The sequence below is a fragment of the Hyperoodon ampullatus genome (assembly GCF_949752795.1).
Source record: "Hyperoodon ampullatus genome assembly, chromosome: 12".
NCBI classification, from domain to species: domain Eukaryota; kingdom Metazoa; phylum Chordata; class Mammalia; order Artiodactyla; family Ziphiidae; genus Hyperoodon; species Hyperoodon ampullatus.
The window spans coordinates 187,927-260,015 of record NC_136925.1 but is presented as its reverse complement, the minus strand read 5'-3'; the positions used below and the strand labels follow the sequence as shown (position 1 = coordinate 260,015).

Sequence of the window (72,089 nt, the reverse complement as noted above, 5' to 3'; positions counted from 1 at the left end):
ACGTGACGTCTCCAAAGCACTTGGCATGGCGTGGAGTAAGAGCTCTGAGTATTACTGGCTTCTACTCTGAGATCATTGTAAAATTGCAGTGGATTGAAATTGTGTGTGTGTGTGTGTGCAAACGAAGAGTAGCCCTCACTCACTGCAGCTAGGGAAAGCCCGCAACAATGAAGACCCAACACAGCCAAAGATAAAAATTTTAAAAAAAGAAAAAAAAAAGATGGTGAGTGCAAAATTCCCCTGAGGCAAAGTTACCAGAAAGACAAAGGTGGAAGGAAGGTGGGCTCCATGGGAAGATGAAGCTATTCAGGGCTGCAGGACCTCATCTTGTTCTCACTGGTAGGGTTGCCATGCAGGTAGGTAGCATGCAGACAGAGAGAGGCGTGCCCGTGGAAGGGACACCCACATGGCTGTAGCCTCCAGTATCAGAGCTGGCGTGAATAGAGTTTTTTACTCTGGAATAATTCCTGCACGCCTTATGTTAGCTGTGATACAGTTTAAGGAAAAAGAAGGTATAAGTAGCCAGGACAAGCCAATCTCTCCTTCTTCTTTGCTGTCAGACTCGATCAGCCCAGAGCCAGCAGACTGAATTGTCCTCATTATTGTGTGATGGTAAACAAGCAGCCACCAGAGATTCACTCCAAAATTCACAATTTGATTTGGAGGAAAAGAAACATGCAAGCGTTAGAGCCTCTAGCTACAAGTTATCACCACAAAGCTATAGTTTCTCCTTGGGCCACTGTCTCTCTCTCCCTGATGGTGTAAAATGTATTCTAGTTGACATTAAAGGGTGGCTGCCAGCTCCATCATCTTGACTGAATGCCAAGCATGAACTAAAATACATTAGGTGTTTTGTCCGCCTGGTGCCCCGCCTGGTGCCCCTGGTGGGTGGACGCCTGCACCGTTCTGCCGGAGGAACAGTAGGATTAACGGCGGGAGAGCTCCAAGCAAACGCTCACGTCTCGTCTCGGAAGCGAAGGAATGGCGTGGATACCCCGAGGAGGGGCTCTGTGTGTGCACGCGTGTGCAGGCGGCGTTCCCAGGCGTGCGTTTGCTGCACGCAACAAAAGGGAACAGGTTGCATGGGAGAGCAGCTTACACGTACTCGGGAACAACTGTGCTAATTTGAAAAGAGCCACAGGATGACCAAGACAAGGCAATGACATTCAAGTTATGCAGAGTAAGGAAAAAGTGACAATTCTCAAATCACCTAAGAAAATTGGTGGAGAGCTCCTAGCATGGATGACTTGGGAGAGATTGTCTACTGGAACGTGGCCAGCTGCAGCCTGTGCCCCTCACGTCATAGATTTCTGAACACTCACCCTCCTATTTATTTTCGGAAACTTCATTGAGCAACTATATAGAGGCCAGGTGTACTTTCTGCGCCCCTGGATAACTTTGCATAGTGGAGTGTGTGTGTGTGTGTGTGTGTGTGTGATTTTGCCTTGGATTTGGGTTTTTTTTTTTTTTTTTACATTTTTTTCTCTTAGATTTTACAATGAAGGGAAGAGTTGGCGCACAAATAACGGCTAAGGACAAATTATAAATTTTACACCAGCTTTTTGATTAAAGTGGAAACTGTATAATGTTTTTATGATAGATTATCCAGTTCTTTGAAGAAAACAATTGAGTTACAGGGTTAATGCTGTCGCACTATATAGTTTAACATCTGAAAACAATGTCAATTTTTCGTTCCCATCGTTTTCTTCAGTTGATCCTCGTCTCATTACTGGACTCACTGAATCATTGCCAGGTTTCCCTCACCCAGACGCATTAGCTATTAGGGATGTGTCCTTATCTGAGACAAGTCTGGATTTTTACTGCTTCCTGCTGGCCCATTGGCATGAGTCCTGGCCAACTGGAAAATAAATGGAGCTGTCCCAGGTCTTCGACCAGCAGTGAGCCCTGCCTGCAGGTCCTGGAAGCTGCCCACCAGCCATCGCCAGCGGGTCACGCCGAGCGCACACTCCCTTCTTTACTCTCCCCTTCCTTTTCCCTATGCCCTCTCCACCTCTGCAGTGATTTTCCTAATGCCTCCAGGTTTTTTTCCCCAGTTCATTCTGCCTCCAAATCTTTCCTTGTTGTCCAGACACTTGGGAACCCCCTTGCTGTCTTTCATTGTCGTTTACCTTTTTCCATGAGAAATTTATTAACCAGCTGTCATCCTGAACAGCTGGAAGGGAATCTCTCTTATGTTTCCTTATATATCCACCCTTCCCTTCCCTAAAGTTTCCCATCCCCGGTAGGGTTCAGCATAAAGCATGGTACTCACCACTGAATGAACAAATGACTGAATTTCTCAAAGGTAATCCAGATAACTATTCTTTTGTCCCCAGCTGTTATCTTAACTGATTTTCTTACTCTGTTCTCTGGTGTATTTCATCAATGATTTCCTCTCTCAACTCTGCCTTCAATTTCTCTCTTCCCTCTGGACCCTGGCTGTCAATCTATAAACAGGTTTAAGTCTCTTTTGTTGGAAACAAATGAATAAAGGCAAAACACATGCAACTTCTCCCTTAACTCCGCATCCCATTCATTTATTCAACATATGTTACTGGGCCTGCTGTGTGCCGGTGTGGCTGCTGGTACCAGATGAAGACAGAACAGGTACTGCTCTCATAGAGACAGTGAGGGGTGCAGGTGATAAATATACAAACACGGAAAGCTCTAGCCGCAGCTCTGTTATTCAAGGCGAGGCCACTCAGTGCCTTTGTTAGAAGACTTTCTATCCCCCCTTCCTGCAGGTTGATATGCCTTGGTGACAGAGTGTGGGCTGGATTTCAGTCTCCTGGTCCCCTGGGCCTTCATAGGCCTGCATAGTGGTCCTCAGCAGTCCCACCCGCCCCCCTCCCAGCCTCCTTAGAGAAGTAGCCTGCAACTGCAGCCCTTATTCCTGACGCAGCAGCAACCTGGCCTCAGTTCTCACCACGTGACTTCCATGTAAAGGCCAATGGGCTTTGGTTCTTAATCACATGACCTTGGGCCTTAGACACTGGTGCCCATTTCTCCATCGGGTTCCATCTTCCTCCTCTTTTCCACCCCCAGTTTCCCTAGTTGCTCTTTCCCTCCCTCCCTCCCTCCCTTCCTTCCTTCCTTCACCAACCCTCTCGTGTTTTCACTTCACATTCCCAGGGATCAATCTCACCTCATTTCTCCACTGATGAATCCCAAGTTGTCTTCAGATTGCTGCTCCCATATTTCCAAGGCCTAGCATCATGGGCATGTGGCCAGCATGGAGGCCTAGGACTCCACGCTTAGAAGGGCCTCATTTGAGATTTAATGCTCTGTGGTCACCATATTGCAATTCTTAAAAATTTTATCTTTGAGTTTTGAATTTGTGTTTTATAAACCTATGAGTTTGCTAGGGCTGCCACAACAAAACACCATGGACGGGATGGCTTAAAGAACAGAAATTTTTTTCCTCACAGTTCTGGAGACTGGAATTCCATGATCAAGATGTCTGCTGGGTTAGTTTCCTCTGAGGAAAAGAAAGGACAGGATCTGCTCCAGGTCTCTCTTCTTGGCTTGCAGAGGCCCATCCTCTTGCTGCCTCTTCACATGGCTATGCCTCTGAACAGGCCCCTGGTCTCTCTCTGTGTCCTAATCTCTTCTTCTTATAAAGATGCCAGTCAGTTACCCCTCCTTTTGCCTTTAGAGTGGACCTGGGTGCAGATGCTGGGAGCGTTGGAGTCCAGCCATCCTTGCCCAGGAGTGGCAGCACCACTGCCTGTTTTGAGGTGATTTGGCAGCGCTCAGCCTTGCGCCCATGCCCACATACCCAGAGCATCCTGGCTGATGCTGCAATCCCTTGGGGGTCACCTGTGGTCCGTGGATTGGGCAGCAGGCCATGGCAAGGGAAATTGACTTCCCTACCTCCCAGTCGCGGGTCAGTCAGCCCCTTTGAGAATTTGACTAAAGCTAACAGACCTCTCCTGTGAAAAGTTTCCATACAAAGACATCCATGATTTCATACATGTTCGGGGGTAATGGACTCCAGTGAAGCTAATGTGTGGACCACCTGTGATCTGGCTCTGCTTACCTTTCCAGCCTCATCTCAATACCTGTCTCACCATGCTGCAGGCCTCCTGAATTGCTGTAGCCCTTCTCTGAATGCATTTTCTCCCATGCTTCCATAGTTTTGCGTATGCTCTTTACTCTGCCTGCCATATGCTTTTCTTCATTATCAATATAACAGACTGTATATATCCTTCAAAACTAAAATTACATTCTATCTATCTCAGTGAATCCTTATTGTCACTACCTAAGGTAAAACAAAGTGCTCTTGTCGGGCCTCTGTGCATCTCTTTTATAAGATTTATAACACTAAAGTCTGATTATTTCCCAATTTCTCTGTCCCTTCTACTAGATTGCAAGCAGTTTTGAGGGCAAGACTGTGTTGTAGTCATTTGCCATTTTCACAGTGCCTGATGCAGAGCTGAGCACAATAAATAGATATATTTGTTGATCACTCAGGTGAATGCACGTGTGAATGGGTAATTGAATGAGGGGATACGTGAGGTTGTGGAGGAGGGTGTGAACTTTGGAGTCACACAGTCCTGGGTTTAAATCTCGACTCTGTCAATGACTGGTCTTGGGGCCTACGGGACATTACTCTTAAACCTCAGTTTTCCAATTTCAGAATGCAGCAAATAGAATTTACCTCAAAGTAAACTGCTGTCCGTTTATACTGACAAACAACAACTATGACTACATATAACTGAGTCCTATCACTAAATTTCTGTGAGCTTGAAAGGTATTTTGGAATGAAGAGGCCAAATTAAGGGACAGTGGATAGAGGAAGATAGATACCGTATGATGTCACTTATATGTGGACTCTAAAAAATACAACAAACTAGTGAATATAGCAAAAAAGAAACAACTCACAGATAAAGAGAACAAACTAGTGGTTACCAGTGAGGAAGGGGAAGGGAGCAGTGACAATACAACAGTAGGGGATTAAGAGGTACAAACTCTTATATATAAAATAAGCTACAAGGATATACTGTACAGCACAGGGAATATAGCCAATATTTTATAATAACTATAAATGGAGTATAACCTTTAAATATTGTGACTATTGTACACCTGTAACTTCTATAATTTTGTGCATCAACTATATGCCAATTTTGAAAAGGGATAATGAAGCTGGGTTCTTATGGATTAATTTATGAACAAAAAAAAAACCTCATTAAATATTGTTTAAATAATAAAACCCTGGATGCAAGGCACTCTGCTAGGACCTGTAGAGAAATTAAATATAAAGTGGCCTATGGAGGAATTGGTGGAGTCTATTAGAGTGCAACTCTAAAATGACAGGCGCCGTAAGAGAGGTCTAAGATTTTAGAACAAGAGTTCATTGGTAGCTGGGGCAGCAAGGAAGGCTTCCTGGAGGAAGTAGTCCAGGAAGAAGTCCATTTGAGTTAGACCTCGAAGGAAAGATAAGAAGATGCTGCTGGCACTGGGGGAGGGAAGAAGGAGACGGATGCAGCCACGGGGAGGCAGAGATACCTGGGAGAGAAACGGGAGCTCTGCCATCGTGTTGATGACGCTGCTCCCACTGGATGCTCTAATTTCAGCCTCTGACACTGACGGTGTGCAGTCTTTTCCACATGGTACGATGCGCCCTTGTTCTCTGCCTCATGAGCCATTGGCACTCTTCCCAAAAGTAGCCACCTGACTCTGACAGCTAAGGCAGAGACGGTCCTGCTTGAACCGCTGCTTCTCAGCAGCAGTGGTTCTGCGGCTCTGATCTCCGACCGGCTTCACCACACCCTCCTGCCCTGTAGTACAGGCTCTACTGTGTGGGTGACGGATCGCAACCTGGTGACCAGGAATGTGCAACTGGAACCAATGTGGAGAATTAAGGAAGGACTAGTGAATCTCATCACAGATGGTCACATTATGTCACTTAGAATTCAACTGCCTTTGGACGAGGCTGAGGAATATAGTTGTAAAGATGGCTGGCAAAGTATTTCATTGGACATGGAGTAATGAAATTAGCTTTAACAAAGATGAATCAGCTGGCATTTCTAGGAATCCTCTTCTGGCACCAGGAGAGCGAGTTCATCACACAGTCACCAGCCTGCCTGCCTGCGTGTCGCTCTTGCTGCATTTCTTCCACTGCAGTGCAGTGGCGGTTAAACTTCGGTTCTGGGGCGCCAGGCTTCCTGAGCTTGAAGGCAAGCCCCTCCGTGCACTAATATGTGACCTTGGGCAAGTCATGTAACATCTCTAAGCTACAGTCTCCTCGTTCGTAACATGGAAATGGTTATAATCGCTGCCTTATAGGTGCCTGTGCGTGGGAAAAGAAATGATTCATTCAGTAAAACCCATCTCAGTGGCTGGTCCACAGCAAGTGCTTTCGCCCCAGATACCAGCAGGATTTGATCCCCCATCTCTAGGTCTTTACTCAAAAGCCATCTCCACGGTGAGGCCATCTCCGATCACCTGGTTTAAAACTACACCCGCCCCCCCCCCACCATCAACATTTTCTGTGCCCTTCCTGAGTTAGTTCTTCTCTACAGCACGTGTCGCTATCCATATGGGACATGTACTTATTGGTTCTGTTGACTGCCTGTCTCTACACTAGAATATAGGCTCCAGGAGGCTATTTTCTCAGCGCCCAGATCAGTGTCCGGCATGGAATACGGACTCGATAAATATTTACTGGAAGGGAGGAGGGCGCCACGTCGCTAATTTGAAACTACGCCTGACCCAGTCCCATCCTCTGGGGGCCCCATTTGGGGGATATTTGACTGGGTGGGCGCCAGTACCAGGAGGCAGGAGGAGATAAATTTGAGGTAGTAATTAAAGTAGCACATGATGGAGGGTCCCAGCATAACTGAACTTGAACCCTGCTGCTGAGGATTCTTCCTAACCCTCATCCATCCTGCATCACTCCTTCTCGCTCAGCTCTTGGGCTCCTGTCACTCAAAGTTGGCCAAGGGGACGCACTGCCCAGCCGGGAGGGCGAACAATTCTCTCCGGTCCCTTTCCCTTCCTCGCGGCAGGCTCTCAGCCAGACGGTGCGCGAGCGCCCCCGGGCGCAGAGGGCTCCGCAGAGCTCGCTCCTCCCGGCCCGGCGCCCTCGGGCTCGTGGGGTGGGGCTGGGGGCGGCCCCGCGCCCAGTGCAGCCTCCGTCGTAGGTCGGGAGCGCGCGTCCCCGCCGCACCGCAGCGCCGGGAGCCACCCGCCGGCCAGGCGGCTGGAGGCGGTGGCGGCGGCGGCGGCGATCACGCACCTTGCAGGAGCCGGTAACCGCCGGCTGGACGGGGCGCCGCGGGCGTGCGCCTCCGGCTCCCACAGTCGGGCTCGCTGGGGTTTGGGGGTGGTTTGTAGTTTGGCGGAGTTGGAGAATGGGAGGGGGAGGGGGGATCTGGGGCTCGAGGGTGCCCAGGGCGAGAGTGCGGGCCCGTGGAGAGCACCCAAGTTCAGAGCCTTCTTCGCAGCGGGGTGATGTGCGTGTCCTGCGCTAGGGCGTCTGAAAAGGCTGAAAGCGCGGCGCTTGGGGCTACGGTGGGCTTCCTCCGCTCGCTCCCGCTCACTGACCAGTCACACCTTCTCCCGCCCAGGGGCAGAACGGCCAGCCCCGATGTGCCCGGCAAGCGAGAGAGCCCCCCGACCCGGGCGCGGGGGACCTGCTGGTCCAGACGGAACGCGCTGCCCGCAGCCTTCGGGTGCGGGCGCCCTGCCTTAGGCCGGGATCTGGGAATGATGCCGGTTTGACGGTTGGTTAATTCATTTCGTTTGCGCTGGGGCGCCTGCCTGCAGGTCATTTTACTGATTAGAGGGAAATATCGGTTTCGTTTTTTTTCTTTCTTTTTCTTTTTTTTTAACATCTTTATTGGAGTATAATTGCTTTACAATGGTGTGTTAGTTTCTGCTTTATAACAAAGTGAATCAGTTACACATATACATATGCTCCCATATCTCTTCCCTCTTGCGTCTCCCTCCCTCCCACCCTCCCTATCCCACCCCTCTAGGTGGTCACAAAGCACCGAGCTGATCGCCCTGTGCTATGCGGCTGCTTCCCACTAGCTATCTACCTTACGCTTGGTACTGTATATATGCCCATGCCACTCTCTCACTTTGTCACAGCTTACCCTTCCCCCTCCCCGTATCCTCAAGTCCATTCTCAAGTAGGTCTGTGTCTTTATTCCCGTCTTACCCCTAGGTTCTTCATGACCTTTTTTTCCCCTTAAATTCCATATATATGTGTTAGCATACGGTATTTGTCTTTTTCTTTCTGACTTCACTCTGTATGACAAACTCTAGGTTCATCCACCTTACTACAAATAATTCAGTTTTGTTTCTTTTTATGGATGAGTAATATTCCATTGTATATATGTGCCACATCTTCTTTATCCATTCATCCGATGATGGACACTGAGGTTGCTTCCATGTCCTGGCTATTGTAAATAGAGCTGCAATGAACATTTTGGTACATGACTCTTTTTGAATTATGGTTCTCTCAGGGTATATGCCCAGTAGTGGGATTGCTGGGTCGTATGGTAGTTCTATTTTTAGTTTTTTAAGGAACCTCCATACTGTTCTCCATAGTGGCTGTATCAATTTACATTCCCACCAACAGTGCAAGAGGGTTCCCTTTCCTCCACACTCTCTCCAGCATTTACTGGTTCTAGATTTTTTGATGATGGCCATTCTGACTGGTGTGAAATGATATCTCATTGTAGTTTTGATTTGCATTTCTCTAATGATTAATGATGTTGAGCATTCTTTTATGTGTTTGTTGGCAATCTGTATGTCTTATTTGGAAAAATGTCTACTTAGCTCTTTTGCCCATTTTTGGATTGGGTTATTTATTTTTTTGTTATTGACCTGCTTGAAATTTTGGAGATTAAACCTTTGTCAGTTGCTTCATTTGCAAATATTTTCTCCCATTCTGAGGGTTGTCTTTTCGTCTTGTTTATGGTTTCCTTTGCTGTGCAAAAGCTTTTAAGTTTCATTAGGTCCCATTTCTTTATTTTTGTTTTTATTTCCATTTCTCTAGGAGGTGGGTCCAAAAGGATCTTGCTGTGATTTATGTCATAGAGTGTTCTGCCTATGTTTTCCTTTAAGAGTTTGATAGTGTCTGGCCTTACATTTAGGGTTTTTTTTTTTTTTTGTGGTACACTGGCCTCTCACTGTTGTGGCCTCTCCCGTTGCGGAGCACAGGCTGCGGAACACAGGCTATGGACGCGCAGGCTCAGCGGCCATGGCTCACGGGCCCAGCCGCTCTGTGGCATGTGGGATCTTCCCGGACCGGGACACTAACCCATGTCCCCTGCATCGGCAGGCGGACTCTCAACCACTGCGCCACCAGAGAAGCCCACATTTAGGTCTTTAATCCATTTTGAGCTTATTTTTGTGTATGGTGTTAGGGAGTGATCTAATCTCATACTTTTAAATGTCCCTGTCCAGTTTTCCCAGCACCACTTATTGAAGAGACTGTCCTTTCTCCACTGTACATTCCTGCCTCCTTTATCAAAGATAAGGTGACCATATGTGCGTGGGTTTACCTCTGGGCTTTCTATTCTGTCCCATTGATCTATATTTCTGTTTTTGTGCCTGTACCATACTGTCTTGATTACTGTAGCTTTATAGTATAGTCTGAAGTCAGGGAGCCTGATTCCTCCAGCTCCATTTTTCGTTCTCAAGATTGCTTTGGCTATTCGGGGTCTTTTGTGTTTCCATACAAATTGTGAAATTTTTTGTTCTAGTTCTGTGAAAAATGCCAGTGATAGTTTGATAGGGATTGCATTGAATCTGTAGATTGCTTTGGGTAGTAGAGTCATTTTCACAATGTTGATTCTTCCAATCCAAGAAAGTGGTATATCTCTCCATCTATTTGTATCATCTTTAATTTCTTTCATCAGTGTCTTATAATTTTCTGCATACAGGTCTTTTGTCTCCTTAGGTAGGTTTATTCCTAGATATTTTATTCTTTGTGTTGCAGTGGTAAATGGGAGTGTTTCCTTAATTTCACTTTCAGATTTTTCATCATTAGTGTACAGGAATGCAAGAGATTTCTGTGCATTAATTTTGCATCCTGCTACTTTACCAAATTCATTGATTAGCTCTAGTAGTTTTCTGGTACCATCTTTAGGATTCTCTATGTATAGTATCATGTCATCTGCAAACAGTGACAGCTTTACTTCTTCTTTTCTGATTTGGATTCCTTTTATTTCTTTTTCTTCTCTGATTGCTGTGGCTAAAACTTCCAAAACTATGTTGAATAAGAGTGGTGAGAGTGGGCAACCTTGTCTTGTTCCTGCTCTTAGTGGAAATGGTTTCAGTTTTTCACCATTGAGGACAATGTTGGCTGTGGGTTTGTCATATGTGGCCTTTATTATGTTGAGGAAACTTCCCTCTATGCCTAATTTCTGCAGGGTTTTTAGCATCAGTGGGTGTTGAATTTTCTCAAAAGCGTTCTCTGCATCTATTGAGCTGATCATATGTTTTTTCTCCTTCAGTTTGTTAATATGGTGTATCACGTTGATTGATTTGCATATATTGAAGAATTCTTGCATCCGTGGGATAAACCCCACTTGGTCATGGTGCATGATCCTTTTAATGCGCTGTTGGATTCTGTTTGCTAGTATTTTGTTGAGGATTTTTTGCATCCATGTTCATCAGTGATATTGGCCTGTAGTTTACTTTCTTTGTGACATCTTTGTCTGGTTTTGGTATCAGGGTGATGGTGGCCTCATAGAATGAGTTTGGGAGTGTTCCTCTCTCTGCTATATTTTGCAAGAGTTTGAGAAAGATAGGTGTTAGCTCTTCTCTAAATGTTTGATAGAATTCGCCTGTGAAGCCATCTGGTCCTGGGCTTTTGTTTGCTGGAAGATTTTTAATCACAGTTTCAATTTCAGTGCTTGTGATTGGTCTGTTCATATTTTCTCTTTCTTCCTGGTTCAGTCTTGGCAGGTTGTCCATTTCTAAGAATTTGTCCATTTCTTCAAGGTTGTCCTTTTTTTCTTTTTTTTCCGGTACGTGGACCTCTCACTGTTGTGGCCTCTCCCATTGCAGAGCACAGGCTTCGGACGCACAGGCTCAGCGGCCATGGCTCACGGGCCGAGCTGCTCTGTGGCATGTGGAATCTTCCCAGACCAGGGCATGAACCCATGTCCCCTGCATCGGCAGGTGGACTCTCAACCACTGCACCACCAGGGAAGCCCCAAGTTTGTCCATTTTTTTGGCATATTGTTGCTTGTAGTAATCTCTCATGATCGTTTGTTTTTCTGCAGTGTCAGTTGTTACTTCTCCTTTTTCATTTCTAATTCTATTGATTAGAGTCTTCTCCCTTTTTTTCTTGATGAGTTTGGCTAATGGTTTATCAGTTTTGTTTATCTTCTCAAAGAACCAGCTTTTAGTTTTATTGATCCTTGCTATCGTTTCCTTCATTTCTTTTTCATTTATTTCTGATCTGATCTTTATGATTTCTTTCCTTCTGCTAACTTTGGGGTTTTCTTTTGTTCTTCTTTCTCTAATTACTTTAGATGCAAGGTTACATTGTTTATTTGAGATGTTTCCTGTTTCTTAAGGTAGGATTGTATTGTTATAAACTTCCCTCTTAGAACTGCTTTTGCTGCAACCCATAGGTTTTGGGTCATTGTGTCTCCATTGTCATTTGTTTCTAGGTAGTTTTTTATTTCCTCTTTGATTTCTTCAGTGATCACTTGGTTATTTAGTAGCATACTGTTTAGCCTCCATGTGTTTGTATTTTTTATAGATCTTTTCCTGTAATTGATATCTAATCTCATAGTGTTGTGGTCAGAAAAGATACTTGATATGATTTCAATTTTCTTAAATTTGCCAAGGCTTGATTTGTGACCCAAGATATGATCTATCCTGGAGAATGTTCCATAAGCACTTGAGAAAAATGTGTATTCTGTTGTTTTGGGGTGGAATGTCCTATAAATATCCATTAAATCCATCTTGTTTAATGTATCATTTAAAGCTTGTGTTTCCTTATTTATTTTCATTTTGGATGATCTGTCCTTGGTGAAAGTGGGGTGTTAAAGTCCCCTACTATGATTGTGTTACTGTCAATTTCACCTTTTATGGCTGTTATTATTTGCCTTATGTATTGAGGTGCTCCTATGTTGGGTGCATAAATATTTACAATTGTTATATCTTCTCCTTGGATCGATCCCTTGATGATTATGTAGTGTCCTTCTTTGTCTCTTGTAATAGTCTTTATTTTAAAGTCTATTTTGTCTGATATGAGAATTGCTACTCCAGCTTTCTTTTGATTTCCATTTGCATGGAATATCTTTTTCCATCCCCTCACTTTCAGTCTGTATGTGTCCCTAGGTCTGAAGTGGGTCTCTTGTAGACAGCATATATACAGGTCTTGTTTTTGTATCTCTTCAGCCAGTCTGTATCTTTTGGTGGGAGCATTTAATCCATTTACATTTAAGGTAATTATCGATATGTATGTTCCTATTCCCATTTTCTTAATTGTTTTGGGTTTGTTATTGTAGGTCTTTTCCTTCTCTTGTGTTTCTTGCCTAGAGACATTCCTTTAGCATTTGTTGTAAAGCTGCTTTGGTGGTGCTGAACTCTCTCAGCTTTTGCTTGTCTGCAAATGTTTTAATTTCTCCATCAAATCAATGAGATTCTTGCTGGGTAGAGTAATCTTGGTTGTACGTTTTTCTCCTTCATCATTTTAAACATGTCCTGCCACTCCCTTCTGGCTTGCAGAGTTTCTGCTGAAAGATCAGCTGTTAACCTTATGGGGATTCCTTTGTGTGTTATTTGTTGTTTCTCCCTTGCTGCTTTTTTTTTTTTTTTTTTTTTTGCAGTGCATGGGCCTCTCACTGTGTGGCCTCTCCTGTTGCGGAGCACAGGCTCTGGACGCGCAGGCTCAGCGGCCATGGCTCACGGGCCCAGCCACTCTGCAGCATGTGGGATCCTCCCAGACCGAGGCATGAACCCTTGTCCCCTGCATCGGCAGGCAGACTCTCAACCACTGCGCCACCAGGGAAGCCCCCTTGCTGCTTTTAATATGTTTTCTTTGTATTTAATTTTTGATAGTTTGATTAATATGTGTCTTGGCATGTTTCTCCTTGGATTTATCCTGTATGGGACTCTCTGTGCTTCCAGGACTTGATTAACTATTTCCTTTCCCATATTAGGGAAGTTTTCAACTATAATCTCTTCAGATATTTTCTCAGTCCCTTTCTTTTTCTCTACTTTTTCTGGGACCCCTATAATTTGAATGCTGGTGCTTTTAATATTGTCCCAGAGGTCTCTGAGACTGTCCTCAATTCTTTTCATTCTTTTTTCTTCATTCTGCTCTGCAGTAGTTATTTCCACTATTTTATCTTCCAGGTCACTTATCCGTTCTTCTGCCTCATTTATTCTGCTATTGATCCCTTCTAGAGTATTTTTAATTTCATTTATTGTGTTGTTCATCATTGCTTGTTTCCTCTTTAGTTCTTCTAGGTTCTTGTTAAATGTTTCTTGCATTTTCTCTATTCTGTTTCCAAGATTTTGTATCATCTTTACTATCATTATTCTGAATTCTTTTTGAGGTAGACTGCCTATTTCCTCTTCATTTGTTAGGTCTGGTGGGTTTTTACATTGCTCCTTCATCTGCTGTGTGTTTTTGTGTCTTCTCATTTTGCTTATCTTACTGTGTTTGGGGTCTCCTTTTCACAGGCTGCAGGTTCATAGTTTCTGTTGTTTTAAGTGTCTGTCCCCATTGGCTAAGGTTGGTTCAGTGGGTTGTGTAGGCTTCCTGGTGGAGGGGACTAGTGCCTGTGTTCTGCTGGGTGAGGCTGGATCTTGTCCTTCTGGTGGGCAGGTTCAGGTCTGGTGGTGTGTTTTGGGGTGTCTGTGGCCTTATTATGATTTTAGGCAGCCTCTCTGCTAATGGATGGGACTGTGTTTCTGTCTTGCTAGTTGTTTGGCATAGGTTGTCCAGCACTGTAGCTTGCTGGACACTGAGTGAAGCTGGGTCTTGGTGTTGACATGGAGATCTGGGAGATTTTCACCGTTTGATATCACGTGGAGTTGGGAGGTCTCTTGTGAACCAGTGTCCTGAAGTTGGCTCTCCCACCTCAGAGGCACAGCACTGACTCCTGGCTGGAGCACCAAGAGCCTTTCATCCACATGGCTCAGAATAAAAGGGAGAAAAAGAAGGAAGGAAGGAAGGAAGGAAGGAAGGAAGGAAGGAAGGAAGAAAAAAGAGAGAAAGAAAGAAAGAAAGGAAGAAAGGAAGAAAGAAAGAAAGGAAGGGAGAAAGAAAGAAAGAGGATAAAATAAAATTAAATAAAGTTATTAAAATAAAAAATAATTATTAAGAAAAACAATTTTAAATAGTAAAAAAAAAAAAAAAAAAAATTAAAAAATGGACGGACAGAACCCTAGGACAAATGGTGAAAGCAAAGATATACAGACAAAATCTCACACCGAAGCATACACATACACACTCAGAAAAAGAGAAAAAGGGGGAAAAATAATATATCTTTGTTCCCGAAGTCCACCTCCTCAATTTGGGATGATTGATTTTCTATTCAGGTAGTTCACAGATGCAGGGTACATCAAGTGGATTGTGGAGCTTTAATTGCTTCTGAGGCTGCTGGGAGAGATTTCCCTTTCTCTTCTTGGTTCTCACAGCTCCCGGGTCTCAGCTTTGGATTCGGCCCCGCCTCTGCATGTAGGTCACCTGAGGGCGTCTCTTCTACGCTCAGACAGGAGGGGGTTAAAGGAGCCGCTGATTCGGGGGCTCTGGCTCACTCAGGCTGGGGGGAGGGAGGGGCACGGAGGCGGGGCGAGCCTGGGGCGGCAGAGGCCGGTGTGACGTTGCACCAGCCCGAGGCGCCCCGTGCGTTCTCCCGGGGAAGTTGTCCCTGGTTCCCGGGACCCTGGCAGTGGTGGGCAGCACAGGCTCCCGGAAGGGGAGGTGTGGATAGTGACCTGCGCTCGCACACAGGCCTCTTGGCGGCGGCAGCAGTGGCCTTAGCATCTCACGCCCGTCTCTGGGGTCCGCGCTTTCAGCCGCGCCTCGCGCCCGTCTCTGGAGCCTCCTTTAAACAGCGCTCGTAATCCCCTCCCCTCGTGCACCAGGAAACAAAGAGGGAAGAAAAAGTCTCTTGCCTATTCGGCAGCTCCAGACTTTTTCCGGGACTCCCTCCCGGCCAGCCGTGGCGCACTAACCCCTTCAGGCTGTGTTCACGCCGCCAGCCCCAGTCCTCTCCCTGCGCTCCGACCGAAGCCCGAGCCTCAGCTCCCAGCCCCGCCCGCCCCGGCGGGTGAGCAGACAAGCCTCTCGGGCTGGTGAGTGCAGGTCGGCACCGATCCTCTGTGCGGGAATCTCTCCGCTTTGCCCTCCGCACCCCTGTGGCTGCGCTCTCCTCCGCGGCTCCGAAGCTTTCCCCCTCCGCCACCCGCAGTCTCCGCCCGCGAAGGGGCTCCTAGTGTGTGGAAACCTTTCCTTCTTCATGGCTCCCTCCCACTGGTGCGGGTCTCGTCCCTATTCTTTCGTCTCTCTTTATTCTTTTTTCTTTTGCCCTACCCAGGTATGTGGGGAGTTTCTTGCCTTTTGGGGGATCTGAGGTCTCCTGCCAGCGTTCAGTAGGTGTTCTGTAGGAGTTGTTCCACGTGTAGATGAATTTCTGGTGTATCTGTGGGGAGGAAGGTGATCTCCGCATCTTACTCTTCCGCCATCTTCCCCTCCGGCTCAGGACTGTGTTTTTGGAACAGAGGGAGCAAGGGTGAAAGAAGTTCCTGTGGACGGTGGGTTTGGGGGGATTGTGAACTTCTGTTGCTGATGGTGTTCCCAAACAAGTTAGTGCCATTTGAAGGAGAGTCTATAAAGTGTTCCCCATCCAATGAATACTTGGAACAGATAAAGTTTATGGGTCCTCATGAGATCTCATGAATCTTGATAGCTGCAAAGACACACTTTACTCTTACTGGGCAGGTGTCTTCCATTTCCAAACCAGTGGGGGAGAAACAGTGAAAAGTCAAATTCAGTTCCCCCTTATTGAAATATAAACTCCATGAAGGCAAAGAGTTTTACATTTTTTATTCCCTTTTTCCCCAGGAGCTACACGTGTGCAAAATGAATATTTGCTACAAAATGAATATTTGTTTAGAGCATCATCATTTAAGCTTACAGTCAATCAGTATCCCCTCTATTCTTGCTAAGGATGAGTTAAAGGAAAATGAATCAATTTGTTTAGAGTTAAAAAGAATGATTTGGCGTTGTGATGTTAATACGCCTTTCTTTATAATCGTGACACTATTTTAAAGAGTGAAGACAATTGGTCGTATTACAATCTTGGCACTTCAACGTCATGTGTTTTCAGGAGCAGATATCTCTTCTCTCAGTTATCTGCATGTCCCAATTCCTCAGATTTTACTTTCTCTATTCAGGTGTCATTTTCCTTGACCACCTTATCTCCGTGTGCCTTCCCTACCCTTGCCTGTTACTATTGCCTTTACTCTGCTTCAGTTTTTCATAATATGGGTTATGAGTTAAATTTTGCTCCCTCCCTAAAATATATTTTGAAGCTCTAACCTTCAGTACTTCAGACTGTGACCTTATTTGTAAATAGGTTCTTTGCAGACGTAGCTAAGTTAAGATGAGTTTATTGGCGTGGGTCCTAGTCCAGTATGACTGGTGTCCTTATAAAAAGGAGAAATTTGGACACAAACATAGACATATATAAAGGAGTCTGTGAAGAGACACAGGGAGAATGCCATGTGTGGCATGTGAAGATGGAGGATTGGAGTGACACATCTATCAATACAAGCCAAGCATTCCTGGCAAACTCCCAGAAGCTAAGAAAAGGCAAGGGAGATTTCCCTGCAGGTTTCAGAGGGATCATGGCCCTGCAGATACCTCAATTTTGGATTTCTAGCCTCCACAACTATGAGACAATGAATTTCTGTTTTGTTTTGTTTTTGTTTTTTTCGGTATGTGGGCCTCTCACTGTTGTGGCCTCTCCCGTTGCGGAGCACAGTCTCCGGATGCGCAGGCCCAGCGGCCATGGCTCACGGGCACAGCCGCTCCGCGGCATGTGGGATCTTCCCTGACCGGGGCACGAACCCGTGTCCCCTGCATTGGCAGGTGGACTCTCAACCACCGCGCCACCAGGGAAGCCCAAATTTCTGTTGTTTTATGCCACACAGTTTGTGGCACTTTGTTGCGGCAGCTCTAGAAAACAAATACACCACTTGACGTGTGATATACCATTTCTTTGTTCAGTTTCTGCCTGCTCCTACCAGGCTCTTTAAGTTCCATGAGGAAAAGGATGTAATGTATTTTGTTCACCTTTGTACCCGAGTACTTAGAACAGTGCCTGACACTCAAAAAAAATTTTGCTGAAAGAATGTAGAGCTAAACTATTTTATTTTTCCTATTCTTTTGTTGTTGTTGGGGGGTGGTGGCTGTTATTTGTTCTTTCTAAAGATTGATCCACATCCAGTATTGGAGAGGTAGGAAAAATTTCAATAATTGTAAAAGCATATAGTGGAAATTTTCACTCTATAATTTATTATGGTTCCCTAAAAATATACTCTTTGGTAGGAAATAATTCTCTGTGTGGAGGGTCTTAAACATCTCTGAGCATGTCCAGGAAAGCACTGTGACCAGGATAGAGCCATTGCTTGCCCAGGAGATCCTATCCACTTAGGATTAGGTTATCCTTCGTGTGTGTCAGCCTCTTGCCTGCTGATTGTCAAAGAAAGTGGGAGCAGGTTCTGGCTGGACGGCTCCATCTCCTTCCCTTTTGCTTTTAGTGACCTCTGCTGTTGTAAAGCAACACTGCTGCTCACCAGCAGAGCTGCTCTCTGATTTCTGACCAGGAAACCCGTCAATAATAAATCTCATCATTCTGGAAAATAAAAATACCCCCAGGCATCAAAGTCCACAGTGACTTCCTTGGTTTTCTTAGGTTTGAAAGTGGTTTGTGAGAATGTCTTCAGACCTCACCGTTACTGACAGAGGCAAGTGGGGGCTGTAAGAGCTCAAAAGAGAAAAGGAAATGATATATGCATCTTGCACCTTCCCTTGACCACCAGATGTGCCTCCTGCCGCAGCTTGCTGCAACTCCAATTATTGAGGTCACGTCAGAGATTTATTTATTTGTTAGTTTTCATTAAAGAAGGTATCCGTGGTTCCATTAATCCTCATCCTGATCTGATTCAACCACCTCATCTGGCCAACTCATATGAGGAAAAACAATACTGTCCCTTTGTTTAGGTAGGCAATCTAATGTGACTCACAAATAAAACATTTTTTAGGTTAATGATCTTAGTGAAGTCCTTCTAATAAGGTAGAAGCACGATATTGTAAAATAGGAAGCATAAAAACAAAATATGTATGTGCATAAATATCCTTTCTAATACATGAGTTTTGGAAAGTCCCAAATTTCATGAATCATTAGCCTGATTTATATTGATGTTATATAATCCTTTCAAAAACAAGACTGTGTAGATGTTGCCATCTACTGTTTGCCTAGATACATACTAGTACATATAATTCACTTTATATAACAATATTCTTCCCTCTAACTGCATTTCTTTTTCCGCAAAGATCATTTTAACCTCAATGCCTTCTTCTTTTGAAGTGATTTATTTACTTACTTGCTTTTAAGTACTCTACCCAAAGGGTCATTACAAGAAATTCTTCCACTGATATATTGGAAAAATCCTGTGAAAGTGACCTAATATTCCTTAAATCTTCTCCAATATGTTGACATCATTTTGAAGTTGGAAAAGAGATGCAGTATCTATAATTGAAATCCCACTTTAATAATGCTTTAGTCTCTAATCTAATTTAAAGAGGTTAAGATTACTGGATTGCTGTTAGTTTTATTTTCAGATTCAAATTCAAGACATGTATAAAATATCTTTTTTTTCTGTAAATACATTTAGTTGTCAGTGATTGTGTCAGATTCTTTTTATTAGGATAAAATACCAATTAGTTTACTTAACAATTGGATTTTTGAATTGTTTACTTTGTAGTTTTTTGATGTGTATGTAGCACTTTTTAAGTATGCTGTTGATTCAATCTGGAAATAAAGTAAAATTTTAAAAATCTGTGCACTTACAGTTCAGACTAATTTTAGTGCTCTGAGATAATCTATGGTCTTCAAACATATAACTATGACTAGACCCAGTAATAATCATAAGTAAAATCTGTGACCTGTTTTACAGTTTATAAATTTCTTCAAATATTTTAGTTAATTTGGTGCTAGTAATAATACTGTGAAGTAATTAGTACAGTAGTTGGTTTTTTATAGGTATATTCAGCTTTATGAAGAAAACATATTGAAATATTAGGGGTAAACAGAAATTTTTTTCTGTCTCCATTAAATACTATTAAAACCATTACTCCTTTTACAGAAAATAATGCTTTTTTTGAAAACAGAAATAATTTTTCTGACTCCATTAAGTACTATAAAATCTGTTGATACTTTTACAGAAACTAATCCTTTTTTTCAGGAGAATATCCAAAGAAAGAAACCATTATCATTTTTTCAATGAGCTAATGACTGGGAAAGAAAAGCCGTGAACACATGTAAGCTAGTATTTAGATGCTGACTTTGCACAAGGACCCTAAGTGGGAATAGAAGCATTGTGTTTAATGCAGGCCAATAATCTTTTATATAGAATTGTTCCATGATACTCATTTTTTTCTTTTTTTTTTTTTGCGGTACACGGGCCTCTCACTGTTGTGGCCTCTCCCGTTGCGGAGCACAGGCTCCGGACGCGCAGGCTCAGCGGCCATGGCTCACGGGCCCAGCCGCTCAGCGGCATGTGGGATCTTCCCGGACCGGGGCACGAACCCATGTCCCCGGGGGACTCTCAACCACTGCGCCACCAGGGAAGCCCCATGATACTCTTTATTATTATTATTATTATTTTTAGGTTCAGATGTACAGTGTAGTGATTCAATAGTTTTATAAATTATACTCTATTTAAAGTTATATTAAAATATTGACTATGTTTCCCTGTGTTTCTTCTCTATTTTATACATAATAGTTTGTATCTCTTAATCTCATACCCTTATCTCACTCTTCACACCTTACCTCTCCCCATTGGTAACCACTTCTTTGTTCCCTCTGTCTATGACTTTGTTTCCATTTTGTTACATACAATCTTTTGCTTCAGTTTTTTAGATTCTTCGTATAACTGATAACATACAGTATTGTCTTTCTGTCTGACTTATTTCACTAAGCATAATACTCTCTAGGTCCAATCACATTGCTGCAAATGGCAGAATTTCATTCTTTTTTGTGTGGCTGAGTAATATATATATATATATATATATATATATATATATATATATATATATATATATATATATCTCACATCTTCTTTATCCATTTATCTGTTTATGGACACTTGGGTTGCTTCCATATATTGGTTATGGTAAATAAGCTGCTGTGAAAATTGGAGTGTTTGTCTCTTTTTGAATTAGTGTTTTCATTTTCTTTGGATATATACCAGAAGTGGAACTGGTATCATTTGGTACTTCTGTTTTTAGTTTTGAGGAATTTCCATACTGCTTTTCATAGTAGCTGCAACAATCCCACCTACAGTGTACAAGGGTTCCCTTTTCTTCACATCCTCACCAACATTTGTTATTTATGGACTTTTTGATGACAGCCATTTTGACAAGTGTGAGGTGATATCTCATTATGGTATTGACTTGCTGTCTCTGATGATTAGCAATGTTGAGCACTTTTTCATGTGTCTGTTGGCCATCTGTATATCTTTCTTGGGAAAATGTCTATGCATGTCTTCTGTCCGTTTATTGATTGGGTTGTTGGTTTTTGTGATTTTGGATTGTATGAACAGTTTATATATTTGGATATTAATCCCTTATCAGACATATCATTTGCAAAGCCTTGGCTGTACAGGAGTCTTTCTGCTAGTCTCCAGTTCGTTTTCAGGGAGAAGTATTCCATGTGTAGATGTATCTTTGATGTGTTCTTTGGATAAGGTGAGTTCTGCGTCTTCCTACTCTGCCATCTTGATCCAAGTTCATTACTATAGTAATTTTTCTCCATATTACAGTAATACTGAAAGAAATCAAGGTATTTGTTGACTATTACATGGCCAAAAGAACTATAAATCTAGTTTTCTTAACTCCAAAGCTTATTCACATTTATTGTTCCTTATGAGTTAGTTTAATTAATTTACATATAGGTAATCAACTTTTTTCAACTTTTGCTTATTGAGTGAATAATTTTAAAATGTTTAAAGGGTAAGCTGTGACAAAGCGAAAGAGAGGCATGGACATATATACACTACCAAACGTAAGGTAGATAGATAGTGGGAAGCAGCCGCAGAGCACAGGGAGATCAGCTTGGTGCTTTGTGACCGCCTGGAGGGGTGGGATGGGGAGGGTGGGAGGGAGGGAGATGCATGAGGGAAGGGATGTGGGAACAGATGTATATGTATGACTGATTCACTTTGTTATAAAGCAGAAACTAATAAAAAAAAGAAAAAAAGAGTAAGTATTTTAAACATATTATTTTAAATTGAGTTGTATAATTATACATTTGTTAACCAACATATTGAATTTAGAACAATGCCTTTTTTTGAGTATACATCCATTGGTTTGAATCTCATATTGTCTTTCTTGCAAAAAACCATTATCATAGTGCATCATATAAAAATAATATAAGATTTTTTGGGTTTGTTTGTTTGTTTGTTTTTTGGATGCTAGATCTTAAAACCCATTGTAAGACAATCTGAAAGAGAATTCCAATTTAACAAATTGTCTTAATTTTTTTTTGCATTTGTATTACCCAAACGGAATTCAACAATTTATATTTGACATATACTGCTATGAACTGATCTCTCATATATTGGATTAGTGCCCTTATGAAAAAGACTCCAGAGAGCTCCCTCACCCTTTCTGCAAAGTTAGGACACAGTGAGAAGACAGCCGTCTATGAATCAGGAAGCTGCCTTCCCCAGACGTTGAATCTGTTCTTGGTCTTGAACTTTCCAGGCTCCAGAACTGTGAGAAGTACATTTCTATTGTTTATAAGCTACCCATTTTATGGTATTTTTGTTATAGAAGCCCAAACTAAGACATGTTATTTTCAAGTCTTTCTAAAACATTCTGCTTAGATTTGAAGAAATGTTAAATATCTTTCTTCATATTAGTTTGCATAATATTTAATTAAATTGCATGGATGCAATAACCAGCACAACTATGATAAACAATTGTGAACATAACCACAGTCAATATACAACTAGACTGGTGGGAGGAGAAGCTGGGCGGGGGGGACTGTTAAAACAGTTAATCTTGAGGTTTAGTGCAGGAAGAATCAAATTATAATGAGGAGGGGCTAAAGATAATTTGATTAGTAGGTTAGATGATGGTGTACAGGCCCAATGAGTAAAACAGTGTTGGAAGGATGCTCAGTGAGTAGGTTGTCACTAGCAATGAGAATCTCTGAATTAAGATCTCTCTGACTTAATAATGTGCAGTTTATGCCTCTATTGGGCAGATAAGACAGCTCTTCATGACATGAAAAATCTTATAAATGAAGGATAACTAAGTTCTAACAACTTAGTAAGATCTAATGGTTTATCTGATTTATTTGTCAGAAATGTACCAACTCCGTGTTTTATGACACAACAATTTTTCCATTTTATCTCAAATATTAGAATTAGGATTAGTTATTAATTTGGAGGGTTAGGAAAAAGTTGTGGATGTGGATGCAAACTGTATTTAGATTGTTGTGTTTTATGTAAATAATATTGATTATCTGGCAACTTCAGGTATAAGTTCTTACTTCATCTTGGTTCTACAAAATAAATAGATGCATTATTAAGTTTTATAAAGAGAATCAGCATTTAGATTGGATGAAAAACAACCAAGTGAACAGGTAAATAGGTTAATTTTAAGCTTTTTAAGTTTTAAAAGGGAAATGCAAACACTTTCAAATACTCATTTTTGTAATTAAGAACAGAGATAAAAATTTCTCAGCAATATAGCAACTGTTGTACACAGTATGTTTGAATTTTATATTGCAGTTTGATTAGAAAGAAACAAAGAGGGTAAACAGAGAAGATATTGACATTCATAAGGTAGGAAAGAGAGACAACTGGAACAATGATCAAAGAAATAAAGGAAAAGGTAGAGTTGATTACAACAAACATAAAATAATGACTATGCAATTGCAGAGATAGAACAAGAGAGTCAGGCTCAGCTGACCAGTTGGAGTTGGGCCTGGACTTTCTTGGGCCTAGACGCCCTGGAAAGGAGTGATCAGCTGTGAAGACTGTACATCACACAAGGAGGAGGGTACAGAAGGTTTGACTGGATTCAGAAAAAGCCTCCTACCATCCCCCATTAACTGGACTTGAAGTTGTGGTTGAAGGCAGCGAACGCCCTTTAAGAAACCATTTCCTATTTCCTCTGACTGAGTTAGGATTGTTTCTGAGACCATGTAGAGCAGCTTGTAGATGATTTCTGGGTTCATTGTGGACAGCTGGAATGGCTGGGGTTCTTCAGAGACTGACATTTGGAGAATTGAAAAGGCTAAAGAAAGATGACAGTAGTAATACAACACAGGACCAGAATTAATTTAGAGACTAGAAGTGATGCTAGAAAGGAAAATAAAAATAGAAATTACAAATAAGTAGATCTTTGCCATCAGTAAAAATCTGGGTCACTTACAGGTGTGTTTTTCCAATTGTGTTTTTGTCTGTGGACTTCGGTAGCATAGTTGTCTAATAAATATTTCATTATCTCAGTCTAACAATAGATTTCATTCCAGAATACAACTGTTATATAACAAAACCAGTATGTTGCAGAAAATGTTGATCAACCCAGTTTTAAGCTTTGTATATCCTTTGTTTGGAGGGAGTCAGGCATAAATGAAAATTCGTCATTAGACTTTTCTAGTGCATTTCTAGTGTATTATGCCTTGGGCATGACACATCAGTCTGGTGCTTATCTTTTGTTACCTGTCAGACCCCTCTGGAAAGAGCCTCTATGCAATTCATCATCTGCAGTGTTTGTTTTGGGTATACATATAAATACATGTTGAATGCATTTGTTGGGGATACTGTGGTTTCCACAGCCAACTTACATAAAAATGTGTGAGATGAATGATGAAGGGGACCTTCTGAAGGAGGTATGAAGTTAATAATTAACGTGTTATTTATCAAAATACTGATAGCAAAGTTTTTATTATTCTATGTCAACTGTTTGAGTGCCAGAATGAATAAGGACTATGTGATTACACTAGTTTTATGTCTACACTGGGGAAGTTTATGAAGAAACTCGCTACTACACATTGAGTTTATAAATGTAATAAAAACTAAATTCAGAATTAGCATTAGGAAAGCATATTTAGCTTGATGAATCATTTAAAATAACTTCATTAGGCACTGAGTTTGAAGCATAAGTATGATATAAAAATGTTTATACCAATTTAGATTGTCATTGAGAGAACAATCTTTGTTTTCTCAAAGTTTTTGTTTCATTCAGACAAAAATGCTTTGAGTTTAAATGACTAAAGGTAAGAAGCCATTTTCAAATTATATTTGAAATGCACGTCATTTTACATAGTGATAGCCACTCATCCGTTTTAGAATATATTTAAACAACTCAGTTGTCAACATGTTGCATTTCTCATTACTTCTTAATGTGTATGTACCCAGCTGTGACTCCTGTTATTCTCACAGACCATTCTGAAAGTCTAGAATGTAGACTGGGAGGTATGTTGTGGTCAAGTCTGGAAGTATGTGGGTTTTCATTGGTTGAAGTTAAGAAAATACAGTGTAAGAAGCATGCCTACTCTGTGTGAGGCACAGTGGTAGACCAATGCACTGTGTTTGAAATAGTGGCAAATAGAGAATAGACTCCTCCATCTGGTGGGGAAGACAGCTTAAAACCTAAGGAAGCAGGACTTGCCTGGTGGCGCAGTGGTTGACACTCCGCCTGCCGATGCGGGGGACATCAGTTCAAGCCCTGGTCCGGGAGGATCCCACATGACGTGGAGCAACTAGGCCTGTGTGCCACAACTACTGAGCCTGCGTGCCACAGCTACTGAGGCCCGTGTGCCTGGAGCCCATGCTCCACAGTGAAAGAGGCCACCGCAGTGAGAAGCCCCCGCACCACAGCGAAGAGTAGACCCCGCTCGCCGCAACTAGAGAAAGCCTGCACGCAGCAACGAAGACCCAACACAGCCAAAACTAAATAACTGAATAAATAAATTTATTTTGAAAAAGATAAAAACACCTGAGGAAAAATAGGGTAACTGCTGTGTATAATGAGCATAAGCAGTGTGCTTTGGGATGGAGACAAGTACTTTCCACAAGGGAACTGGTTTACACTGTGTGAAGAAGGGGCCCACTGCGGAGTGGCTGTGGCTTATCAAGTAGTGTCCTGTCATTGTCAGAGGCATCAAATGATAGACATGTGTAAGAGAACAAATTAGTCTGAAAGTAAACTTGTAGCTGCAAATGATGGCTTAGAGAAAGAAAGTGATTAGTATACACATAATAGCTTTTTGAAATTTTGATTTCTAACTATTTAATTTCTTCTTGGATTAGGCTTTACTACTCCTGGGCCCATGGCAGAACTGTGTTTTCTCCCCCACCTTCCACAATTTTAAGGATTCCAGGTGACCCAGATTTTGTGAAAATATATGAGTCACACTCTCCCCAAGACCAGTCTAGACCAAATGTTGATCGTTCACTCTTAGGAGAATACAAAAACCAACAATATGATTTTAAAGTACACAATTTTTACAACAAAAGATATATTCTGCCTTTTGGGAAAAAGTTCCTTTGTAACTGGGATGGACATTATATTTAATAGATGTGGTAGATGTAGTAAAGGTGAGTCTTGGTGTTCACTTGACCCAACTCTTCATTGAGTAACCTCCTCTGTGCTTTCCTGCCTGGGGTCATATTTCAGAGAGAGAATGAATATGGGAGGAGCGGGGGAGATGGTGTGTGATATCCTTTTCCTGTTAACTGATGTCTAGAAAAGGACAGTGATTGTGTGCTGTACCAGACGCTCTGGTGAAGTAAGCAGCAGCAGCACGAGGTTAACAAAGGCCTGATGGATTCAGGAGGGTGGATTAGATGTATAAAGAAAATCCCCAGGATGATCATGTACCCAATCTGAACAAATTCTTTGTCAGAATCTTCAGTAAAAATAAACTGTTATTAACCTTAGATATGGTATGTCCCTAAAGAATGTTTTACTGACATTCCCTATTCCAATGTCATGAAGTCATGCGTTCAGCCAAATTCTTATCAGTGGTGAAAAGAATATAGATCAAAAACACATTCTTATTCCTCAAAATACACCCTATGCCTGTATGACGTTGTGAAATTGAGGAAAATAGCAGCACATCAAGTTATCAAAATTAAAATCTATCTATCAAAAACCTGAGTGCGGCACTGAGTTGCGTGATATGCCAAGAGACCTGGGTAAGATCTACTCTCTGCCCTGTAGATGCTTATGGCTCAATAGAGAAAACATCCACCCAGGTGGACACAAAAGGCTGAGCCTTCCACATTGAAATGTGGAAGAGAAATGGGTGCCAGCTGGGGTGAGACCAGAGGCTTCTCATCCTCTGCAGCCTCTGTGTATGTCGGCAGCAAGTGTGGCACCAGGGGAAGCTGTAACTGACTGAGGCCGCACTCAAGGCTAGAGATTCACCTACCCCAACTTACCCTACTTTTCCTGCTCTATGCTACTGTGTGTGCAAGTTTATAAAGACTTCTTGATTCTATTTTTATATTTTAAATGTGTTTTGTCTTTTAGGATTCAGTCTTGTTTTCAGATTTCAAGGTTTTTATCTCATTTTATACTTATTTTCATTTGCCTCAAATGTACCTCCTCCCAGTTCATTAAGTGCCTCTCTCAATGTTAAAAATTAGGTTTGTGTTTCACATGCAGTGGCTAAGAGTACATTCCCTGAAGCCAAAATGTCTCTGTTTTAATCTCAGCTCTATTACTTACTATCGGTGTCACATGGGGCAAATTATTGGACTTCTCTGTGCTTCATTTGGGCATTAATATTACCAAATGGAAGAGGTATTGTGGAAGGATTAAATGTCTTAATACATGCAAAGTGCTTAGAATAGTGCTTACAACACAGTGAGCACTCATGAAACAGGAATTAGTTATCATACATGCTTTAGTATATTTTAGACTGATTAGTAATATCTTCCCTAAGTTTTCATTTTTACAGCCTTAAAGAGTTTTACACTTTTTCTTTACATGGTAGAACTTCATTTGCTTTTCTATGTCATAATGAAAAAAAATATATGTGGTATACTTTTATATAAACAAACATCTATTCACTTCTATCCCATTAAGTCTTTCCTAAGGTATAGTGATGAGAACTATATTTAGTATTCTAGTTATAGGCACGTCATATTTTTAAAAAGATAGAATGCCTTCTCCTGTCATGTTTAAAATATTTTTGATGAGACCCAGTATTTTTATCTACTGCAGCCTATCAGTTGATATTTTCACCAACAGTTCTATAATGTTCTTGGATCTTATTTCAACTGTATTACAAGAATCCATTATCATAAATATTATATGTATTATATTATATGCTAAATGTACACTAAAATTTTTCTACAAGTCTTTTCTTCCTATTGAAGTATATTTGTTGCTTTTCTGCCCATCCACAAAGCCTTCAAAAATTACTTTGATCCTATCTACACAGATAAATATATTTTTAGGTGAAAATCTTAATTTCTCTGGAAAACATGGAGATTTCTTTTTTGGTTCACTATGAAAAAGCAAAGTAAGACTGGTATACCAGCACCAAGCCCAGAGAATTGACCGAACGTTCTGCTTCCTTTATTATTTCAGCTTCCTTTGTTATTTAGTTTCATGTTATGAAAATAACATGTTGTTAGACCTTTATAAGAGCAGTTTTTCCCTTCTCTGAAACTATTGATTAGGCTTTTTTTTTCTTGTATAGAATGTACTGTTGCAGATTTTGCTTTGCCCCCAAAGTTGCGATTTGCTCTGGGCTTGGTGCTGATGTTGCTTATTTGCCATCTTGCTGGGAATGGAAGCAAGATCCCAACTCTTCACTTGAGGAGCAGCCATATCATTTACACTGTGACAGTTGCTTCACACAGAGGCTTTTTATAATGACAGTTTCTCTATAATTCTTGGGCGGATGAGGATATATATTATGTTCCACCTAATCTGCCAACTAGTATATAGATTATTTTATTGCAAAGGTGGTGCGTATCTATGGTGGTAGAACTGGAAATGATCTGGGTCATCTCTGACATTTGACTCTATAACCTCTCCACAAATGAGCTTGAGGACAAGAAACTTGACACTTTTCCAAATAGCCCATCCCATTTTAGCCCATTATATTAAGTAAAATTTAGATTCTCTGTAACTTCCAAAAAATTTATTTGTATTTTTCGTCGATGCATAATTTCACTTCAAAGGATGGAGATGGCACTCTTAGGTTGGAATGTGAAGTTTTAAAAAAAGACTGAAATTTCTTATTGCTTTTCATGTATTCAAATGAAGGCTCCTAAAATGCAACACGGTTTAAGGATGAAAATTCTTTAAAATGTAAAGATGAAGGTCTAGTTTTTAGAATAAGTAGATATGTGGATAGTGTCTTTGTAAGAATATCTTATTTTCTATAAGTTGGGTCCTTGTGCATAATGATCTCAGGGACTCTCTAATTTAGCGTAAGACTAAAGTGACTTTGCAGAAACAGCTTGGTGGAAGGAGTGAATTATTCACTAGGCCATAAAAAGGTGTTGAAGTTTTTCTTTTTCTATTTAATTATTTATTGCCATGTGGGATCTTAGTTCCCCCACCAGTTATCGAACCTGTGTCCCCTGCAGTGGAAGCTCAGATTCTTAACCACTGGACAGCCAGGGAAATCCCTGAAGTTTTAAAATAAACTCCAAATGATGTTTATTTATCTGGGGAGCCAGACAACTTAAAAGGATAATAATTTGACCAACGTTTTAAATAAGACATAGAACAGATCAGAGTATACAAACGTAGTTAACTGCCAGGACTACAGAAAGTGAATATTTTGGTTTTCTTGAATGTTTCTGAGTTTTCTTTATTTTATTTCATATAGTTCTTTAATGTTAGAACATTCTTTTGCAATATTAGCATGTTTCAGCTATGCTATAAGGAAGCATTGGAAATAAGGTTCTATATTTTAAAGGGAGTAATCATAACCCTGGAGACAAGGTGTCATTTTGAGGATAAAGACGGTGAAAAAAACCCCGAAGGAAAGGTGAAATTAGTGGGGAGAGGGGACAAAGTTGTGGAGCAGCTTGTCACCAGCAGAAGCTTCTCTTTCTCTAAGCCCTTCTCGAGAAAACTTTGAAGGATTCCACATAATATTTTATCTAGGAAAGCTGTTTTGATTATGTCAACCTATTGGATTACTATCAGGTCCTGTTGGACATTCAAAGAAATCTCATTTGGTATTATTTATGGAGGAGAGATATGAATCAAATGTCCCTTCTGGCCTTGTGTTTCAACAAGGTAGACCTTGGTTGCCATTCATTCATTCATTTATTAGAAAATACTTAATCAATTTCCATTTTATTCTAGTCAATGTATTAAACTCAAGGGTATATCTAAAATGGCCCCTTCTAGGACTCTCCAATCCCTTGACTAGGTTCTCTTTGTCAGTCTTTCCTGATTTCACTTCCTATGCCATCTGTCTTGGATTTCATGTCTCATTATTTTCGCCTCTTACTTGCCAATATCTTCAACTTATTTTTCTCATTGTCTTCCTGAGTTTGTATCATCACAAAACCTCAACCCTGTGTTTTTCACAACCCCAACAGAGGTTTGCTGGAGAAAAATAATTTACCTGTGAATACTGGTGCCACTAAAACTTTAAAGTCTTCAGTTCTTTTAGACACTAGACATTTTTGTTTCCTGAGTTGGCTTTTTCTCGTTCTCTGCTATGTCTATGTCAAACCACTTCCATTCTTCTTAAACCTTTAGTTTTCCGTATACTTACTGTCTGAGCACACCCAGAATGGATAAGAAAGATCAAAGTTTAAAATTAGCTTTAAATTCAAATTCTGCCACTCATTAGGTGCAATTAATCTTACTGAGGTACAGTTATGTCATCTGAAAGGCACTCATCAAACGTTGAGGATTCCCTTCTTTCTCTCCTACTCCTAATTCTCCTCTTCCTCCAGATTTTTCCTCTTCTCCCCTCCTCTAACCTTCTCTCTTCTTTACTTCCTCTTATGGAAGGAGATATATTAAAGTTATTCCTTCATTTCAACTCTAGTTTCCATACTTTTTGCCCTTTCAGGGATCTCACTTTATCCTTTTTCTCCTTTCTTCAACATCCCCTTCTTTATAGACTCCTTTCATTAATATTTAAATACAATTCATGTAAGTCTTTTCTTCCTAAAAGCAACTTAAACTTTTCTTGGACCCCTATGCACTCTTCCAGTGGCCATCCTCTCTGTCTTCTTCTCTTGTATTTTTGAGTTGTATGTCCTGCCTGTCCCCACTCGATGGTGGTGGACATCTCTGGTGCACTTGTTGTGTGTGGACCCAGGACTGAACACTTCTCAGTCCTCCTCAGTTTACTGCAGCCTGGCTGCTGCTCACATTCTTCCACTGAAACTGCTCTTACCAAGGCCTCCAGTGACCTGGTTGCAAAAAACAATGGGCAAGTTTTAATACTAACTTTATTTATCATTTCAGTAACATGGCCTGTTGGTGCTCCCTTCTTTTAAATACAGCTTTTATCTTTTTATGTCAATGAAGTCATCCTGTCCCAGTTTTTTCTTTCACATTCTCATCCTTTGTTCTCTGACTACTGTCAGGGATTCAATTTCTATGTTTACTCATTAAATATTGTTGTTCTCATTTTTATCTTAGTCCTTACTTTTTTCAGTCTCTGCTCTTTTTTTCCTTAATAATTCCAACCACTGTCAGGCCTTTGCTTTTTTCCTTTTGTTTCATCTTTTGGTTCTGACCCATATGGCTAATATTTGCTGGGTACCTCTAGATGACACACTTATCTTAGATTCTTTATACCCAAAATAGAACCCAGAAACTCTCCTCTCAGGTCTCCTCCTCATTTGGGTTTCCTGGTCAGAAACCTTACTGCTATCTTGAATCCTTCTGTCTACTTTATTTCCTATATCCAGTCAATCACCAACCTTCCAAACCTACCTCCCAAATATATCTGTAGTATGCTCATTTTTTTGCCTCATCTCCACAGCCATTATCCTAGTTCAGATCACTGTAATCTCTACCCTAGATTGCCCAAGTGGATATTGGGAGGTCTAAGTAGTTCCTTGGTTTATGGCTGCAAAAGTTCTTAATCCTAGAAGGGGCACCTAAGTATATACTTGGCATTTAAGGAATCATGATACTTGGGCTAAACTAATCATTGCCTTAGGGTTTGGAGAGATTGGTAAGGCTGGGTTAGGCAGGGCCTCAGAGAATACTAATTTGAATTTTTCCTGAAGGAGAAGGTAAACTGTGGAAGTATCCTATGCAGAGAAATAACAAGACCAAAATTGTGATTTAGAGAAGTGATATGGGCAGAAGTCTGGAGGATGGATAGGAGAACGGTAACACTGAAGGTAAAGAGAAAGTCGGTAATGACTGTGGTAATCTAAGAAAAATGTGGGAAATGGAAGCACATACTTTTAAATGGGGAATTATTGAACAGAATTACCACACTGTATTTAACTCTTCCTACTTTATGCTGCTTTCAAGTTTTCACTATTATAACAAAGATGGCACTGGACATGCATATAACTTTACATATTTTGAATTATTTTCTTAGACCAAGTTGCTGGAAGTAGGAAAAGGGTTTAATAGGTATGGATATCTTTAGATAAGCTGATGTAAGTTTAGAATGTGTTCTTTGAAATATCTTTTCTACAAATATTTTGAACACATTTCTTCCCCTTTTCTTTGAAGAATACATTTTAAGGAAACTGAAATTTTTTTCTCTTTGATATATTCTTTTAAATTTGATAATCACTGATCCTTTTTAACATTATTTCTAACACAGGTTAAAACTTGTTCTGACTTTTTTCCCCCTGTGCTGTACAGTAGGTCCTTGTTGATTATCCATTTTAAATATAACAGTGTGTACATGTCAACCCCAAACTCTGATTTTATTAATGAGGGTATGTACATGAAAAATCAAGCAAGCAAATACAAAAACAAAAACAAAAATAAAAAAAGAAACAAAAAAAACAAAACAACTTGATGTAGGGATGTAGGATTTATTTATTTATTTTTCTTGCTGGCTGTTTCATGCATCTCCCCTCATCAACAAAATCAGAGTGTATGGTAAATGCGTTAATAACTATACCACAGACTATAGCCAGTATACAGGGGTTAAAACAAGGATTTTTAAAGTATTGACATTGAAAAGGTAACAGAGAAAATTAAAAGTAAATGAACAGAACCAGTGATATCTAGAATCTAAATAACACTGGTTACTTTATTGGAAAGAAACTTATTAGGTAAAATTATGCCTAAATTTAATGCTTGGCAGTACCCCTTTAGGTTAAATCTTTTAGTTAACTTGATCAGCCACTGAGTGGAAATGCAAAATGACAAACACATTAAGCCATATAAACAATGTTCAAAGGAAATGCTGTGATGAGAAAAACATGAATTATGAAAATATCTTGTAATATGAAATATTCTTTAAAGGCCATTCCTGTGTATGAACTGAAGTCATCTGATAGAATGATAGTAGAAAAGTATCTGAAGTGTGAAAAGCTTCTCTGGTGGAAATGTCAAAAGAAATCAGAGTCAACCTGTTGTAGTAGAATTTTGAGACTGTCCAAATTAAGCATAAATTAGATTTGAATGTTCACACATATCTGTGTTTATGCTCATGGTTTTTCCAGCTTCGTTTATTGACTTCTTTCTATCTTTAGTTCAAGCGTCCCCTCTGCTGTTTAAGCTTGGCCTAGTTTCCCTGAAGACTCTCTGAAGACTCTATTTATAAAACAGTCTGCCTGTTTAATAGCAGTGCTGTAGATTACAAGCATGAGTATGTTGGCTCCCCACTGAGAACCCTCAGACTACTTGACATACCCTCACCTCTCTGAGAGGTTCCACTAGCTTACTATGTTCAGAGTCTAGAGATGCTTAGAAAAGGGAGGGATTAGAGCCTGACTGAATAGGAGTCATCTCTCATGAGTTCAGGGCCCATGAGGTAGCCTAGAAAGAGGTATCTTTGAAGCAAAGATCCTCAGTAATGCACAGTGCCTGGGTTAAGATAATCATGACTAACATCTATTTAGTACTTACTACGCATCAGGCACGGCTTGTCCGACTTAACGGTGTAACCAGGAAATTTGTCAGCTGTACCTGTAATGTCAACTACTTGATAAACTTTTCTAAACTGGTTGGTAAACAGCTGCTGACAAGAGTCCCTTAAAGGTACCCCAACCCTCTGAACTTCTCTAGCTCTCCTACTGTTTCCCTGGGGCCCTTAGACCTCTCCATAATCCATCTACTACAGAGTTAACACCTGGTCCTGCAGGGACCCTCTAGAATCCTGCTCTGGCTTCCCAGCACCCCAGCAATGATTCTGGGGCATTCTGACTGACTGTATTCATTAACAATGCATTAAGCACTTGTGCTCTGGAGCCAATTACCTGGGTTCGAGTCCTAGCTCTACCACTTACAAGATGTGTGGGCTAATTAGTCTTTCTTTGACTCAGTTTTACTCATCTCTAAAATGGAGATGACAATGTATCTATCTCAAGTGGTTGTTCTGAGACGAAACGCAGAGCATTTAGAAGAGAGCTGACACATAGTAGGTAAAATAAAAGTATTTGTTATTTTTATTATCTGTACTAATGGTTAAATATCTTGACCATCTGCACTAGCCACCACTGCTGGGGAAAAATAGGTGGTCTCTGCTGTTATCATTGTGCCCAGGGCCTCTAACACTGCTGAATATTTTGAACAACATTCCAGTCTTTTTGAGATCTGGCTATATGGGAATTGAATATCTTTCTTTTCTTCTTTACTTCCTACTTTATACTTTAAATTGATTGCCAACATTTAAAAAATCATAAAATTTCATATGAAAATCCAGATTTCTGGCATTCCTTGGAAATTTGGAAAACTGTCATCACTAGGGCCATATTTTGTTATGGCAACTATTGGCTAGAGCCACACGTTGGCTCCTTCCTTGGATGGATGTCAGCTTTGGTGTTCACCATACAGCCCACTGCGTCTCTGTTACCAGCTCAGCATTGAGTTTGCTGCCTCTGAACTAGGGTAGCCTAACTATCTCTTTCTTTGTAACATGGGAGCCTTCAACTTCAATAACAACACTTTATTGCCTATACTAGATTGTAAGATTCTTTATGAAAGGGACCATGTTTTGTTTATTTTTATGTCTTTGATTTTGCCTTATCCATAGTCCTCATTGTTTGGACTGATGAAGTTTAAGCTGATAGTGACTTAAGATGGTTTTACCCCTTATTCAGGAAAGAGTTATTAAAACACAATAAAATTGTAGAAGAATATGTAAATAAGGGAGTTGAGTGAACAAATTTTTAGAAGTCATACAGATAATCTTATAAAATAGAAGTGGAATTTCATCTAGTTCAGCTGTCTGCTATGGTAATTTGGGAAGCTCCCCAGATAATTCCTATTCTTCCTTGGCAGTCATATGACCTTGAACAAATCATTTAACCCTGGTGAACCTGTTTCTGCCTTGGCAAAACTTAGGTGATAATAAATGTTCCCTAAAAGTTGTGAGTATTAAATAATATATAACATATTTTTTGGTTATAAAAATACTTGTAAAATGTTAATATGCTTTTGGGAATTGTACTTATAGCAGTGTTTACAGATGAAAATACCAAGGCTCCAGAGGACTTGCTACTTAGTGGAAAAGTCAGAATTAGGACTCAAATCACATGAATCTTGACTAGTAGATTTTTTTTTTTTACTGAAACATCATTCACATTGTAACTAAATGTAGTTAAGAGATTAAAGAGAATACAAATACTTATTGGAGGTGAGGTAAATCAGAGATCCACTAAATTTGTTTGAGCTATTATAGAAATGATCATTTTAGTATATAAAGGAAAATCAGAGGACTGAACTAAATGTATTCTTCATTTGAAAAAAATTGAGCACCTATTTTGGAGTCAGAGGCACATACTATGACTTAGTTCTAGGGTTTTTATTGGTGAAATTCTCATTTTAGGAACTCGATAAATTGTCCTTGTTTTTCTCTTAATAAACTTCCCCTTTTGGTCTGGTTTATATAAAGGCAGGTGAAAATTACTAAAATAAACATTCTCTGTGTTTGAGTCTCTGAAATTTAGGAAGCAGAATGGCATTTTGGAAACCAGAGGACCTGTTTGCATCAATACTCTCTACTTTCCATTCACCTTTGTGACCTTGGGCAAGTTACTCAGGGTCTCACTTTTCTCATTTGTAAGATGGAGATTCTAACATCTTGAGGGTTATGCTGAAGAAATGTGCCTGACAGAGTGCTCAATTATAGCACATTGTTATTTGGTTGCAGTTAGACTTTGAAGCTGGAAGAAATCTTAAAATTTGTTTCATTTGATTCCATCAATCTGTGTATGAGAGGATCCCTAATGAATCAAACTAACACAAATATTAGTCTGCTCAGTTTCCTTTGAAGTTCGTGTAACTGGCCTAATACGTCATTTTCTAAAGAAGACTTCTTAAAAATAACTAGAGACATGAATATGCAAAAGCATTTACCAAAATTACAACTATATAATGTATATTTCTGGCAATGCAATCTTAGAAATTATGAATATATACAATAAGGCTAGTATGTCACTGTCAGAATCCTATCCAAAGTGCATAGGGAAAAATTACACAAATATTTGAATAAAATTATAAACTACTAGAAAAAAATAAATGACTATAACAATAAATATCACATGATCCAAATATAAGATTATCTGTAGTGAAAGACCACAATTTTCTAAAAAGTGAAATTTGAAATCACACAAGATGTTAAAAAAAGAAAAAAACAGTATGGCCAACTTAAAAATTGCTTCAAAATTTAAAAGGCTAGATCTCATGTTAAGTGTTCCTACCATAATAAAATTTAAAAATTTTAAAGTATAATGTTGGTATTTAGTATACATTAAGTGCTTAATAAATATTAGTTCCTTGAAAAAAAAATCACACGAAGACTTTATCCTATGAAATATATCTTTTTAAAAAACATGGTAACAATAAGAACAATGTATCATAACTACACGTAGACACAAAACAGTTAAATTCATGTTTCTTCTTTTAGTCTTCAGAGATTGAATTGATTTAATTGACAAATGGTACAGCTGTTCCCCAGCAACCACTCTGGACATGTATTTATAACTTGTCTCCAGGGATGGAAACTTCAGAAATAGCTCTTCAAAAAGAAAATAGCTCGAAACATTTTAGAATATAGTTTTTGACCCTGACCCTCTGACCTCAAACCACAATGAGGAGTTTGTAAAAAAAAAAAATTAAAAATACCAGTGTCAGCATAATTCCATCCAGGTTCATCCAAGTTGTTGCAAATGGCAAAACCTCATTTTTTATGTCTGAATAATATTCCGTTATATATATATATATATATGCCATATTATCCTTAGTGAAATAAGTCAGACAGAGAAAGACAAGTACTGTATATTTTCACTTATATGTGGAATTTAAAAAAATGAACAAATAAAACAAAAACAGACCTACAGATACAGAGAACAAATTACCAAATGTGAGAGGTGTGGGGAGGGATGGGCAAAATAAGAGTAGATGATTAAGAGATACAAACTACTAGGCAGATAATAAATAAGTTACAAAGATGTAATGTGCAGCACAAGGAATATAGTCAATATTTTATAATAACTTTGTATGGAGTATACTCTATAAAAATATTTAAGATTGTACACCTGAAACTAATATAATATTTTAAGTCAATTACACTTCATTAAAAAAATCAGAAAAGTTGACTTGGTAGAAGTAATGACACCTACACAAAACTTAGAATAGAATCTGTAGTCAGTACATTATGATGTGTATAAAGTATCAAGCCAGTTGAGTAGAAAATAATTGATTCTTTTAAAAATTATTTCAGTGAATTAAAAATAAAAGTGGATAAATGAAAAAAATCAATGTCAGCTTTTTATTTTAAAGAATTCTTATTTATTTCAGTTGTGACTCAGGACTGCAGGGATGATTCTGTCCACTGATCAGGTAGAGACACCAGAGCCCTCCATCCCCAGCCCCTGCCTCACTGTCCAGCTCCCCGTGGGGGAATTGCCCTTGACAGCTCTGTCAAGGGATCCTGTCAAAGATTATAACTAGAGTGTTGAAGTTAGGTTATTTTGTTTTAATATGTTTTTCTTTAGGTTTTCCCAAGCTATAAAACAGTTTGAGCATGACATTGTTTCACACACATAAAATACAGTCACAAAATAGAATTTTATGAAAGCATGTGCTTTTTTGAAGTAAATGTTGATGCAATTAGGATGAGGGTAAGAAGAGGAGACTCTAATTCCTTAGGTATAATACTTATATCTCTGGTCAAAAACATTAGAGATCCTAAAAAAAAGAGAGAGAAAAATTATAAAAGAAGGATTTTTAAAGCTAAAATGGGTTTGGTAAAATTACTTAAGAATAAATAATGCAAAATATCCCAGAGTAAAAGATATAGAAAATCTTGACTAGTTGGGCAAGATTTTAATTTATTTGGTGATATTTTTTGTACCACATATAAAAGGAGATACAGAAAATCCATCCTGTCAGCAGAATGTTGAGCCTCTTAATTTTGAATTATTCAAGTGGATGTGGAAACAAATTTACCTTGTTTTTAAAATATCCTAGAGTCATTTTTATATCATCATTCTTTCTTGACCTCCAAATTTCATTGTATGCATGATCTGTTATTTGACTTTTTGTTTATTAATTATTACAGGGCATCAGAGATGAAGGTAATGAGACTAAAGCCAGCAGGATGAGCAACTTAAGAAAGACAAGAAAGGAAGTCACTAAACTACATATGTTTTCAACTGAAATAGGAGAAGTGGATATAGACAACTCAAAAGGTATCTTGCTACTATGATCCCCCAATAATATGTAGTCAAAGACAATCTCTATTTGGTCTCTTCTTCATAAAACATTTTTATTCTCTTTTATGGGAGAAGCAAAGAAAGAAAGAAAATTTATTCCTACATAGGCAACATAAAAAATGGAAAATATAGGCTTGCAGTATAAATATATAAAAATAATAAAAATATTTAGAATTTAAAGGGAGTAGAACTAGGAAAATAGTAGTGTGAACAAAAGAGAGTACAGAACAGAAGGAACATATGAGTAAGAAGAGAAGCATATTTCTGCTCTGAGAATGAGTACAAAGATCATAACTGAGAGAGGCCACAATAAAGATGTGGATCAAGTTTTCATAACACATGTTGGAATTCCAACTGGACTCCAGTGGATTTGAAACAGTGCTGAAACTAGGAGTTGATTTGGACAATAGTCTCAATTCTAGGAGGAGTGATGTTCCAAGGCAGGGGCAGTACAAATGGCCAGTGCATGGCAACAATAAAATGCAGTTAGACTTTTGTAAACTTTATTATTGTTTTAAAATTCTCTTCAGAAAATGCAACCCCATATGGCTGAAAACCAGGGTGAACTACTCCCACTGCCCTTTATTTGGTATGTCACTACCTAGGAATAAATTATTTTCTCAAGTATTCCTCTTTACATCATATTGAAAGACAGTTGAAAACAGTGCCAATATTTTTAAACTTTCTTTTTTAAAATTGATGTATAGTTGATTTATAGTATTGTGTTAGTTTTAAGTGTAGAGCAAAGTGATTCAGTTATATACATTTTTTCAGATTAATTTCAGATTTTTCAGATTAATTTCCATTATAGGTTATTACAAGATATTGAATATTGTTCCCTGTGTTATACAGTAAATCCTTATGTTTATGTATTTTATATATAGTGATGTGTATCTGTCAATCTCATACTCCTAATTTTTTCCCTCCCCACTCTCCCTTTCCCCTTTGGTAACCATATGTTTGTTTCTATGAAAACCATTAAATCTACTACAGAAACCATAAGTCCGTTTCTGTTTTGTATATAGATTTGTCTTTTTTAGATTCCACATATAAGTGATTATCATATATTTCTATGGACACTTGGGTTGTTCCCATGTCTTGGTTATTGTAAATAGTGCTGCTATGAACATTGGGGTACATGTATCTTTTTGAATAAGAGTTTTCATCTCTTCTGGATATATGCCCAGGAGTGGGATTACTGGAACATATGGTAGCTCTATTTTTAGTTTTTTAAGGAACCTCCATACTGCTTTTCATAGTGGCTACACCCATTTACATTTCCACCAATGGTGTAGGAGGGTTCCCTTTTTTAATCTAGCATTTATTTGTAGACTTTATGGTGATAGCCATTCTGACTGGTGTGAGGTGATACCTCACTGTGGTTTTGATTTGCACTACTCTAATAATTAGTGATATTGAACGTCCTTTCATGTGCCTGTTGGCCATCTGTATGTCTTCTTTGGAGAAATGTCTATTTCATTTTGATAAAATGGCCACACTACCCAAAGCAATCTGCAGATTTAATGTGATCTCTATCGAATTACCTATGACATTTTCCCACAAAACTAGAACAAATAACTCTAATATCTATATGGAACCACGAAAGACCCAGAATTGCCAAAGCAATCCTGAGGAAAAAGAACAAAGCTGGAGGTATAACTGTCCCAGATTTCAGACAATACTACAAACCTACAGTAATCAAAACAGCATGGTATTGGCACAAAAGCATCATATAGATCAATGGAACAGAATAGAGAGCCCAGAAATAAATCCACATACCTAAGGTCAATTAATATTTGACAAAGAAGGCAAGAATATACAATAGAGAAGAAACAGTCTCTTCAGCAAGTGGTGTTGGGAAAGTTGGACAGCTGCATGTAAATCAATGAAATTAAAACATTCTCTCACACCATATACAAATATAAACTCAAAATGGTTTAAAGACCGAAATATAAGACATGACGCCATGAAACTCCTAGAAGACATGAATTGTAGCAATATTTTCTTATATCGGTCAATATTTTCTTTAGGCCAAGGCAAAAGAAATAAAAGCAAAAATAAACAAATTGGTACCTAATCAAATTTAAAAGCTTTTGTACAGCAAAGGAAACCATCAACAAAACGAAAAGACAACATATGGAATGAGAGAAAATATTTGCAAACAATGAGACCAAGAAGACGTTAATATAAAAAATACACAAACAGTTCATAAAACCCCATATCAAGAAAACAAACAACCTAATCAAAAATGGGCAGAAGACCTTAACATTTTTCTTTATTTCTACAGAAAGGATTAGAAACCAAATGGTGTGTCACAAATTGGGAGATACCAACAAACCAGTCATGGGACCTGACTCTGCTGAATCTCATTTGCCAGAAGATGACAAGGACTCCAAAGATCAGACAATAGTGATAAAGCCATTGCCCCTCAAAATATCAGCTAGTGCTCCTGGTGGTGAATTTCACCCAAACTCCAGCTATACTGGTAAGGACTCTGGGACAAACTGGCATATGGGTCTAGTTGCTAATCCCAGATTTGTTTTTGAATTAGTGACATTGTGTTGTTGGTTGAAGATGCTAGCCTGAAAGTCAGAACACTTAAAATAATTTATACACCTATCATTTATAAAATGCTTTACAGTTTTCTTTCCCCACTAGGCTGCTCATCTGGAAAATGGGAGGGTTGCAATACATGATCTCTCAAGACTTTTCTAAAAATAAAATTGTTATTATTATTATTTTAGATTTTATTCCCCCATAGGTCATTACAGAGTGTTGACTACTCACTGTGTTGTACAGAAGATTCTTATTAGTTATCTATTTTATATATATAGTGTGTATATGTTAATCCTAATTTATCTCTCTCCCCTTTCCCCCTTGGTAAATGTAAGTTTGTTTTCTACACCTGTAACTCAATTTTGTTAATAGGTTCATTTGTACCTTTTTTTTTTTTTAAGATTCCACATATAAGATGATATTTGTCTTTCTCTGCCCTTCATACTTCCCTCAGCATGACAATCTCTAGGTCCATCCATGTTGCTACAAATGGCATTATTTTGTTCTTTTTAATGGCTGAGTAACATTCCATTGTACATATGTACCACATCTTCTTTAACCATTCCTCTGTTGATGGACATTTAGGTTGCTTCCTTGTCCTGGCTATTGTAAATAGTGCAGCAATGAACATTGGGGTGCATGTATCCTTTTGAATTATGGTCTTCTCTGGATATATGCTCAGTAGTGGGATTACTGGATCATATGGTAGCTCTATTTTTATTTTATTTTATTTTTTATATCTTTATTAGAGTATAGTTGCTTTACAATGTTGTGTTAGTTTCTGTTGTACAACAAAGTGAATCAGCTACATGTATACATATATCCCCATATCCCATCCATCTTGAGCCTCCCTCCCACTCTCCCTATCCCAGCCCTCTAGGTCATCACAAAGCATCGAGCTGATCTCCCTGGGCTATGCAACAGTTTCCCACTAGCCATCGATCTTACATTTGGTAGTGTATATATGTCAGTGCTACTCTCTCACTTCATCCCACCTTCCCCCTTCCCACCCCCATGTTCTCAAGTCCATTCTTTACGTCTGTGTCTTTATTTCTGCCCTGCCATTGGGTACACCAGTACCATTTTTTAATATTCCATATATGTGCATTAACATATGGTATTTGTTTTTCTCTTTCTGACTTACTTCACTCTGTATGACAGACTAGGTCCATCCACCTCATTAGAAATAACTAAATTTATTTCCTTTTTATGGCTGAGTAGTATTCCATTGTATATATGTGCCACATTTTCTTTATCCATTCATCTGTCGATGGACATTTAGGTTGCTTCCATGTCCTGGCAATTGTAAACAGTGCTGCAATGAACATTCTGGTACATGTCTCTTTTTGAATTGTGGTTTTCTTAGGGTATATGCACAGTAGTGGGATTGCTGGGTCGTATGGTGGTTTTAATTTTAGTATTTAAAGGGATCTCCATACTGTTCTCCATAGTGGCTGTATCAATTTACATTCCCAACAACAGTGCAGGAGGGTTCCCTTTTCTCCACACCCTCTCCAGCATTTATTGTTTGTAGACTTTTTTGACGATAGTCATTTTAACTGGTGTGAGGTGATACCTCATTGTAGTTTTGAGTTGTATTTCTCTAATAATTAGTGATGTTAAGCATCTTTTCATGTGCCTCTTGCCCATCTGTATTTCTTCTTTGGAGAAATGTTTATTTAGATCGTCCACTCATTTTTGATTAGATTATTTGTTTTTTTGATATTGAGCTGCATGAGCTGTTTGTATATTTTGGAGATTAATCCCTTGTTGGTTGCGTCATTTGCAAATATTTTCTCCTAATCTGTGGTGTGTTTTTTCATTTTGCTTATGGTTTCCTTTGCTATTCAAAAACTTTTAAGTTTAATTAGGTCCTATTTGTTTATTTCTGTTTTTATTTTCATCGCTCTCAGAGGTGGATCAAAAAGGATCTTGCTTCAATTTATGTCAGAGAGTGTTCTGCCTATGTTTTCCTCTAAGAGTTTTTCAACATAGTTTTGGAAGTCTTAGCCATGGCAAGCAGAGAAGAAAAAGAAGTAAAAGGAATCCAAATTGGAAATGAAGAAGTAAAATTGTCACTGTTTGCAGTTGACGTGATACTATATATAGAAAATCCTAAAGATGCTACCAAAAAACTACTACCACTCATCAATGAATTCAGTAAAGTTGCAGGATACAAAATTAATATGCCCAAATCTCTTTCATTCCTATACACTAACAATGAAAGATCAGGAGAAATTAAGGAAATAATCCCATTTACATCAAAAAGAATAAAATACTTAGGAGTAAACCTACCTAAGGAGGCAAAAGATCTGTACTCAGAAAACTATGATACTGATGAAAGAAATTGAAGATGACACAAACAGATGGAGAGATATACCATGTTCTTGGATTAGAAGAACAAACATTGTCAAAATGACTATAATACCCAAAGTAATCTATATATTCAAAGCAATCCCTGTCAAATTACCAGTAGTATTTTTCACAGAATTAGATGAAAAATTTTACGATTGTATAGAGATACAAAAGACCCTGAAAAGCCAAGGCTATCATGAGAAAGAAAAACGGAGCTGGAAGAATCAGGCTCCCTGACTTCAGACTACACTACAAAGCTACAGTAATCAAACAGTATGATACTGGCACAAAAACAGAAATATAGATCAATGCAAGAGGATAGAAACCCCAGAGATAAAACCATGCACCTATGGTCACCTAATCTATGACAAAGGAGGCAAGAATATACAATGGAGAAAAGACAGTCTCTTCAGTAAGTGTTGCTGGGAAAACTGGATAGCTACATGGAAAAGACTGAAATTAGCACATTCTCCAACACCATACACAAAAATAAATTCAAAATGAATTAAAGACCTAAATGTAAGACCAGATACTAAAAATTCTGTTATTCTAAATTTATGGGTTATCAATAGTGATATAGCTATTTTGGCCTATGAGTGTATTGGTCAAAAATCTGTGGGATCCAAGTGACAGAAATTAATTTTAAAATTATTTATTCCACATAGGAATCCATGATGAAAAGACTGAACAAACAAGGTTTGGAAAGGTAGAAATATAGCAGGGTGTAAGGTTAAAGATACAGTGTCTACCGGGCTACTCTCACTTCTGAAACCAATTTCAAGACTGGGAGTTCCCTAAGACTAACCTTAGTTTTGATAATTAGCTATAAGAACTCAACGAAGGCTATTATCCTCAAGGTTATGGTTTATTACAATGAAAAAATACAGATTAAAGTCAATTAAGGAAAGGTTTCATGATGAAGAGTCCAAAGAAGTTCTAAGCATGGAACTCCCACTTGTCCTCTGCCACTGAAGCCATGGACAAACACTATTTTCTTGGCAAAGGTGTGTGCCAATGTAAACGGAGTATTGCCAACCAGAGAAGCTCACCTTAGTCTTGGTGTGCAGGTATTTATTGGAGCTCCACAGTCAACTGGCCACACGGCTGACCTCAGTCTCCAGCTCCACTGGGGTCAAGCTGATGCCACATGACTCAGTAATAAATGACATTGCTGGACTTTCTAGTGTGACCAGAGACACAAGGAAAACAAAGGCACTCTTGTCAGGCAGGACATTCTAAGGGCTTAGAGATTACCAGTCAGGGCCAAGGGTAAAGGCCAGAGCTCTCTTTGGGCAAGGTTAAATTCTTTACCACACACAGGGCTTAAGAAGGACACAGAGCCTGAAAGTGAACACTGTCAGGCTCCTTATATATTAATTTTCTGTTGCCACCATAACAAATTTAGCATTTTAAAAGAACACAATTCATTATCTCACAGTTCTGTACATCGGAAGTCTAGGTTTGCACAGCTGATTTCTCTGCTCAAGTATGTCAAGGCCAAAATCAAGGTGTTGGCCATCTTAGTTCTTAGCTAGAGATTCTAGGAAACGATACACTTCCAAGATCATTCACACTGTTGGGAGAATCTATTTCCTTGCAGTCATAGGACTGAGGTTCCTGTTTCCTTGCTGGCTGCCAGCTGGGGTGGCCCTTAGCTCCTGGAAGCATTTGGTTCTATATCTCTGAGCCAGTAGTGCCTCAGATATTTCTCATGTTTGGAATTTCTATGAATTCCTCGTCTTCCACACCTCTTTTCTGCCTACAGCTGGAGAAAGTTCTCTGCTTTTAAGGGCTCATGTGAATAATACAAGACAATGTCCCTGTTTTAAGGTCCATAACCTTAACTACCTCTGCAAAGTCCTGTTTGTCCTGCAGTTTAACCTATTCTACATGTTCCAGGGTTTAGGGTGTCAACATCCTCAGGGGCAATTCATACCATCTCTCATGTCTGCATTTCTCCATGGCTTCATGAATGTCTCTTTCTGTGTTTGGCTTCACAAATTTCTCCATGAAGTGAAGAACATGAGCACCAGCAGCCTCTAAGCATCAGGGACTATCAATACAAATGCCACAGGGGCCAGGCAGATAATGCCAATGAGTGAGGTGTGCTGGTGAGAAAGTAGTGAGTGCTACTCACTCAGAGACCACATGGCTTGCAAAGCTGTGAATATTTACTATCCGGTCATTTACAGAAAACATTTGCCAACCCATGAATTAGAGGATGCATACATACCCCATTTGAAGTCCACCTCAGAGTTCCAGCCAATGGTTGCTGCAGAGAAATGTTCACGCAGTGTTGCCAAATCTTTCTCTTTTTTCAAGAGAAGGTTGAACTCAAGATTTTTATATGAAATTTTCTGATATTTAAGTGTCAACTAATTTTAAAAATTTCCAAACACTGGGAAGGCTAATGAGAAAATATCTGCTGATTACGCTGGCTCTTTCACAGTTTGTGACCTTTGTTTTATATAGTTTCAGGCATAAAGGAGAAATGGAATTTACCATTATTTAGTCTCAAGTCAAAATATCTGAGAAAAGAACTGTGTCATGAGCTCTCTTCTCACCAATCAACTATGACTAGGGGTGTGGGTATAATCATTGATTGATTCAACTTTATTAATTCACAGTCTTCTTCTTTGGCCCAGGGCTAGATTTTTTATGGGCCCCAAGTACCAGAAAGTATCCAACTCCAAACAAACAACCAATAAATAATTTCAAAATAAATATAAAAATAAATCTCCAAGATAAGTGTAAGGAATTTCAATGTGGTATTTTCTTCTCTGTATTAACTACTTTGAATTTATTAAAAATGTATTTTTTCAAAGAATAGCTCCCCCTACCCTCACTTTTTATTGTTTTTGTTTTTGTTTTTGTCCCGGCTTTTATACCAGGTTATTCTGCCACCCGTGTTTTCCAATACTGCTGGGCTAATGTGATGTGGCCAAAGGTGGGGTCACATCTGCATTAACAGTGTGGCTCTCAGAGTAGCCAGGTCGATGAAGGAAAGGGACATGGCAGCCGTCCTTAAGCTGAATGTATTACAGAGTGTACTCTCAAATGTACTTTTCCTCTTTTGAAATGAGTTTTCTGAAAGCCCAAACACCTATTTAATTTGCCTTTTATAAGTGACCATGGCTTGTTCTCTATAACTGAAACATGTCCTCATTGTCATGGAATATGGACATTTCTCCAAGGCTTTCTAGCTGCTATAGAGCTTTGAGGTTTGCTTGGTTTTTCATGTTTTCTTATTTTTCCCCTTAAAAACTCACAGCCATAAAACTTCCTCTATAAAAGCACATTGATTTAATTTATTAACTCTCTGAGGAGATGGGAAAGGAGAGCACCTCTCAGGAGCCACAGTATAAGAAAAACAAATGAGCCCCTGAACTGGCAAATATCTGTCTGCTCTTCTGTCATACACATGTATTCTCTATCATACACATCTGGGAAGGGCTGACCAAAAGGTTTAATTGTAACTAAGAAGTACAATTTATTTGAAGAAAAGAAAGTCAGACAATTCAGATTAGTTGATGCCATGAAAATGAAATTTGATTGAATAGGGCTCTCATATTTGGTGAAAGAATTAAACTTTTAAATGAAAATTTGATACTTAGGATACATATCAAAATGTGATGCCGATCTTTACTTTTTAATTAGACAAGGTCAAATCACACAATGTATTAATTGCTTAACTAAATAATTAAATCACATTAATTATTAAATTATTAAAGGAATAGCCAGTGAGTGCCTATGATATGTCTGTACTGCTTGGAGGTACTGGGGATACAATAGCAAGTAAGTAAATACATAATAAGTAAGCTCTCCTGGAGCTAACATGCAAGTGGTGAAAGACAGTAAACAGGTATTACACAACAACATGGCAGGTGGTGATTAGGACCCTGAAGAAAATGGAAACTGGTCAGTATATTATTATGGGTTGAATTGTGTCTCCCCAGAATTCATATGTTGAAGTTCTAACCCCTAGTACCTCACAATGTGACTGTATTTGAAGACAGAGTTTTAGAAGAGGTAATTAATGTTGAATGAGTTCTGTAGAATGGGCCCTAATCCAATATGACTGGTGTCCCTATAAGAAGAGATTAGGAAACACACACACAGAGGAAGACCATGTGAAGAAGATGGCCATCTACAAGCCAAGGAGAGAGGTCTTCAGAAGAAAACAACCAATCCTGCTGACACCTTGGTCTTGGACTTCTACTCTCCAGAACTGTAAGGAAATAAATTTCTGTTTAAGCCTCCTGGTCTATGGTATTTGTATGGCAGCCCTAGCAAACTAATATATACACTCACTGTCCAGCCATAGTGCAACTTGGTGATATTAGAGAGAATCAGTGGTTGGACCTGTCCACATTGTGATCAAATCTCACAGAATTAATATTTCAGATGATTATGGGTTTTTTTCCCAGCACTTTCACCATGATAAATTATCCCACCTTTGCATTTGGTGGCATGTTTATTGTCTATAGTTTCCTCACTCAATAATATAAAGCTCTCTAAGGGTGCCCAGCCCTTTTCTGGTTGCCCCTATAATATATGTGCAGTATAAATAGTATGTGGTAACAAAAAATATCTATATTGAGTGGATAAACCTTTTTCTTATTTTAAAATAACACACATTTATTGTAGTAACTGTAGAAGATACAGATAAGGCAAAGAACTAATGATTACCTGTGATTGTATTATTGGTGAACCAGTAAAATGACTATTCCTTTAATAGGAGATGTCTTCTGATTTTTTTATGTTATTAATATATTTATGGTTTACATGTAATTGTTTATTACATTTAGAATACTGATTATATGAAATTTTCCATATTTTAAAATGCCTATAAATTTTATTTTCTTTAAGGAGAATTATTCATCTTGGACAGAACACCCAATACTTAAGAATAAGTTTGGGAACACAGCAACTGCTAATTTGGCATAAAACACTGTAACTGCTACAGCTTAATTGTTTCTGTTAAATGGAAGGTAGTTATAAAGCCTATGGAGCATCAGAGCAGCCAAATTTATCAGTGACGGGACAGCATCCCTAATATATTTGCATAGGTAAAACCAGTCATTGCATAGGTAGAACCAATCAAATGACTACACATGCTTCATGTACTTAAAATCTACTTAATATGTGTTTTTAAACTGTCAATCTTTATGTTTTAAAAGCATAATTATATCTCAAAAAATGATACTCAAGCATCACTTTAAAATTACATCTGTTCAACATCAGTGATGCGACAGATTGATGGGTGTTCAGATTCAGACATGATCATGGTACCATTTACCAGGGTTAGAGTAATTGTGCTCACTTGATGCATTTAAGAAACATTGATATGGTGCTTACTGTCTGCCAAGAACTGTTAAATAACTTGTTTAATCATCATAACAAGCCTATGAAATATGTAATATTGTGTCAGTGAGAAAGCTGAGGCACATAAGAAAGCTGAGATAAGGAAAGTTGCCAGGGCAAAGGCAGGATTTGTAGGGAGGCAGATGAGCTTCAGTGTTTGTGCTGAATGACTACAATCTGCTGCGTCTCCTAAAAGTCAGACAGTAGCCAAGATCTGTGATGCACACTGTGTGCCTGATCCTCCCATACACTTTAGATACATTCAGTCACTTTATGGTATTGAGCCACCCACCGAGAATCAAAAGGTCTGGGTTCCAGTTTCAATTTTGGTGATGGACTGAGAGCGTGATTCAGGGAACCTGGTTGTACTTCTCTGGGACTTAAGCTACTGAGTTGGTTGAATTAGATGTTATCTCCAGTCTCTTCTAACTCTAGAGTTTTGGAATTTGTAGACTATCTTAAAAGTCTTGAAAAAAACTTTTTTTTAAAGTTTTCTATTTTTTTAAAATGGAGTACTCAGTCTAGATTTTTCATCTCCTACACTCTCATTCTTGAAAAACACTTTTATATGCTCATTTATACAAATTTTAAATTTGATAGAGATGTAGATGTCTTAGATTCAGATGCCATTATAAAGATATAAAGCTCTTTTGGCAAAGAAAATGAAACAAAAAAGCAAATGCACAGAAAATAAAAACAAACAAATAATTTTACCTTTAATCATACAGGAACTTTTTATTTGGGTAAAACCAGTTAGTTCAAGAAGCTCAAATTCTTTTCGATGATATTCATCTATATACAGCCTTATATGGTGCCAAAGCAGTGATGTAAATACATTCTAATTTCCATAAGCAAAGACATTTTCAGTAAGTGCTTACATATAATATTGCTATTTACTTAAGCAAATAGAGTTAACCTTCACCTCGTCCCAGGTGATAATCTCCTAGACTGTTTAGGAACAATGTTCTCAGGAATAAGCCAAAGACATGGAAACATATGATGCTTTTGTTAATGATCATAATGAATAATTTACTATTCTCTAGCCTCATCTTACCTCGCAGTTCATCATGATCTAATGATTTAGACCATGTTTTATTTTACAGATAACACCAGGAACAGCAGTCTAATTCCTACTGAACCTCAACTCTCCTCTAGAATGAAACACATTAAACAAGAAATGGCCAAAAATCACCTTCAGTTTGTGCGATTTGAAGCAACAGACCTCCATGGTGTGTCCAGGTCTAAGAGTATCCCTGCACACTTTTTCCAAGTGAGTTTTTCAAGTAGAGTTATGATTGAATATAATTTCATTCAATTCATTTGCAAGCACATGGTCCTTATTGCTCTTTCTTATTTTATTGTAATCTGTACAGCAATTCTAGTTGAAAACCAGTCATTCATTTTGCTTCTTCCCTTGCCACTCCCCAGACACATTGTTGTTCCCCTAAGAGCTGAATGTATACTTTCAGCTACCAAACAGCAATTCATTTACCCAATATAAATATAAAACTAATTAAGACTGGTAATTTTCATCCTTCTGCCTTGAATAATTTCACTCCTTTTTTTCTCTTATTGCAATTATGAAGATTATAATTTGTTTGATATGAGAAAATTACAACAGAAGACCCAGGAGTAAATACAAAGAGAAAAAAAAAGATTAAATAGAATTTGCTAGATAAAAAGCATATCCCTTTTAGCTTCCAATTCTGATAAGAATATATCCTGGGCTTCCCTGGTGGTGCGGTGGTTGAGAGTCTGCCTGCCGATGCCGTGGAGCGGCTGGTCCCGTGAGCCATGGCCACTGAGCCTGCACGTCCGGAGCCTGTGCTCCACAACAGGAGAGGCCATAACAGTGAGAGGCCCGCGTACTGCTAAAAAAAAAAAAAAAAAAAAAAAGACTATATCCTATTTTTGTTGGATGACAATAAATATTATTAAGTTCTCAAAAATAGTGATATCAAGAAATATATTTTTAGATATGTTTTGAGATTTTCTGAGTATTTTTCAGTTTATGTCATGTATTTACTTTAATAACTGACTTACTGTGTTACTGAAACATCATTTCTTAGGAAGGGACATCAGTATTATATACAAAAGTATAAAAATTAAGCATCCTCTAAGATTATTGTTTAAATATATCTTACTTATTACTTCAATATCAAATTGTAATTTTTCTCATTTGCTTTATACTGGGAAAAACTGGGCATCTTCAAAACACTTCTTAAAGAATTCCAAAAGATTCAAATCTGTTTCTTCAAAAATTCTTTAGATCTGCCTGCACACACACACACACACACACACACAAACACACACACACGAAGTTTATGTACATAGGTCCTTGAGTAGGTTGAAAATTAAGCAGGCACTGAATAAACAGTGCTTGACTTACTCAACTTTACTACTGGCAAAAGCAGATTTAGATCATCCAGGTCAAATGGCACTTGGAAATGTGCAGAGATGGTGGAAAGTGAAGGAGGAAGTGGCTCACCGGCACCTGCAGAAGAGTCGCTTCTGCGAGCATCAGCCCTTCCTCGTTAGCCACCCTGTTTGAGATTTGGAAATAATATCACAAAGAGTTTGGCTTGCAGAATGTGAGTAGGTTTTGTTACCCTCATGGTGTTCACTGACATCATAGGAACCAAACTTTACAGTCAGCTTTTTCTCCACCCATTAATGGAAACGTCAACACATGAAACCTTACTGATATTCCTACTACACAATTTCTACATTTTTATGTGTCTGTTCAACTTTATAACTTCATTATTTCCATGTTGTATGGCACATAGAAAAGTTAAATAAAAGCTAAATCCATTGCACCCAAGAGGTATTTGACTAGAAAGTGCCTTAGCAATCATCTACTCTAACACTTCTGTTTCACAGATATGGAGGCTGAGGCACATAACATATGAGGCACATAACATAACATATGAGGCACATAACATAGTTCTGTGACCTGCTTAACTTCACACAAGGAATTAATGACAGAGTTAGGACTGCTGACTTGAAGGCTGCGACATTTTGGAAACTATAACATAGGTCCACATTCACGGGCAAGGTTTCTGGAACTCTGCGCCTGTGAGGTAGTTTGTTCATTAGTGGGTTGTAAAGGTGAGTGAAGAGAGGAGTGCAGCTGTCAGCAGTCCTGGCTCTTCTGTCCTGCGTGTCCCGGGTGTGACAACAGTCAGCTCTCTGAGAAAGACTGAGGATTCTTTACTGTAGACTTTGGGAAGTCAGTTACCTGTGGGGATTACAATAGAACAAGCCCTATCTGAAGTATTAGCCACTATGCCACACGATAAAAAGTGCTTTAAAAAATATTTTTGGTTATGATCAGTTCAAATAATTCTGTTAGGTTTTACCTTTGTCATTTGCTATAGACATTTTCTTTATCATTATAGCTTTTCTTTATGAGTGCTGTTTTCGTGAACATGAGCATATAAAGTCTCCAAGGCTAAAGCTATTAAGCCTTGTTTATAAATTACCTTTGGGGGGGGGGTCTATTTTAAACTATTTAAAATTTGTCTGATACTAAGCTAGCTTTAACCAACAGATGTTAAATATTTTTTTTTCGTTCTCCCACCCCCCAAGTTTTTGTTTGTTTTCAAGTTTCAAAACTTGATTGCTCTATCCTTTAATTCTTCAGGAAAAAGTGATCCATGGTGTTTACATGCCCCGAGGTTATCTTGAATTGATACCAAATCCTAAGGACAATGAAGTGGATCACATAAGAGCAACATGTTTTAATAGTGACATAGTCCTGATGCCAGAGCTATCGACCTTCAGAGTTTTGCCGTGGGCCGAGAGGACTGCAAGGGTGATCTGTGACACGTTCACTGTGACTGGCGAGCCTCTGATGACTTCCCCAAGGCACATCGCAAAGAGGCAGCTGAGCCGGCTGCAGGACTCTGGCTTCTCCCTGTTCTCTGCCTTCATCTATGATTTTTGCATTTTTGGTATACCTGAAATTATCAATTCAAAGACCATATCTCTTCCTGCTTCAGCATTGCTAAATGATCACGACCAGCCCTTCATCCAGGACCTCGTGGATGGGTTGTATCACACTGGGGCCAATGTTGAGAGCTTTTCCTCCTCTACCAGGCCTGGCCAGATGGAAATCTGCTTTCTGCCCGAATTTGGCATCAGTTCAGCTGATAACGCATTTACCTTTAGAACAGCTGTCAAAGAAGTGGCAAGGAAATATAATTACATCACCAGCTTTTTCATCGAGACTGGATTCTGCAATTCAGGAATTTTGTCTCATAGTCTCTGGGATGTCGATGGAGAGAAAAACATGTTCTGTAGCAGTTCTGGAATGGAGCAGCTCACGACCACTGGGAAAAAATGGTTGGCAGGTCTCTTGAAGCACTCTGCGGCTCTCAGCTGCTTGATGGCTCCTGCTGAGAGCTGCCGGAAGCGCTATTCCAAGGAGAGTAAAGACCTGAAGGAGAGTGTGCCGACAACGTGGGCATACAACGATAACAGCTGTGCTTTTAATATCAAGTGCCATGGTGAGAAAGGCGCCAGAATAGAAAATAAACTGGGCTCAGCCACGGCAAACCCTTACCTGGTGCTGGCCGCCACTGTGGCTTCAGGCTTGGATGGACTTCAAAGAAACGATGGTGTTTTGGCTGCTCCAGAGGACAGCACAGACCTTCATCAGCCCAAACTTTCTGAGATCCCTTTGAAACTAGAAGATGCCCTCATGGCACTGGAGGAAGATCAATGTCTGAGACAGGCTCTAGGGGAAACTTTTATTCGATATTTTGTTGCCATGAAGAAATATGAGTTGGAAAGTGAAAAAACAGATGCTGAGAGAAATAAATTCTTAGAGTATTTTATTTAGTGTGAAACACTTAACTATTCCTTTAGCGATGTGAGTTTGACTTAAGTAGTTGATCTGCCAGAAAGAAAAGATTGGATTTTTGCAACAACAACAAGACTACAAATGCTTTCTTTTTTGTCCCCATGGAGTATTTGACAGATGAAGTGGGGTTGCTGAGAGGATTCTGATTCAGAAACAAACAATAAAGTTGTGGTGCAGCTATGACGTGAAAACCAGCAAACCTTGTCACTCAGTGGTCATTGCCTCCGCGTATGTTGACCTAAATAGGAATATTCAATTTTGTGGGAGCAACAAATATATTCACACAATTAAAAAGACTTAAGAATTAGAATGCAAAATTTAAATGACTAAAAAAAAAAACAAAATAATTTCAATCATACACATAGGTTGTGACTGCCAGCAAAACAAAGATATCCACTAATATAATCTCACTCATCAACGCATTCTGAGGGTCTATTTTGCAAGCATCATTGTGATGCCTCTAAATGAGTTAATTAAGTTTTACAAAAATATGTCATGGTGACAAGTTAGCAGAAGTTTTCACATATGTCCCTTCTCTTTCTACCCTTCATCACCAGCTCCTAAAAGGCCAAGGAATTTCAAGGCTGTAATGCCCACAAGAAACAAATCCACAAGAAATAGATTTTGAGCTGGGAACAATGAGGTCAAATATTTAAAAGTAGTGAAAATGTTTCTTTAAACAGTATCTCATATAGAAGCCGAATTCATAAAATACGGATGGAATGGGGATGGGCTGTGGTGGGTGGGCTCTCCTCATTTGTACCACTCTGAAACTGGAGATTTCAAAGATACCTCTGGTGCTTTGTGGAGCATGAAAACAACTGCCTTGATAACCAGGGCAATGTTTTCAGCTAAAATTGTCTTTAAATTACTGAGTCCCCTGCCCACAGAAGTTGGTATCTCCCCAGAGAATCTTAAATGTTCTAGACCTTTGTGTGAATGAGATACTGTTGTAACTATCACCAAAGTTTAGCTTCTTTGGGGAGGAAATTCAAAATCCACTTACTAGCAAATAAAAACCCTATTCCACTGCTTAGAATCAAATAGGAGATTTTATGTTCAATTAAAACCAATTGTGGTCTTAGCTGAGAGAGCAAACACGCAGGCACAGGATTAGAATATGGCTCAGATCCTCCTAATTCAAATCCATGGTACTCAGTAGCTTTAATACTGAAAATCAGCCTGTCTTCTTCTAATTGTTCACCCTCTTTCCTTTGAGCAGGAGAAGTATGTATGGATACATAAGAATAATATTTTTTGAGTGGATTAAGGGGTAGAGAGAATGGTAGTGTAGGGTGTGTGGAGAAGGAAAGGAAAATGCAAGAACACTCCAGAGAATGAAACCCCACACATTCTACGGGGGAGGAGCTTACTGGTCGTCTCCCTGTTTCTATTCTCCCCTCCGTTCTCAATAGTGACATATAAACGTATCTGGGGTTTCACTGTGGCAGAGTGTGGTCATGTTATTAGGTTCACACCAAAGAAATGCAAGTTGAAGTGTTGTATGGAAGCTCTAGGAAACTTCCTTCAAGGACAGAGTCTCCGTTCCCCATCCTTTCCCCATCCTTCTGCCCTCACCTTCCTGCCGACTAACCTGCAGGTGATGTGGCTAGAGTGATGCACTGAGGAATGGAGCTGTAAAGGGTGGTAATGGGGTGGAAGCTTTATCCTGATTTTTTTCTAGCAGATTTTTACTTCTATCTCTTTTAAGGCACCGTGAGATCGTGTCTTTGTTACTTGGACAAAAATCACCTTTCTTGTTTGTGTGTGAGTGTGATTGTATGTGTGTGTGCATGTGTGTGTGTGTGTGTGTGTGTGTGTCTGAGTGTGTGGGGAAAAGGTGAGGGATTTGGGGATGAAAGAATAAAGATAAAAGAACCAGTGAAAGATCAGTTCCTCAACCTTTCTATTCTAGGAGAGTCTGAATTAGAGGGATTCACACATGCAAAAAAGTTACACTGTCCCCCACCCTAACAGAGCTGTATAGACCTGTACAGCAAAGAGTGTTGCCCACCCTTCAGTTCTACAAGGATCAAGTCTTTAGCCACTGCAGTCCCTGACCAACAGTGTACCCCAGAAGGAATTCAGGATGAAAAACAGGATGAAATGTGCTTTGGAAAAACAGGCCTTTAGACAGTTAGATGCATATCTGGGGAAGAATTTTAATGAAACTAGATTCTTGTATCTTCCCATGCATAGAAAAGCACTAAAATCATTAACTGAACTACCTGTTCATTGTGACTAGAGGTAATCTTTTACTGAGATGTATGCTTGGTTGACTACACTTATACCATAGCCCAAAGTCATGTATATCCTGACTCCTTCCCTACTTCTTTGGAGCAGTTCCTCAGAGCTGTCTGACAGGCTGTCTCCCAGGCTATAGTCCACAGTAAGACCCTAAATAAAACTTCAACTCAGAGATCTTACATTGTGCCTTTTTCTTTCAGACCCCTTATGTAGCTCATGGGCTTTCATGAAACATGTCTAGTACTTTGGCTTAGTTTTACCACAATGTGTAAAAGATGGCATAAAAACTCTGTTAATCAAGGTGTTTGTACCCTTTTTTTTTCTCCTAGAATATGATATTAGCAAAATAATTTTAAAAACCCACAATATTCAGGATGGTAGTGTGAGGGAATTATGTAACTGGGAACATCATGCTCGGTGTTCAGTACACAGTAGTGATTTGACAGAAAATATTCAGCCATGTGTTACCCATTGGTTTATAATATAAACTGGTGTGACAATCTTCACAGAGATTTCCTTTACGGTGTGCTGATATATATATATTCTTATTTTTTAAGGCAAACCAAAAATAAACATTGGCCAAGAAGGTTCAGAGCTAAAGAAAAATTGGAGTAGACATACAAATTCTGTTATATGTTTCTTTCCTATTTATCCGTTCACAGGCTTTTTATTTTTGAAGAGACTTTCTCTGATGCTTCTACTGTCTTAGTCTAGGTTAAGAGGGCTGGGCAGTCATTCAACAGCATTTATTGAACATCTGTTGTGTGCTAAGCCTTCTGCTGGGACTCACAGCTCTAGGGGAGACCAAGACAAATATGCACAAACAGGGAAAGTGTTTGGGGTTGGTGTATTTTTTGGTTTTGTTTTGTTTTGTTTTGTTTTTTTGCGGTACACCAACCTCTCACTGTTTTGGCCTCTCCCGTTGCAGAGCACAGGCTCTGGACGCGCAGGCTCAGTGGTCATGGCTCACGGGCCCAGCTGCTCCGTGGCATGTGGAATCTTCCCAGACCGGGGAACGAACCTGTGTCCCCTGCATTGGCAGGCAGACTCTCAAACACTGCGCTACCAGGGAAGCCCTTATTTGTAGTTTTTTAAGGAACCTCCATACTGTTCTCCATAGTGGCTGTACCAATTCACATTCCCACCAGCAGTGCAAGAGTGTTCCCTTTTCTCCACACCCTCTCCAGCATTTATTGTTTCTAGATTTTTTGATGATGGCCATTCTGACTGGTGTGAGATGATATCTCATTGTAGTTTTGATTTGCATTTCTCTAATGATTAAAGATATTGAGCATTCTTTCATGTGTTTGTTGGCAATCTGTATATCTTCTTTGGAGAAATGTCTATTTAGGTCTTCTGCCCATTTTTGGATTGGGTTGTTTGTTTTTTTGATATTGAGCTGCATGAGCTGCTTATAAATTTTGGAGATTACTCCTTTGTCAGTTACTTCATTTGCAAATATTTTCTCCCATTCTGAGGGTTGTCTTTTGGTCTTGTTTATGGTTTCCTTTGCTGTGCAAAAGCTTTTGAGTTGCATTAGGTCCCATGTGTTTATTTTTGTCTTTATTTCCATTTATCTAGGAGGTGGGTCCAAAAGGATCTTGCTGTGATTGATGTCGTAGAGTGTTCTGCCTATGTTTTCCTCTAAGAGTTTGATAGTTTCTGGCCTTACATTTAGGTCTTTAATCCATTTTGAGCTTATTTTTGTGTATGGTGTTAGGGAGTGATCTAATCTCATACTTTTACATGTCCCTGTCCAGTTTTCCCAGCACCACTTATTGAAGAGGCTGTCCTTTCTCCACTGTACATTCCTGCCTCCTTTATCAAAGATAAGGTGACCATATGTGCGTGAGTTTATCTCTGGGCTTTCTATTCTGTTCCATTGATCTATGTTTCTGTTTTTGTGCCAGTACCATACTGTCTTGATTACTGTAGCTTTGTAGTATAGTCCGAAGTCAGGGAGCCTGATTCCTCCAGCTCCATTTTTAATTCTCAAGAATGCTTTGGCTATTCTGGGTCTTTTGAGTTTCCATACAAATTGTGAAATTTTATGAATCTCTTCACGAAATTACTCCTTTATTTTCAATTACTATAATTGTTCTAATCAAAGATTAGGGGAAAATGCGATTACTGAATTTAAGGCTGGTTGTTAAGTGAGTACACATAAGAAGTATAAACTAAAGACTCTAATAAGGCAAGAAAAGAAATATCAGTATCATAGTAGAAAGCTTCTGTTTTCAAGGACATTTTATGATCTAACATTTCATTTTACAGTGATTGTCTGAATAACAATGAAGCTTTAAACAGTTATTTGAAGGCAATGAGATATTTAAAGACTTTAATATGAATAAAAATTGAAAGCACACAGTAAAGTCTGAACTTATCAGTGACACATAACAGTCTACTGACATATCTTCAGTCAACTGTTTGACAAAATAGGTTACCAATATACTTGTAATATAGGTATTATGGGGCAATACCTTTAATCTTGAGTTTCCTATTACAGGTGTTAAAATTTGTACCTCTAGGGCTTCCCTGGTGGCACAGTGGTTGAGAGTCTGCCTGCCGATGCAGGGGACACGGGTTCATGCCCCAGTCCAGGAGGATCCCACAGGCCGCGGAGCGGCTAGGCCCGTGAGCCATGGCCGCTGAGCCTGCGCTCCACAACGGGAGAGAACACAACAGTGAGAGGCCTGCGTACGGCAAAAAACAAACAAACAAAACCTTGTATCTCTAAACGTTACATATGTGCACTGTGCCTTGAATCTTCCCTGTTAAAACTCTTCTCATGTTGCCTATAATTAGTAGTTTACATAATAGACTTTCTAATTAGAATGTGAGTTCCAAGAAGGAAAGGCACAGATCTTGTTCATAATTATATTTTTTATTCCTTGCATATACTCTGAAATTCAATAACTGTTTAACCAATTGATTGATCAAGGAGCTTATATGCTATAGGCATAATACAGTTCTATAGTATTGTATAATACTCTCACACACATGCACGAACCCAGAGAGAGTGAGAAATAAAGATGGGGACAACTGAAAGAATCACTGATTGGTTTGTTATTGGCGCTAAAATTTCTGCAATTAGGTGAACTTCTTTAGCTTCCTCTGTTTTCAGAAACTCATGTGTAAACACTATTTGATCAGCTTGATGGGGATCATAAAAAACAGAGATCAGCCTGGAATAGTCACGCTTATTTGCCGAGCAGAACCCTTCAATGGCTTTCTTTTTTTTTTTCTTTTTTAACACCTTTATTGGAGTATAATTGCTTTACAATGGTGTGTTAGTTTCTGCTTTATAACAAAGTGAGTCAGTTATACATACACATATGTTCCCATATCTCTTCCCTCTTGTATCTCCCTCCCTCCCACCCTCCCTATCCCACCCCTCTAGGTGGTCACAAAACACCCAGCTGATCTCCCTGTGCTATGCGGCTGCTTCCCACTAGCTATCTACCTTACATTTGGTAGTGTATATATGTCCATGCCACTCTCTCACTTTGTCACAGCTTACCCTTCCCCCTCCCCATATCCTCAAGTCCATTCTCTAGTAAGTCTGTGTCTTTATTCCCCTATTACCCCTAGGTTCTTCATGACTTTTTTTTTCTTAGATTCCATATCTATGTGTTAGCATACGGTATTTGTTTTTCTCTTTCTGACTTACTTCACTCTGTATGACAGACTCTAGGTCCATCCACCTCACTACAAATAACTCAATTTCGTTTCTTTTTATGTTTGTGGAATTTCCCTCCTTTTGTCTCCTGTTTTGCAAGATAGAAGTCAGAACCTCATCTTTCCAGTTTCTCTCACAGCTATGGTGCAAAGACTGTCAATCAGATGCAATCATTCAACCTTTGTGGGCTCCATTCTGGGTAAGCCTGAGGGAGGCCACAGTGGCAAGAGCCCCAGGGGCAGCATCCTTGGACTCTTGTCACTCTGGCCTCCCTCAGGCTTACCCAGGGGTAATGTTTCCATAATGTTACAGAAACATTAACTGCATTATGTGATGTGTGAATCTAATCCAGTTTTTTTAACATCTTTATTGGAGTATAATTGCTTTACAATGCTGTGTTAGTTTCTGCTTTATAACAAAGTGAATCAGCTATACATATACATATATCCCCATATCTCCTCCCTCTTGCCTCTCCCTCCCACCCTCCCTATCCCACCCCTCTAGGTGGTCCCAAAACACCACAGTGGTGGTCACTTAGGGCCTCTCGGAGCAGTCAGACTTATCTTCCAAACCTGATTTTCTGACCTTCCCAGATTCTGTGAATTATCTAATATCTTTTAATACATTCCTTGTCTGCTTAAGCTAGCTAGAATTTGCAAAAAGAATCCTGACTGAAAACAGTTTATAAAAGGACACAGAAAGAGCAAGACACTTTGATCAGGGGGAAGGGGGAAAGCAGGGAGTGCTCTTTAATCAGAAAAGTAGAACAAGTTAATGTCTATATTAGATGTAGATTTGTACCAGTTTATTAAGCTACATCACACTGGTGCTTTCTCATTCGCTGCCTTATTTGATGTTCCCTACAATTTCATGAGAATAGTATGCTCATTATTTTAATAGGAAGAGAGGTAAGACTCAGAGAAGTTAAGTGTGGAGACAATTGGCAGGTGAATCCAGGCCCCACCCCTTGAGTCTCACGGTCTCCATGCTACATACTGAAACACCATTCACTGTAGAGTTCCAGCAGAGTCACTAAAAATAATGTTATGTTTCAATTTCAATTTTAAGGCTTCTGGGCACCAACAGGTAGGTGCTTTTGCTAGATAACTAAATAATCAGACCTTTTCTTTTTTGTTAATATGTACTTCAATTTAAAGTAGTTTCACTAAGTTTTATTCAATATGTTTGAATACAAACAAATCTCAGCAAACCAGATGTGGCATTTTTCTGGTAATAGCTATCTGCCAGCTACTCCACACAGGCCAGAAAATCTCATCAAAAAGGAAGATCATGCTATAACAGCATTTATATTACATTCAGAACTTTTCTCAGAGAAGAATAGTAATTTAAGCCATAAAAGTTTTTTACCATTTTTTGGAATATGAAAATACCTGATTGAAATCCCTAAGTCCCTGGGATTTAAACTGAAATTATTTTGTTCCATCTTCAGAAATCTTCTTTGACAAGAAGTCTGCATTCACTGAGAGCATAATGAATTTGATACTTCTCTATGTCTGCTTAAGGAATAACACATAAGAACGTACATTGATGTTTCTTTAAAAAAACAGGCAGCTTACCTGAAGGGAAAAGGTATAAATTAAAGTGAAAAGAGAATTGAGTAGAACCTAGCACACAATGAGAATTTTTTTCTTTTCTTTCCTTTTTAGAGTTTTTCCTTTTAAGGTAAATATGATCACTTGATTCATCACCAATCATCAGAAGAATGAATAGCAAAACCACAATAAGATATCACTTCACACCTGTCATAATGGCTATTATCAAAAACGCAACAAATGTTGGCAAGGATATGGAGAAAAGGAAATCCTCATGCATTGCTGGTGGGAATGTAAATCAGTGCAGCTACTGTGGAAAACAATACGGAGATTCCTCAATAAATTAAGAATAGAATTACCTTATGATCCAGCAATTCCACTCTTGGGTATTTTTCCAAAGAAAACGAAAACATGAATTTGGAAAGATATATGCACCCCTATGTTCATTGCAGCATTATTTGTAAATAGCTTGGCTATTTGTAAATAGCCAACATATGGAAGCAACCTAAGTGCTCATGAATACATGAATAGATATAGAATATGTGGTATATATATACAATGGGATGTTACTCAGCCATAAAAAAGAATGAAATCTTGCCATTTGTGACAACATGGATGGACCTAGAGGGTATAATTCTAAGTGAAATAAATCAGACAAAGAAAAATCCTGTATGATTTAACTTATATGTGAAATTAAAAAACACAAAACAAATGAACAAACATAACTAAACAGAATCAGAGTTATAGATTCAGAGAACAAACAGATGGTTGCCAAAAGGGAGAAGTGGGGGCTTGAGAGAAATAGGTGATGGAGATTAAGAGGTACAAACTTCTAGTTGCAAAATAAATAATTCATGAGTATGAAGTGTACAGTGTAGGAGATATAGTCAATAACTATGTAATATCTTAGTATGGTGACATATCATAACTAGAGCTATCATGATGATCATTTTGAAATGTACAGAAATATCAAATCACTATGCTGTGTACCAGAAACTAATGTCATGCTGTAGGTCAATTATACTTGAAAAATAAACAATGTATTAAAATACTAATAACATATGCATTTACAATCACATAGCTTACATGTGAATATATTTAAGTCAACAGATATTAAGTACAGGCTCAATATCAATGGGGAGAGGAGAAAGGAGCATTGAAAATATATAATATTACTGACATCTATGGGTATATTCAAGAGCCATTAGAAATATGAAACTGGAAACATTACATGCATTATGGGATGCCTGAAATTAATCCAGGTTTTAAAAATTCTGGATTACTCTGCAATGTATTTGGAATAAATAGTCTGAAAAGGACTAAAAAAAGAAATATTTACTATTTAAGAAACCATGAAAGGATAAAAAAAATCTAACTATAATTTTTTACTTATTTGGAGGTTGATATAAATGAATCAGATTATAAAAACCTCTAAAACATCTACAAATTAAATAAATTCTACAAAGTGCTAAATTTCTTTCTTTTTTAAACATCTTTATTGGAGTATAATTGCTTTACAATGGTATGTTAGTTTCTGCTTTATAACAAAGTGAATCACTTATACATATACATCTGTCCCCATATCTCTTCCCTCTTGCATCTCCCTCCCTCCCACTCTCCCTATCTCACCCTTCTAGGTGGTCACAAAGCACCCAGCTGATCTCCCTGTGCTATGCGGCTGCTTCCCACTAACTATCTATTTTACGTTTGGTAGTGTATATATGTCCATGCCACTCTCTCACTTTGTCCCAGCTCAGCCTTCCCCTTCGCCATATCCTCAAGTCCATTCTCTAGTAGGTCTATGTCTTTATTCTCATCTTGCCCCTAGGTTCTTCATTACCTTTTTCTTTCTTTCTTTTTTTTTTTTTTTAGATTCTGTGTATATGTGCTAGCATACAGTATTTGCTTTTCTCTTTCTGACTTACTTCACTCTATATGACAGACTCTAGGTCCATGCACCTCACTACAAATAACTCAATTTCATTTCGTTTTATGGCTGAGTAATATTCCATTGTATATATGTGCCACATCTTCTTTATCCATTCATTTGTCAATGAACACTTAGGTTGCTTCTATGTCCTGGCTATTGTAAATAGAGATGCAATGAACATTTTGGTACATGACTCTTTTTGAATTATGGCTTTCTCAGGGTATATGCCCAGTAGAGGGATTACTGGGTCATATACTAGTTCTATTTTTAGTTTTTTAAGGAACCTCCATACTGTTCTCCATAGTGGCTGTATCAATTTATATTCCCAACAACAGTGCAAGAGGGTTCCCTTTTCTCCACACCCTCTCCAGCTTTTATAGTTTGTAGATTTTCTGATGATGGCCATTCTGACTGGTGTGAGATGATACCTCATTGTAGTTTTGATTTGCATTTCTCTAATGATTAATGATGTTGAGCATTCTTTCATGTGTTTGTTGGCAATCTGTATATCTTCTTTGGAGAAATGTCTATTTAGGTCTTCTGCCCATTTCTGGATTGGGTTGTTTGTTTTTTTGATATTGAGCTGCATGAGCTGCCTGTAAATTTTGGAGATTAATCCTCTGTCAGTTGCTTCATTTGCAAATATTTCCTCCCATTCTGAGGGTTGTCTTTTCATCTTGTTTATGGTTTCCTTTGCTGTGCAAAAGCTTTGAAGTTTCATTAGGTCCCATTTGTTTATTTTTGCCTTTATTTCCATTTCTCTAGGAGGTGGGTCCAAAAGGATCTTGTTGTGATTGATGTCATAGAGTGTTCTGCCTATGTTTTCCTCTAAGAGTTTGATAGTTTCTGGCTTTACATTTAGGTCTTTAATCCATTTTGAGTTTATTTTTGTGTATGGTGTTAGGGAGTGCTCTAATTTCATACTTTTACTTGTACCTGTCCAGTTTTCCCAGCACCACTTATTGAAGAGGTTGTCTTTTCTCTACTGTATATCCTTGCCTCCTTTATCAAAGATAAGGTGACCATATGTGCCAGGGGTTATCTCTGGGCTTTCTCTCCGGTTCCATTGATCTATATTTATGTTTTTGTGCCAGTACAATACTCTCTTGATTACTGTAGCTTTGTAGTATAATCTGAAGTCAGGGCACCTGATTCCTACAGCTCCATTTTTCTTTCTCAAGATTGCTTTGGCTATTCGGTGTCTTTTGTGTTTCCATACAAATTGTGAAATTTGTTGTTCTAGTTCTGTGAAAAATGCCAGTCATAGTCTGACAGGGACTGCACTGAATCTGTAGATTGCTTTGAGTAGTAGAGTCATTTTCACAATATTGATTCTTCCAATCCAAGGACATCATATATCTCTCCATCTATTTGTATCATCTTTAATTTGTTTCATCAGTGTCATAATTTTCTGCATACAGGACTTTTGTCTCCTTAGGTAGTTTATTCCTAGATATTTTATTCTTTTTGTTGCAATGGTAAATGGGAGTGTTTTCTTGATTTCACTTTCAGATTTTTCATCATTAGTGTATAAGAATGCGAGAGATTTCTGTGCATTAATTTTGTATCCTGATACTTTACCAAATTCATTGATTAGCTCTAGTAGTTTTCTGGAAGCATCTTTAGGATTCTCTATGTATGTCATGTCATATGCAATTCTCATGTCATCTGCAAACAGTGACAGCTTTACTTCTTCTTTTCTGATTTGGATTCCTTTTATTTCTTTTTCTTCTCTGATTGCTGTGGCTAAAACTTCCAAAACTATGTTGAATAATAGTGGTGAGAGTGGGCAACCTTGTCTTGTTCCTGATCTTAGTGGAAATGGATTCAGTTTTTCACCATTGAGGACAATGTTGGCTGTGGGTTTGTCATATATAGCCTTTATTATGTTGAGGAAAGTTCCCTCTATGCCTACTTTCTGCAGAGTTTTTATCATAAATGGTGTTGAATTTTGTTGGAAGCTGTCTCTGCATCGATTGAGATGATCATATTGTTTTTCTCCTTCAATTTGCTAATATGGTGTATTACATTGATTGATTTGCATATATTGAAGAATCCTTGCATTCCTGGGATAAAGCCCACTTGATCATGGTGTATGGTCCTTTTAATGTGCTGTTGGATTCTATTTGCTAGTATTCTGTTGAGGATTTTTGCATCTATGTTCATCAGTGATATTGGCCTGTAGTTTTCTTTCTTTGTGACATCTTTGTCTGGTTTTGGTATCAGGGTGATTGTGGCCTCGTAGAATGAGTTTGGGAGTGTTCCTCCCTCTGCTATATTTTGGAAAAGTTTGAGAAGGATAGGTGTTAGCACTTCTCTAAATGTTTGATAGAATTCGTATGTGAAGCCATATGGTCCTGGTGTTTTGGTTGTTGGGAGATTTTTAATCACAGTTTCAATTTCAGTGCTTGTGATTGGGCTGTTCATATTTTCTATTTCTTCCTGGTTCAGTCTCAGAAAGTTGTGCATTACTAAGAATTTGTCCGTTTCTTCCACGTTGTCCATTTTACTGGCCTAGAGTTGCTTGTAGAAATCTCTCATGATCCTTTGTATTTCTGCAGTGTCAGTTGTTTCTTCTCCTTTTTCATTTCTAATTCTATTGATTTGAGTCTTCTCCCTTTTTTTCTTGATGAGTCTGGCTAATGGTTTTTCAAATTTGTTTATCTTCACAAAGAACCAGCTTTTAGTTTTATTCATCTTTGCTATCAATTCCCTCATTTCTTTTTTCATTTATTTCTGATGTGAACTTTATGATTTCTTTCCTTCTGCTAACTTTGGGGGTTTTTTGTTCTTCTTTCTCTAATTGCTATACATGTAAGTTTAGATTGTTTATTTTAGATGTTTCTTGTTTCTTAAGGTAGGATTGTATTGCTATAAACTTCCCTCTTAGAACTGCTTTTGCTGCATCCCATAGGTTTTGGGTCGTCGTGACTCCATTGTCATAATTATCAATATGTATGTTCCTATTCCCATTTTCTTAATTGATTTGGGTTTGTTATTGTAGGTCTTTTCCTTCTCTTGTGTTTCCTGCCTAGAGAAGTTCCTTTAGCATTTGTTGTAAAGCTGGTTTGCTGGTGCTGAATTTTCTTAGCTTTTGCTTGTCTGTAAAGGTTTTAATTTCTCTATCAAATCTGAATGAGATCTTTGCTGGGTAGAGTAGTCTTGTTTGTAGCTTTTTCTCCTTCATAAGCTTAAATATGTCCTGCCACTGCCTTCTGGCTTGCAGAGTTTCTGCTGAAAGATCAGCTCTTAACCTTATGGGAATTCCCTTGTGTGTTATTTGCTGTTTTTCCCTTGCTGCTTTTAATATGTTTTCTTTGTATTTAATTTTTTTTTTGTGGTACGTGGGCCTCTCACTGTTGTGGCTTCTCCCGTTGTGGAGCACAGGCTCCGCACGTGCAGGCTCCAGATGTGCAGGCTCAGCGGTCATGGCTCACAGGCCCAGCCTCTCTGCGGCATGTGGGATCTTCCCGGACTGGGGCACGAACCCATGTCCCCTCCATCGGCAGGCGGACTCTAAACCACTGCGCCACCAGGGAAGCCCTGTATTTAATTTTTGATAGTTTGATTAATATGCGTCTTGACGTGTTTCTCTTTGGATTTATCCTGTATGGGACTCTCTGTGCTTCCTGGACTTGCTTAACTGTTTCCTTTCCCATGTTAGGGAAGTTTTCAATTATAATTTCTTCAAATATTTTCTCAGTCCCTTTCTTTTTGTCTTTTTCTTCTGGAACCCCTATAATTCGGATGTTGATATGTTTAGTGTTGTCCCAGAAGTCTCTGAGACTGTCCTCAGTTCTTTACATTCTTTTTTCTTTATTCTGCTCTGCAGTAGTTATATCCACTATTTTATCTTCCAGGTCACCATCCATTCTTCTGCATCAGTTATTCTGCTATTGATCCCTTGTAGAGAATTTTTAATTTCAGTTATTGTGTTGTTCATCATTGTTTGTTTGCTGTTTAGTTCTTCTAGGTCCTTGTTAAATGTTTCTTGTATTTTCTCTATTCTATTTCCAAGATTTTGTATCATCTTTACTATCATTATTCTGAATTCTTTTCCAGGTAGACTCCCTATTTCCTCTTCATTTGTTAGGTCTGGTGGGTTTTTACGTTGCTCCTTCATCTGCTGTGTGTTTTTCTGTCTTCTCATTTTGCTTAACTTACTGTGTTTGGGGTCTCCTTTTTGCAGGCTGCTGGTTCATAGTTCCCGTTGTTTTTGGTGTCTGCCTCCAGTGACTAAGGTTGGTTCAGTGGGTTGTGTAGGCTTCCTGGTGGAGGGCACTAGTACCTGTTTTCTGGTGGATGAGGCTGGATTTTGTCTTTCTGGTGGGCAGTTCAACTTCTGGTGGTGTGTTTTGGGGTGTCTGTGGCCTTATGATTTTAGGCAGCCTCTCTGCTAATGGGTTGGGTTGTGTTCCAGTCTTCCTAGTTGTTTGGCATAGGGTGTCCAGCACTGTAGCTTGCTGGTCGTTGAGTGAAGCTGGGTGTTCATGTTGAGATGGGGATCTTTGGGAGATTTTCACCATTTGATATTACATGGAGCTCGGAGGTCTCTTTTGGACCAGTGTCCTGAAGTTGGCTCTCCCACCTCAGAGGCACAGCACTGATGCGTCACCTGAGCACCAAGAGGGTTTCATCCACAGGTTCAGAATAAATGGGAGAATAAATAGAAAGAAAGAAAGAAAGAAGATAAAATAAAATAAGAAATAAAGTAAAATAAAATAAAGTTATGAAAATAAAAAAATTATCAAGAAAAAAATATAAAAAAGTAAAAAAAGAAAAAAAATGGACAGACAGAACCCTAGGACTAATGGTGAAAACAAAGCTATACAGACAAAATAACACACAGAAGCATACACATACATACTCACAAAAGCGGAAAAGGGGAAAAAATATATATCTTTGCTCCCGAAGTCCACCTCCTCAATTTGGGATGACTGGTTGTCTATTCAGGTATTCCACAGATGCCGGGTACATCAAGTTGATTGTGGAGATTTAATCCACTGCTCCTGAGGCTGCTGGGAGAGATTCCCCGTTCTCTTCTTTGTTCGCACAGCTCCCGGGGCTCAGCTTTGGATTTGGCCCCTCCTCTGCATGTAGGTCACCTGAGGGCGTCTGTTCTTCGCTCAGACAGGACGGGGTTAAAGGAGCAGCTGATTTGGGGGCTCTGGCTCACTCAGGCCGGCGGGGAGGGAGGGGTACGGATACGGGGTGAGCCTGTGGTGGCAGAGGCTGGCGGGATGTTGCACCAGCCTGAGGTGCGCCGTGCGTTCTCTCAGGGAAGATTCCCGTGGATCCCGGGACCCTGGCAGTGGCGGGCTGCACAGGCTACTGGGAGGGGAGGTGTGGATAGTGACCTGTGCTCGCACACAGGCCTCTTGGCGGCAGCTGCAGAAGCCTTAGCATCTCATGCCCGTCTCTGGTTCCGCGCTATTAGCCGTGGCTCTCACCCGTCTCTGGAGCTCCTTTAGGCGGTGCTCTGAATCCCCTCTCCTCGCGCACCAGGAAACAAAGAGGGAAGAAAAAGTCTCTTGCCTCTTCGGCAGCTCCAGAGTTTTCCCGGACTCCCTCCCGGCAAGCTGTGGCACATTAGCCCCCTTCAGGCTGAGTTCTCGCCGCCAGCCCCAGTCCTCTCCCTGCGCTCCGACCGAAGCCCGAGCCTCAGCTCCCAGCCCCGCCCACCCCAGTGGGTGAGCAGACAATCCTCTCGGGCTGGTGTGTGCTTGAGGTCACCGACCCTCTGTGCGGGAATCTCTCCGCTTTGCCCTCTGCAGCCCTGTGGCTGCGGTCTCCTCTGCGGCTCCGAAGCTTCTCCCCTCCACCACCCGTCGGCTCTGCCCGCGAAGGGGCTCCTAGTGTGTGGAAACCTTTTCTCCTTCACGGCTCCCTCCCACTGGTGCAGGTCCCGTCCCTATCCTTTTGTCTCTGTTTATTGTTTTTTCTTTTGCCCCACCCAGGTACATGGGGAGTTTCTTGCCTTTTGGGAGGTGTGAGGTCTTCTGCCAGCGTTCAGTGGGTGTTCTGTAGGGGTTGTTCCACGTGTAGATATATTTCTGATGTATCTGCGGGGAGGAAGGTGATCTCTGCGTCTTAGTCTTCCGCCATCTTCCCCCCTCTCAAAATTGTGTTTTCTAAATGTGTCATTCTGTGTCTCTTTTGTCATTTAGTTCATGTGTCACAATTTTGATATCCCACCTATAACTGATATCTTATGAAAAGTCTCTTTTTCTGTCTGACTTAGGTCACTTAGAATGATTGTACCTAAGTCTACCTGATTTGCTGCAACTGGCCTTATTTCATTAATTTCATGGCTGAGTACTATTCTGTTGTACATAAGTACCATATCTTCTTTATCCATTTTTTCCTTCCAAGGATATTTATATTGTTTTCAAATCGAGGCTCCTGCAAAAGTGCTGCACTAATATTTGAAGTGTCTGTGTCCTATCGATTTATGGTTATCCCAAGATATACACCCAGGAGTGGAAGTGCCGTATGCTCTGTAGCTCTATTGTTTTTTAATTAATTAATTAATCTTTTTTCCCTGTGTTGTGTCATTGTTATTGCACGTGGGGTTTCTCTGGTTGCAGAAAGTTGGGGCTACTCTTCGTTGAAGTGCGTGGTCTTCTCATTGCAGTGTCTTGTCTTCTTTTGGAGCCTGGGCTCTAGGCATCAGGTTTCAGTAGTTGTGGCACATGGGCTCCGTAGTTGTGGCTCACAGACTGTAGAGCACAGGCTCAGTAGTTGTGGCACACAGACTCAGTTGCTCCACAGCATGTGTTATCTTTCTGGACCAGGGCTCGAACCCTTGTCCTCTGCCTTGGCAGTTGGATTCTTAACCTCTGCACCACCAGGAAGTCCCTGTAGCTCTAGTTTTTAGAATTTTTAGGAAACATCATACCCTTCTCCAGCGTGGCTGTTAGCAATTGACATTCCCGCCATCAGCGTAGCAGGGCTCCCTTTCCTCCACGTCCTCTCCTCCATTTCTTGTTTTTACACTTTGTGAGGGTGGCCATTCTGACTGGGGCAAAATGATACATCTTTGTAGTGTTGATTTGTATTTCCCACATGTTTGGTTGGCACAAGGGCGTATGGATTTACACCTGTACGCCCTTTTTGGCCAACTGAATCATAGGCAATGTTGAGCAGCTTTCATATGCTTTAATGGCGAGTCCAATCTACCTCTTGCAATCCAGTTCCTGCAATCCTGCCTTGTTTTCAAGTCCTTTTCCGTTACTTACCCCAAGCCATTTTACCACAATAGTTGTCATTTACAACACTGCAAGCGTGGTGGATTGCAGTGCCCCTGAGCAACTGTCTTCAACTTGTTTCTGAAACCGGCCACAAGGTGGCAGGATTGCTTCAAGCCCCATTCTGGTTACAGGGGCGGCCTGAGCCTTTGGGAAATTCCTCTTCCTGATGGGAAATTAGAGTGGCATGTGCTGTCCAAGCACGCAGAGCTTGTTTTTCATTCCTTTCCCCCCTTCCCCTTCATCCTCCAGGACAAATTTCCAGTCGTGCACGACCGGCTGTTGAGTGTGCTGACTTCTCCAGGTGGGGAGACTGTAAGGAAAGAGGTGGGAGCGGGGAACCCCTCCCCCAGGATATGTGGAGATAAGGTGACTTTTCCAAACTATTCCTGCCCATCCGGCCCCCATCCTCTGGGGTTCTGTCTGGACACTGCCAGGTTTCCAACGGTGCAGGGCTCTGGCACTGACCTGCGGGGAGCAGCCCTGCTACCCGCGCCTACAGCGCCGCCTGCTGGTCTCTCCGTCCTCCCATCGGGCACAGTCTTCACCTTCCCCGCTGCCTCGGACGGTCCCACTCCGCACTGCCCTGTGATCAGCCCCTCGTCCCCACCGCCATCACGCCCAGCTCCACGCCCCTCATCCAGCCTCAGGGCTGACCCAGGACTGGGCTCCCCGCCTGCCCACCCTGGTTGGTGTCCTCAGTCCACCTGTGCAGACAGGTGAGGATCCCCTCCAGAGGCTCCCAAACGCTTCACCCCCTACATCCTCCCCGGGGTCGGCCCACGTCCTGTCGGGATGTTTCACCCTCACCAAGCCCCCAAGTACATGACAAGGGCAGGCATCAGGCCTGCTGCGTGCACTGCTGTGCATCCTGCTGTATACACAGGCATGACCCTGCCCCAGGGTGCAGGAAAGGCAGCTCTACCTCGGGATGTGGGGAGAGGGGTTGACCACAGGGTGGACATCAGCTCTCGGCTCACCAGGCAAGGGCAGCCGGGTTCTCGCTCCTTGGATGCTTTCTCACCCAGCCTGACCAGGACCCGGCTTTGTTTCCACCCCCGTTGTCCCTCCATTGGCCTCGTTCTTGTGAGCAGAGCAGGACAGTGTGGTCTGTGGTCACAGGCTGAGAGACATAGACACTGGCTGACCCGCGTGCACCCACACTGACCACATAGAATGGGCACTGCACCAGGGCCCTGGTGGTGTGGGTTCACCTGCCCACAGAGAGGCCGGGCCTCTGTCCTGGCTCTAGGATGTCACCTTGAGTCTGACGGGAGTGTCTGTGCTCCGTGGGCCTCGCTCCAGGCTGGTCTCTGCTGATGGCGTGATACACGGTGGGGCTTCCTGTGTCCCCTGGGGGCTGGAGGCCAAGGTCAGGCAACATGGCGGTCCCCACATTGACATGACAGACCCCAGTAAACCCTACACTTCAGGGCTCAGGTGGGCTTCCCTGGGCTGCCACAGCCGAGGAGGCTGGACCCTGCTCGTCCCCCCTGTCCTCGCTGATTTTAACTTGCATCCTTCACCATAATAAACCCTGGGTATAACAGCTTCAGGGCATTCTGGGAGCCTCCAAGAAAAAAGAAGGCGGGGAAGGAGTCTCTGGGTCCCCAACTCTGCAGTTGGGGTCAGAAGTCAGTGGGGAGGATCTTGGGGCCCTGGAATCAGAAGGGCCACTCTACCAGGGGCGGGGTAGGAGACCCCGGGTGGTAGTTAAGCTGAGTCCAAGGCCCTCCTGCGTAGGAGGCATCCTAGCCCCGGGGATCCTGAAGAGGCCGGCTCCCTCCTCCCCTCAGCCCCCAGGCCTGGTCCCTGCCCTTGAGAAATTCCCTAGGGTGGGGTCCTGGTGCTGGAGGTGCCCCGATGCTGTGGCCTCCTGAGCCTCCAGTGAGGATAACAGGAGTGGGGGAAGACCTGTTAAGAGAAAGGGAGCTTCTGCCAGAGCAGAGCCTGAGTCTGCTGCCCCCGACCCCAGGTGCACTGGGGCAGGAATGTGAGAGCGAGGCTCCCTCCCCTCCCAAGACACACAGGACATGTGGGCACTGGGCACTGGACTCCCACACGATATTAAAATCTCCCACGCAGGCCTGATGTATGAGAGATGCTATTTAAAGACTATTAATGGGTCCAGGGGGGCCCAGAGGGTGACGCTGGTGGTGGGGAGATTTGGAAAATCATCCAAGGATGCACTTTCCCTGCA

At 40.0% G+C, this 72,089-nt stretch overlaps 1 protein-coding gene across 1 annotated transcript; it reads left to right on the top strand.

Annotated features, from left to right (window-relative positions):
• Positions 1 to 24,092: 24,092 nt before the first annotated feature.
• Positions 24,093 to 53,212, top strand: LOC307061392 (lengsin; the record flags this gene model as incomplete). The annotated part of the gene is made up of 5 exons (XM_079716524.1): positions 24,093 to 24,122; positions 37,941 to 38,070; positions 40,382 to 40,579; positions 49,473 to 49,639; positions 52,013 to 53,212. The coding sequence occupies 5 exons, from the start codon at positions 24,093 to 24,095 to the stop codon at positions 53,210 to 53,212; spliced, it is 1,725 nt and encodes a 574-aa protein (XP_079572650.1).
• Positions 53,213 to 72,089: the final 18,877 nt, after the last annotated feature.